Source organism: Bubalus bubalis, chromosome 14 (assembly GCF_019923935.1).
Source record: "Bubalus bubalis isolate 160015118507 breed Murrah chromosome 14, NDDB_SH_1, whole genome shotgun sequence".
NCBI lineage: Eukaryota > Metazoa > Chordata > Mammalia > Artiodactyla > Bovidae > Bubalus > Bubalus bubalis.
This window is the reverse complement of record NC_059170.1, coordinates 34,565,727-34,637,815: the sequence shown is the minus strand read 5'-3', so window position 1 is coordinate 34,637,815 and position 72,089 is coordinate 34,565,727. Positions and strand designations below refer to the sequence as shown.

Genomic DNA, 72,089 nt, shown 5'->3' with positions numbered 1-72,089 from the left:
CTTACTGCCAAATTCAGACTTAAATTGAAGAAAGTAGGGAAAACCACTAGACCATTCAGGTATGACCTAAATCAAATCCCTTATGACTATACAGTGGAAGTGACAAATAGATTTAAGGTACTAGGTCTGATAGACAGAGTGCCTGATGAACTATGGATGGAGGTTTGTGACTTTGTACAGGAGACAGGAATCAAGACCATCCCCAAGAAAAACAAATACAAAAAAGCAAAATGGCTGTCTGAGAAGGCCTTACAGGAGGCCTCTTCTGTGAAAAGAAGAGAAGTGGAAAGCAAAGGAGAAAAGGAAAGATATACCAATTTGAATGCAGAGTTCCAAAGAACAGCAAGGAGAGATAAGAAAGTCTTCCTCAGCCATCAATGCAAAGAAATAGAGGAAAACAATAGAATGGGAAAGACTAGAGATCTCGTCAAGAAAATCAGAGATACCAAGGGAATATTTCATGCAAAGAACGGCTCAATAAAAGACAGAAATGGTATGGACCTAACAGAAGCAGAAGATATTAAGAAGAGGTGGCAAGAATACATAGAAGAACTGTACAAAAAATATCTTCACTACCCAGATAATCATGATGGTGTGATCACTCACATTCACCTAGAGCCCAGACATCTTGGAATGTGAAGTCAAGTGGGCCTTAGGAAGCATCACTATGAACAAAACTAGTGGAGGTGATAGAATTCCAGTTGAGCTATTTTAAATCCTTAAAGATGATGCTGTGAAAGTGCTGCACTCAATAGGCCAGAAAATTTGGAAAACTGATCAGTGGCCACAGGACTGGAAACGGTCAGTTTTCATTCCAATCCCAAAAAAAGGCAATGTCAAAGAATGCTCAAACTACTGCACAATTGCACTCATCTCACACGTTAGTAAAGTAATGCTCAAAATTCGACAAGCCAGGCTTCAGCAATATGTGAACTGTGAACTTCCAGATGTTCAATCCAGTTTTAGAAAAGACGGACGAACCAGAGATAAATTGCCAACATCAGCTGGATCATCAAAAAGGGAAGAGAATTCCAGAAAAACATAATTTATGCTTTATTGACTATGCCAAAGCCTTTGACTGTGTGGTTCACAATAAACTGTGGAAAATTCTGAAAGAGATGGGAATACCACCTGACCTGCCTCTTGAGAAACCTGTATGCAGGTCAGGAAGCAACAGTTAGAACTGGACATTTAACAACAGACTGGATCCAAATAGGAAAAGGAGTACGTCAAGGCTGTATGTCGTCACCCTGCTTATTTAACTTTTATGCAGAGTACCTCATGAGAAATGCTGGGCTGGAGGAAGCACAAGCTGGAATTAAGATTGCCGGGAGAAATATCAATAACCTCAGCTATGCAGATGACACCACCCTTATGGCAGAACGTGAAGAACTAAAGAGCCTCTTGATGAAAGTGAAAGAGGAGAGTGAAAAAGTTGGCTTAAAGCTCAACATTCAGAAAATTAAGATCAGGGCATCTGGTCCCATCACTTCATGGCAAATAGATGGGGAAACAGTGGAAACAGTGGCTGACTTTAGTCTTTTTGGGCTCCAAAATCACTGCAGATGGTGATTGCAGCCATGAAATTAAAAGACACTTACTCCTTCTAAGGAAAGTTATGACCAACCTAGACAGCATATTAAAAAGTAGAGACATTGCTTTGTCAACAAAGGTCCGTTTAGTCAAGGCTATGATTTTTCCAGTAGTCATGTATGGATGTGAGAGTTGGACCAGCAAGAAAGCTGAGCACCGAAGAACTGTTGCTTTTCAACTGTGGTGTTGGAGAATACTCTTGAGAATCCCTTGGACTGCAAGGAGATCCAACCAGTCCATCCTAAAGGAGATCAGTCCTGAGTGTTCTTCGGAAGGACTGATGTTGAAGCTGAAACTCCAATACTTTGGCCACCTGATGCAAAGAGCTGACTCATTTGAAAAGACCCTGATACTGGGGAAGATTGAGGGCCAGAGGAGAACAGGGTGACAGAGGATGAAATGGTTGGATGGCATCACTGACTCAATGGACATGGGTTTGCATAGACTCTGACAGTTGGTGATGGATGGGGGGCGGTGCCAGGCATGCTGTGGTTCATGGGGTCACAAAGAGTCAGACACGACTGAGCAACTGAACTGAACTGATGGGTTTTAGGGAAGTTTCCATTTGGCTATTGTTAATATTGCTGTTATGAATATTCTAATACATGTCTTTTGGTAAATATATGTCCTTACTTTGCTTGTGCTTCCCTGGTGGCTCAGATGGTAAAGAATCTGCCTGCAGTGCAAGAAACTTGGGTTCCATCCCTGGGTTGGGAAGATCACCTGGAGAAGGAAACAGCAACCCACTCCAGTATTCTTGCCTGGAGAATTCCATGAACAGAGGAGCCTGGCTGGATACTGTCCATAGATTTGCAAAGAGTCAGACACGACTGTGTGACTTTCACTTTCTGCACTTGTCTTTCTGGGCTTATTCCTAGAAAAGGAATTGCTATATGTGCAATGTACATGTGATTAATTTTGCTGGAAACCGCCAACTGGTAACTCTTGCTAGCAATATATGAGAGTTCCAGTTGCTCCATATCATTACTAGTACTTGATGTGTTCAGTATTCCTTTTAGTTCTTCTGGAGGGCATTTAGTGATATTTCACTGTAATTTTACTTTGCATGTTCTATATCCATTAATTTTCATTTCTATGCTTCAGTTAATTTCCAATCATCCCTTAACCTTAGCAAGAGCTGACCTGACAAGCCAGTCTCCCCTCTGCTAGGATTATCTTTGCTATAATGGTATATCCACATCACCTCCTCCACCTACTAACATGGACTTTTCCTCCCACAAAGCTCTTACTGAATTTGTACATGGAGTCACCCTGTGTATACTTGATTAACCACTGGGTAGTGTTAGGTTCTAAATGTTTCTCCTGTATTATTCTCTTTCCAACTGGTGGCAGAATCCCTTAAGGACAGTGTCCAACTCAGCAGGCCATGTGTACCCATACAAATCCACTGGGCTAAGTTCAGATGAATATGGGCTATGCCTTGATTGGACTGAACTTTGCACTTTTTGCGCAATCATTATCATGCCCAAGAGCTTTAGCTCAGATGCCTGATATTGATAAAACCACTCAAGACTCAAGTCATCAAACAGGGCAGGAAGTTGAATAATATGACTTTTTAAAAATGGTTCTTGGAGTTAGAACTGTATTTGAAACTCACACGGACCAATTTGGTTCTCTGTAATCTTAAGAAGTTATTTTATGATTCTGAACCTCAGTTTCCACATATACAAATAGAGACTAGAAAGGGAAGAATAGTGAGGATTTAACAAGAATAGGTAAGTGTCTGGCATGTTGTAGATGCTGGAAAAGTCCATTCTATGCTCCCCATGCTATTCTTCTTTGGAGAGGTTTCAATCTCTCAGTCTTTTAAGGGGATAAAATAAAATAGCTATGTGGACCTTTAGTTTGATCTGGGTTTCTTTATCAGCATCTCTGAAATCAAGCAGTATCCTTAATTAGGTGGTAAATTTTGAGATAAATTTAATAACATATTCCAAAAAATAATTTTTTGAACTAAAATTAGGGAGAATATCTTTTCTGAAATATATTATATCCCTTAACAGCAAAATAGTCTTTGAGGCAAGGCTAGTTAACAGCTTTATATGTAATCTCCATCTTTCCATTTGCTCAGCCTACTAGATAAAAGTACCTTAAATACAAATGATGCAATTGCCATCCATCTCTACTCTTAAGTATGTGATTAAAGTTCCAACATGTCTACATTCAGAAGGGCTGTTAGAAAACTGAATAAGGAAAGGATTTGTCTTAGCACTTTCTTACTCTTCCATAAAGGTTTTTGGTAGCTTTTCTCAATGGGCAGGCAATTTTTGGAGTCACATATTGACTTAGTTCCTTAAAGGTGACTTAGGACTTGGTCACTTTTCTTATAGAGAATTTAATACCTAGACCATGTGCAGAAGAGTAAAGATAGTTGGATAGTCAAGGGAACAAATAAGGGATTTTAAGATACCCAGGGGCTTCCCAGGTGGCGCTAGCAGCAAAAAACCCACCTGCCAATGCAGGAGACATAAGAGACATGGCTGGATCCGTGGGTTGGGAAGATCCCTTGGAGGAGGGCATGGTAATCCACTCCAGTTTTCTTGCCTGGAGAATCCCATGGACAGAGGACCCTGGGAGGCTACAGTCCATAGGGTCACAAAGAATCGGACACAACTGAAGCTACAAGCACACACACATATGCACAAGTTACCCAGAGTCCACCAATGGGAAGGAATTTTTACCATCCTAACTCTGAAGGTGAAAGGAAGAGTGCACAGAAGCTGTTGCATAACATAGGACCATATCCATTCTCAGAAATGAGGTCCAGGAGGGAGTCCAAGAACAAATGCTGTAATTTCTCCATCTCTCTCTTGCCCTTCGACCACCTGTCAGTACCTCTCAGACACCAGAAGTTCAAGGACACAAGGATGGGATGATTCTGTCCGCAGATATCACTTCATAGGATATAAAGCAGGCTTGAACAAAGAGGAACATGGATTGGAGGTGGGGTAGGGTAGGTGGCTGTGGCAACAAACATAATAACCAACAAGCATTTGAATTTTCAATCTTATATTCAATCTATAGAATCTACCTCTTTTTCCTGTATAAGGTCCTGACTAAGAAATTGTATAAAAACAAAATAGTCAAGAGTGGGGCAAGTGTGTTTGGTTCTTGGGCTTACACTGTACTTTAAATTTTATGTGGTGCACTGGGAAAAATGTATCTAGACCTGGGATTGGCAGAATGCCTATTATTATAATGAGATTTTAGAGTTGCTTCAAATCCCACCCCCACCAGAGAGAAAGGTCCCATTTTACCTTACTGATTTATATAATCTCATTTAGAGTTTGGTCTTTACCAGTGTGTGGCGGGGCCTGGTGGGCTGCCGTCTATGGGGTCGCACAGAGTCGGACACGATTGAAGTGACTTAGCAGCAGCAGCAGCAGTGTGTGCCTTTATTTCTTTCTCTTCAAAAATGTATCTGGTAAATGCCAATGCTAATGTCTATGCATGTGTATGTTTCACATTTTAGGGGCCTCAATTGTTCCATTCTAATAGTGTTCCCCTCCCCTTTGAACTACCTCTGTAGTCTATTACAAAAATCTTCAAGACTTGAAATGTATTAAAGTCCTCAGATTTTCCCAGTACAGTGTTTCCATCTGTTTTAAAAAAGAGACATTTTATAGCTCTGGGAGACTCATTTAAGAACCCCAGGTACTGAGGCAGCATGTGCCTCTGTGTGCTGAGAAGCCTTGACTGACAAGAACAGCTTCCCTCTCACCTGGCCTCACTAAACCTGTCTGATACTAAGGAGTCAATGACTCTTTTCTCAACTCATTCTTTATACAAAATTCTGCAGTTATTCATGCAATTCACTGCAGGTAGTATCATTCACCCTTTAAAAGCTGTTTCCAGAAATCACTTTTTTTTTTTTACAAGAATAAAAGCAGGGGCTTGATGGTTCAAATAAATCCTAATGATTTGAGGAGATAAATTCTTGAGACCAGTCACCTCATATAATTTGGTGTCTAGATTCACATGCTGTCTGCAGAACAAGATGGAAGTGATGACATGCTCCACAAGACATCATATTCATACCACAGATCAACCACTGTCAAATTGTCATTTGCACCTTCTAGTATAAATAAGTATAATTCAGGCTCTCAAACAAATGCCTACAGGAGCTATGAGTGTAGTAAAACAAGTATAAGGAAACATTCCTCGACTTGCATATAGGTTCTTGGTCTGTCTCTGTTCTTATAGTTGATAGAAATGTTCATATAAAACATATTCTACTTTTATCTTATTCTGTATTTTAAAAAATATTGTGAATGTGTTGATAAATGGCAACATAAGTCAAGGACCATAGGGAAGTAGTGGGTTCTGTGGAAAACTGGGGAGTACATATATTTGGAGAGACACCCCACTGTGTTGGTCCAGCACACTGAGACTATGTGGAAATGAAGACCTGGTATTTTCAAATCTCTCTCTTTTAAAAAGCTGGAATTGTGAGTTTCTATGGAAATTTTTGTAAATTTTAGATATTGGCAACACATTTCCAAAAGTTAAGATATACTTCATAGGCCAAATCTAATACTTTTTAAGCTGCTGCTGCTGCTAAGTCACTTCAGTCGTGTCCAACTCTGTGCAACCCTATAGACGGCAGCCCACTAGGCTCCTCTGTCCCTGGGTTTCTCCAGGCAAGAATACTGGAGTGGGTTGCTGTTTCCTTCTCCAATGCATGAAAGTGAAAAGTGAAAGGGAAATCGCTCAGTCGTGTCCCACTCTTCGTGACCCCATGGACTGCAGCCTACCAGGCTCCTCCGTCCATGGGATTTTCCAGGCAAGAGTACTGGAGTGGGTTGCCATTGCCTTCTCTGACTTTTTAAGCCAGGTATCACCTATTAGCCACCAGTTAGCAGCTACTAGACTCAATGAGTTCGTGAATGAAAAGTCACTGGGCAGAGTTTTATATGATATAAGTAGAGGGCTGGCTGCTCCAATTTCCTTCTACAAGATAAAAGTAAAGAAATCATAGAATGTTCTAGAAGTTACTAAGAAGGCTGGTGCTGTTGTTCAGTCATAAGTCATGTCTGACTCTTTCTGACCCCATGGACTGCAAAACACCAGGCTCCTCTGTCTTTCACTGTTTCCTGGAGTTTGTTCAGATTCATGTCCATTGAGCTGGTGATGCTATCTAACCATCTCATCCTCTCCTTCCCCCTTCTCCTTTTTCCTTTTGGAGCTTCAGCTTCAGCAACAATCCCTTCCAAAGAATATTCAGGGTTGATTTCCTTTAAGATTGACTAGTTTGATGTTCTTGTAGTTCAAGGGACTCTCAAGAGACTTCCAGTACCACAATTCAAAAGCATCAATTCTTTGGCACTAAACCTTCTTTATGGTCCAACTCTCACATCCATCCATAACTACTTGAAAAACCAAAGCTTTGACTATATAGACCTTTGTTGGCAAAGTGATGTCTGTGCTTTTTAATAGGCTGTCTAGGTTTGTCATAGCTTTCCTTCCAAGGAGCAAGCATCTTTTAATTTCACTGCTGCAGTCACTGCAGTGATTTTGGGGCCCAAGAAAATAAAATATGTATTGCTTCCACTTTTCCCTCTTCTATTTGCTATGAAGTGATGGGACCAGATGCCATGATCTTAGTTTTCTTTTAATGTTTCCCATTGACAGCAACATAATGTGTGTTAAACATGAGAGAATCTTTGGATTTCACAATCCATTGATCTGGTTAAAAAAAAATCCATCTAAATTATTGCTTGTCATTGTGCAGATAAAGGCTTCTCAAATGAGGGCTCAGTATAGGGGACTGGGTATGCCAGCAGATATTCTTCAGTACTTTAAGGCATTCCAGAGCAAGCCTGTGGCTTCTGCTCCTAACAGGGACATTTAACAACCCTACAGCACCTAAGTCTTCCAAGGAAGCAAGGTAATTCTGAAAGTAGCCCATGTGCCAGTCTGCTACCTCTATTTCCCCTCCTACTATCTCTGCACTGTCTGATTGGGGCTGTATGGCTCTGTCATTGGCCTGCTGGCTGGAACTCACATCCTCTGGCTTTCTGAGATGGTCTGCATCCTGTTTGCTGCATTTGCTTTCCTCAGGTTCTGCTGTCAGTTTTTCCAACCAAAGTGCATTAACTTTGAACCCCTGACTTCTTTGCTAAGAGGATGCTGTGCCTGACAGCATGAGGCCAATTTCCCACCCCCTCCAAGAGTATCTACCTCATGGAAGGATACACAAAATTTTTCCCCTGACAACAACCCTTCTTGCCAGACACCATGTCTTGGAAACCCTGCCTGAACATTGCCCATGATTTGCATTGAGTTACATTGGCTGACTGCTTCTGCACAAGGACATACCAGAGTCACAACATTGGAAATATTATTTTATGTCTTTCCTTTTGGTTTGAAAAAAAATTTTTAAAAACCAGTTCCCTAATGAACAGAAAGCATGACGTTATTGACCTGAAAATAAAAAAGGCGAATGCTTATTAAGGCATGTTGGTTACTATGTGTTAGAGGACAGGAATTCCCAGTGATGCAATGTGCCTCATCCAGAAAGTGAGCACAGAAAACCTTTTCATATGTGCTAAGTCTGCAGCTGCAATAAAGCCTCCGTGCAAACAGTCCGCTCTGCCTGCAGATAGTAACCTCTCTACTGAGGTTCAGATCCCTGGGGATGCAGTGGCATTTCCTGATGGAATCCAGCACACACATTCTATATCCAGGTCCCCAAAATGATACCTTGCAAGAAAAAAAAAACAGTCTATGAGGAGGTACTGCTACAAAGTCTTGGTGGTCCTGAGGTCAATAAAAACATTATTTGAGGGGAAAAAATCACCAATGTTAAAGATTAATTATCTGTTAAATCATGGTGGTGAGAGTAGCTTTTTCTAATGGGTGATGAGTTTTTATGCATCACACATGAGGTGTGAATTTGAAGTACCACACACTAGACAAAACTGAGAATGTACAGTGAAGAGCCCATAGAAAGGTAAATTAAAGACAATTTGATTGCAATTGAGTATATAATTTGGGCTTTACAAGTGGTGCTAGTGGTAAAGAGCATGCCTGCCAATGCAGGAGATGTAAGAGACATGGGTTTGATCACTGGGTCAGGAAGATCCCCTGGAGGAGGAAATGGCAACCTACTGCAGTATTCTTGCCTGGAGAACCCCATGGACAGAGGAACCTGGAGGGCTACAATCCATAGCATCACAGAGAGTCAGACATGACTGATGCAGCTTAACATGCATATAATTCACTTTCTTAGACAACTCAACTTTCATGTCCTCTAAATGAGCAACTAGAATTATATCCATGTGTACCAAACAGAAAATTCAACTCAGAAGAATATAAAAATTAGTGTAACTGACATAACATCCTTCATATGGCAAATGGCAGTCTGTTTATAAAATGTTAGGTCAATAAAACAACCCTATTCCTGCATGTTTCATATCAGAAACAATATTTAAAAAGAAAAAAAAAATAATTTTATTTGTTTATTTTTTTAAAAATCTGCTTGTAGGTATCTTGGAGAATTCAGTCAGGAAAACTGGAACCTCTCTAGCTGTTTCAAACAGAAGAAATTTAATAAAGGAACTTGATGACAGAGATGAGGAGGAGGTAAGAAGCCCTACAGAGGATAGTGAGGCAAACCAGAGAAATTAATAGCAAGAAGCAGATACCATCCCTAAGGTTAACAGAAGGAAAAGTAGTTCCAGGACCAGAACCTAGGTGCACCTCTTGGAAGCTAGAATTCATGGTGAGGTCTTCCCAGTGAAAGCTGAAATCACAGCAGAGACGATGAAGTCTGAAGCAAAGGGAGTAGAGGAGAGATGTTCTGGCTTCTGCCATCTTCCATCCCCCAGTCTTCCATCAAAGTATCTTTTTGGCTGAACATTATCAGGAAGCCAGGGTGCAAAAGAGCCTGGGAAATGTAGTTTCCAGAACAGAGTATGGGAAACATTGATGACTAGCAAATGACTAGCAAATTTGGCATCTCTGAAAACATGCATATCTGTACATTTGCTTTAGCTAATTGACCTATATCTTAAATGGACTTTGATGATCAAATTTTAGCTCCCTATTCACTCATTTTCTTTATAAAAAGTGAATGAAGGAAAACCACAGACGATCACACTGTGATGTGCTTGCCAGTAATTTACCCTGCGAGATATCTGGTGAGGTCTCTCTGTACCCATATATCTTCATTTCTCCTTAAATGTTCTTTGCTGTCTCCCCAGTTCCTTTTTTATTTTAGCTTTGGGATTATCCAGTAAACAGGAATGATGATTTCATTCATTTTTATAACCTAAGCCCTCCCAGGGTGAGGCAAGCTGCGGAGAGGGGGAGTACATGCTGGTAACTATTTTAGACTTGTAAATTTTATAAGCTCAAATATCTTACTCAGTGTTAGAAGATGAGTAGGGAAATGCCTGGTTCAATGATGTAAACACAGCAAATATCAGCCTAGAATTTAGGAAGGGAAATACAAGCCAAAGAGTTTTTTCAGAAGCATCTCTGCTTTTCAGACACTAGCATTTTCTTTGGGCAGAATTGTTCAAGTTCATTAGAGCTTTAAATAGCCTTTTTACTTGCCACCATGGGGATCTGTTCTCTGAAATTCAAAATGCAGAATGATTTGTTTTTGAAGTGTATTAAGTGCAATCTGCATCAAAAAGATGTGCACGTTTCATTTACCAAATAATTCCATTTTTGTCTATTATTTGCCAGCACTATTCTAAGCTATTAAGGCATTTGGTCCTTTAAACAACTGTATAAGATACAGATAAGAGGACCCCAGTGTTGTACCCCAGACTATTACTTCTCATTTTATAAATGAGGATACTGAGGCACAGAGAGATCAAGTAACTGTCCTGAGGTTAAACAGCAAGGTACAGCCAAGATTTTCAGAGTGACTTCTTGGCATTTCTGGGCTCCAGGAGTGAGTGTTTCAGTGAACAAGGTGGAAGCTACCTGGCCTTTTAGGATTTAGCTTCAGAAGTCACCTAATGTAACTTCCCCTGTCTCTTGTTTGGAACAATGACAAGTCTGATAAAATCCAGCAATGCAGGAAGGGTATCCAAGTGTCAAAATGTTTGCAGCCATGCTTTGAAGCTTTCACCGTGAGCAAAGTACCAGCAGCAATGACCACAATATATAATACCCAGATGGTGGGTTGGTTTTTATTTGCTGAAATGACCTTATGGTTTCCTATATTTGGTCCTCACTTATCTACAACAGGAAATGGAAGGAAATAGAGCCTTTCCTTAAGGCAGTTTTCTGTTCCAATCGGTATTCTTCTAACGCCTCCCTTTACTCTGACAACCTTCTAAATGGCATCGGACAAGACTTCCACTGACTCAAGTTTCATTGATGTAGTTGTACCCAAATAGAAAATGTTCTGTTGCCTATATTCAAAACACATTGCTAAGCCAATTTTCTTTAAATTCCCCTGAATTTCCTCCCCTGGGAGGATCATACAACTGCCAAGTTTGAATGTTAAACTTTCAGATACTTTTGAGAAATACTTAGTGTAGGGGAAAAAAAGCATTTGGTAAGGTGATGTTGGTGTGTGTGTGGGTGTGTGTGAGTGTGTTGTACTCAGAGAAAAATGCAGGTTTTCTATTTTAACTGTAAAACACTGAACTAATTTAGCTCAAATCTTTTGAAAATAGGTTCAATTTATGGGGCCAGTGACTATCAAAAATTTTAAGCTGAAAAATATTGGAAAAATCACTCAACTCACCAAAAATTTGCTTTTGATTAAAATCTGAGTTTGTGACCAAGTGTTGCTTTTTAAAAAATAGCTCTTGTGAATGCCACAATTAAAGTATTCAATGACATTTCTTTATGATGTATCCTGAGGGAACAATTTGATTGGTATACAGAGAAAATTGTCAGAAAAAGAACATTTCCTTCTGTACCATAGTATTAGAAAGGAATAGTGTATGCAAAGAGGAAAACACTGGATGATCTGACTGGGTCAGCTGTCACACCTTCAAGGCCAATGTTAGTTCTAATTACATGGTTGGCTGCGAAATGTGTCCTTTCCTCCCTCACCAAGGTATAAGTAGACAAAAGATGGCTCACTGCAAATAACAGCTCACTGTTACATTTTCTTTGACAAGCTCTAAATGTGCAGACAAAAATGTTAAAAGAGCTATCAATAAAACTGCTTTTATTGATTAAGGATGAGTCAATATGAAGTTGAATCATCCAATAAATTCAACAAGAACTTCATAAACCCAGTCACCAGGAGTATTGTACATGGAACATCTAAATGAATGTATGGAATTGACAGAGTTGACTTAAGTAGGAAGCTAGCACAGTCTTCCTAGAATGACCAAATCTCTTTTAAGTTCACATGTGAAATACAGAAAACCTCATGTGACTTGGCAGTATAAAGAAAAAGTGAAAGCCGTTCGGTCATGTCCGACTCTTTGAGACCCCTTGGAATATGGAATTCTCCAGGCCAGAATACTGGAGTTGATAGCCTTTGCCTTCGCCAGGGGATCTTCCCTACCTAGGGACTGAATCCAGATCTCCCCCACTGCAGGCAGGTTCTTTGCCAGCTGAGCCACAAGGGAAGTCCACCAATAGTGGATTGGGTAGCATATCCCTTCTCCAGCGGATCTTCCTGACCCAGGAATGGAAGCCGGGTTCCTGCATTGCAGGAGGATTCTTTACAAGTTAAGGATTAAAACCACCATTTGTGGAACTGTATCCCCAAGGTTTGAGTACTATTTTTACTAGGAGCTGGGTATCTTTGGACAAATCACTTTAACATCCTGCACTTTTTATTTTCCCTCTATAAAATAAAAACAACTAAAGTTAATACTTTATAGTGTTACTGTGAGGATCAAATGAGTTCCTTCCTGCTCAGTGCCCAGTAGAGTGTCTTGCATACTATGTGCTTATTAAACATGGCTATCATATATGCTATTGTCTGCTTCTGATATTCCTACCAATTTCTTGACATACTTTTTCTAGCCACCACAACTAAGAAAGTAGGATAAGTCCTACCTTCAACATTATCATCTGGTGGCCATGGGGAAGTCATTTATTGTCACTGAACTTTGTGGGATTTTAAGGCTATTCTTACATAGTGGCATCTGCTTTTAAATCAAGCGAACTAAAACACATGAAATAGCACATGGTAAGTAAATACTTAGAGTCCAAAGTAAGATGGCAGAGTGGTACAGAACAATAAGTTTTAAAAAAATTAAAAGAATTCAAAAAAAAGGAAAAAATAAATATACTGCATATAGGAATCAATCAAAGGGAAAGGCACACTACTTAAAAGAACACCTTTGAAATGTAACAGTCAGAATCAGAAAGAAATGAGAAACTCTGACTGCCCCCACCTCCCAAATGGCCCTATCACTTCTACCCAACCTTAAACAGATGGAAGAAAGACTGTTAGTGCATATCTATTTCCAATTTGTAGTAATGCACACTCAGAGGATATGAAGGAAGTCCATAGAAAATGTGAATAAAACTTCTCATAAAGAAATCACAGGCGACTTCCCTGGTGGTCCAATGGTTAAGAATACACCTGCCAATGGAGAGGACATAGGTTCAATCCCTGATTGGAAAGATCCCACATGTCATATTGCAACTAAGCCCATGCACCACAACTACTCAGCCTGTGCTCTAGAGCCCATGCTCCACAACATGAGAAGCCACCACAGTGAGAAGCCTGGGCAACACAATGAAGAGTAGCTTCCACTTGCTGCAACTAGAGAAAGCCCACATGCAGCAACAAAGACCCAGCACAGCCAAAAATAAAAATAAATAAGTAAAATTATTTAAAAAAAGAAGTCATGGGGATGCAATGTTCAGAATGTAGTACTGATTACAATTTGAAAGTTACTGAGACAGTAGATCTTATTAAAAGTCTTCACTGCAAGAAAAAAAAAATTATAACTATGTATGCTGACATATTGGAGAAGGCAATGGCACCCCACTCCAGTACTCTTGCCTGGAAAATCCCATGGATGGAGGAGCCTGGTAGGCTGCAGTCCATGGGGTTGCTAAGAGTCGGACATGACTGAGTGACTTCACTTTCACTTTTTATTTTCATGCATTGGAGAAGGAAATGGCAACCCACTCCAGTTGTCTTGCCTAGAGAATCCCAGGGATAGGGGAGCCTGGTGGGCTGCCATCTATGGGTCGCACAGGGTCAGACACGACTGAAGCGACTTAGCAGCAGCAGCAGCAGCAGCATGCTGACATACATTAACTAGACATTGTGGTGATCATTTTGTGATATATACAAATATTGAATCATTATGTGGTATATTTGAAATTAATATTATTTTTATATCAATTATACCTCAATTTTAAAAATTAAAAATTTTTTAAAGAACCCAATAGTTAATTTTAATAGGTAGAAGAGAGAGGGGATTAAAACATGCACAGGAGAAAATGTCACCTGAATGAAAATGATTTAAATTAACAAATCTATTAAACTGATTATAAAATCTATTCTAAGATAAACCAATAAATAATGGTAAGCAGAGATACATCATGCTAAACTTTGAACATCAAGGATCAATATGATTTTCTTCAGGAATATAGATAGAAAAAGCAAGTTGAGTACAAAGGGTAAAAATCAAGCTGTATCTATTGTCTTCAAGTCATTTGGGATGGAGGGGTTGGTAAAAAAATTCTAAACCAAGCCAGAAGGACATACAAATTTAAAGTCAAGTAAATTGTATGCAGAAGTTCAGGAACTATACCTTTTTGTGACTAAGCTAATATTTGCAAAGTACTTAGAACACAGCCAGGCAGATACTAATAGAAAGCACTATGTAAATGTTATTTAACTCATTAAACAAGAATACAGTAAATCTCATTAAATCCATAAACTCTTTTCAATAGAACCTATTTTAGAAGAAGCCCTGATCAGACTACATATTGATGCATTGAACTTTACACATAGAACTAAAATGAAGTCAATGTGGGAAATACGATTTCAGAATTCTAATTATTATTATTCTATTATTCTAATTATTTCAGAATTCTAATTAGTCCATATTCTAATTATTGAAACTTAAAAGATAATAATAGAGCAACAGGAAATCCAGAGCTGAAGGGCAGAGCTAAGGAGATGAGTCAGTGTACTAATCCCCTATTTTTATAAGGACCATCAGTAGATTATATATAAAGTTGATGAATAAAGAACTAGAACTTTTTATTATTCATATGTTCAACTAGTATTTCTGAGAAACCACTATGTGTCAGGGACTGTTCTAAGTGGTGTGGATTTAACCACAAATAAGGCATGTAAGATCCCTATTCCTTCCTTCATACTTCATATTCTAATAGGAAACGATTATACCATGCAATTAGATAAGAAAAAAAGAAACAGATGAAGAGATCAATGAAAGAGTCACAAATATAAATGAGCAATTACATGATAAAGATGTCATTTCAAACAAGTAACAATAGATGGATAATTCAATAAATGTGATGGGAAACTGACAAGTCAAAAAGAAATTCCAGGTATATCAAAGATTTAAAGATAAATATTGAAATCCATTAAAATATTATAAGAAATAATCAGTGAATTTATGATCTTGCAACATGTAAAGTCCCTTTGAAGTAAGACATAAAACAATGAAAGTCACAAAATTAAAGATGAATACATTTAGTTACGAAAATATTTGAAATTTCAATACAGAAAAAATGCATCATAAAGTCAAAAGTCAGTCAAAGGATGGAATAAATGTTCATATCATAAAAAACTAATTTGTGACAAAGGACTATTTTCTTTAATATGCAAAGAACCTGTACCAATTAAAGTTTGTAAGTGTTATAATAGTATTATAATATTCTATTTGCTTGCTTTTTAAGTCAATAAGAAAGAGGCAAGCAGTCTAGAAAAACAGATAAAGAATCTGATGAATTGATGCTTTTGAACTGTGGTGCTGGAGAAGACTCTTGAGAATCCCTTGGACTGCAAGATAAAACCAGTCAATTCTAAAGGAAATCAACCCTGAATATTCATTGGAAGTGCTGAGGCTGAAGCTGAAGCTCCAATATTTTTGCCACCTGGTACAAAGAGCTGACTCTTTGGAAAAGACCCTGATGCTAGGAAAGACTGAGGACAAGAGGAGAAGTGGGCGACAGAGGATGAGGTGATTGGATGGCATCACTGACTCAATGAACATGAGTTTGAGCAAACTCAGGGAGATAGTAAAGGACAAGGAAGCCTGCTGTGCTGCAGTTCATGATGTTGCAAAGAATCAAACATAGTGACTGAACAACAACAACAAAGCATAAAGTAAAACTTTTCAACCATCAGTTCAGTTCAGTCGCTCAGTCGTGTCTGACTCTTTGCGACCCCATGCACTGCAGCACGCCAGGCCTTCCTGTCTATCACCAACTCCCTGAGTTCACCCAAATAGGAAATAGAAATGATAATATAATGTTTGTACCTAATCATTTTACTATCATTTGATGGTACATAAGGTTGCCAACAAAGATCCTTCTAGTCAAGGCTATGGTTTTTCCAGTGGTCATGTATGGATGTGAGAGTTGGACTGTGAAGAAAGCTGAGCACCAAAGAATTGATGCTTTTGAACTGTGGTGTTAGAGAAGATTCTTGAGAGTCCCTTGGACTGCAAGGAGATCCAACCAGTCCACCCTAAAGGAGATCAATCCTGGGTGTTCTTTGGAAGGACTGATGCTAAAGCTGAAACTCCAATACTTTGACCACCTTATGTGAAGAGTTGACTCATTGGAAAAGACTCTGATGCTGGGAGGGATTGGGGTCAAGAGGAGAAGGGGACGACAGAGAAGGAGATGGCTGGATGGCATTACCGACTCGATGGACATGAGTTTGAGTGAACTCTGGGAGCTGGTGATAGATAGGGAGGCCTGGTGTGCTGCGATTCATGCGTTGCAGAGTTGGACACGACTGAGCAACTGAACTGAACTGAACTGAGGGTTGATGAGGATTCTGTTGATTATAGAATAAATCAGTATATACTTTTTTGAGGGACAGTTCAACTGTATGTTTTCAATATTTTTTAAATAAACATATTCTGATCCAGAAAATTTACTGTTAGAAATGCACCCTCTGAATATTCTTGCAAACTTGTACTTGAATTTATTATTAAAACATTCTTACAATAGCAAACAAAACAAAACCTGGAAAATAGCTAAATGTTTACCAGGAGAGGCAAACTAAAGAAATCATGGCAATAATACTAGTCTGATAGTAAGACAGATCTATGTGGTCTGTCATATAAATATATATATATATATATATATATATATGTATACACATATTTCTCCATGATATTTTAATTTTAAAAATCAAAAGATGTGGATATCAGAGTGTGTGATATCAGTCCTTTGTGCAAAATGTTTTTGCACAAATACAAATACACAGATGTATGTACAAGTGCTAGTGTATATGTAATGTCTTGATTTCTATAAGATTACATTTGCATCCTCTAACCCTGGTTGCCTTTAGAAAAAGTCATTTGGGGTAGAAAAAAAAGAAGGAGAACTTTATTTTCATTTAATTGCATTTTGATAATGTTTAATTTTTTTAATAAGCATGTGGATCATTTTTTTAAGTTAACAGGAGTTATCTGGGTAACAGAACCATGAATCATCATAAATTTCTTTCTTTACTTTTCTCTGTTAAAAATGCTTTAAAATATTATTTAAAATAAAATGTGATTTCATCATTATTAAATTTTTAGTAATTTATAAACATGTTAAAAAGAAAGTGAATCCCCTAACATAGTCAGATATTTTGTAAACTGGCAGCAAGGTTTTCAGTTTATAATGTGAAGGGTGGCCTGACGGCTATCATTTGTTATTAGCATTCTCCTTGTCCCCTAACGGTTTCCTGGTCCATATGACAAGTAATGGCTACATCCCCTAGTTCTCCTTCCCCAACCCCGGAAGCTTGCCTTCTCCAAAGTGAAACCTTTAAGTTCCATTAAAAACAGGTATCACTGGAGGGTCTCCTATTAAGTGAAATTGGAACAGAGACCACAGAGCTCAAAAAAAAGTATGAAGTAAAAAAGAAAATGTAACTTAGAAGACACTTCTGAAAGTGTTCATTAAAGCAGGATTTCATGGAAGAATTAGTCATTCATTTTTTATTTACTTTTTAATTTTTTTTAATTGAAGGATAATTGCTTTACAATGTTGTGTTCATTTCTGTCATTCAACAACATGAATCAGCCATAAATGTACATATGTCCCCTTCCTCTAAAGCCTCCCTCTCACCCACCCTCCATCTCACCCCTCTGGGTCCTGGGTCATCATAGAGCACCAGTCTGAGCTCCCTGTGTAATACACTAACTTCCCACTAGATATCTATTTTACACATGGTAATGTATATATGTCACTGCTACTCTCTCAATTCATTCCACCCTCTCTTTCCTTAGGAGTCAGTCATTTTTAAGATCCATTCACCTTATTCAAGTTATCTCAAAAAGAAAAAGACAGCCAAAGAAGAGCTGGTACCATCCAACTTCCACTGTGGCTTAATTGAAGGTAGAAGCCAAATGAACAAAATAGGAAAAGCATCCAATTTTGATTTTTAATTATTGACATAGGGCATGAAGCAAGAGTCAGCTGATCTGAAAGTTTGTTCCTATCTAAAAGTTTATTGTTGAAAATGAAGGAGGACATATGGGGATGCAATTCAGACATTTCTTGGTAGTATCATAATGAAAATCACTTAGCATACATAAATGAATTAAATCACTACAAATGCACTTAAACTGAAATTAGCCAAATAGTTCTGGTTCTGTCTGATTCTATGTTTGGCACTTTGGGATACTGGATCAACTCTCTAGCTAAAATCAATAAGACTTAAACTTACTGAGAATTCAAATACTAATAACAAGAACACTCAAACAACCAGAAATATTTACCCCTTTATATTAGTTTCATGACAAATGAGTGAAAAGCAGATAGAACTAATTTATTCTACCCTCCCTTCCTTCCTTCCTCCCTCCCTTTTCTTCTTCTTTCTTTGAAATACCCAAATACCCATGCCATAGTGTCTCAAATGGTCAGGACAAATATGTCTCAAATGGTCAGAACAAATATGATGTAATTTCTATGTATCATTTTTTATTAATAGCTAATACAAAGATAATACTTGGTCATTATCAAGTATTATGGTGCTGAGGTTTTCATTATAGAAACCAAAGCAAACAAATTTTCAAAAATAGATTGTGCTAAGTGACATTTTCTTATAATTATATGTAATGTATAAATAAGTAAAATGTAAAATTGCAATTTGATTTCACTTTTGAAATGTTCCATATGATAAGTCCATTTATCTGCATATTAAAATAACTAACTCTCCTTAGTCTCAATCTTTTCTGTATACAATTTTTGTTTACTTGTCTAATAAGATACTTAAACAGTACTTTACTGAGTTGGCAAAAATTAATTGTTAGAAAAGAAGGACTACTTTAATTTTCAAGGCATGGAATGTAATGACTGTTTTCCTTAATTTTCTTATGACATTTTCTGCCCTGGATTAGACTACATATTGCACCTCTATTACCTACTTCATGCATGCAAATTGATCTTTATTAATTACTCACACACAAAATGGCACCCTAATAGTTTAAAATGACTTTGTTTCATATTGCAAGTAGACAGTTTACTGCAAAGTAAGGATGCATATTTACTGACATAAATGACCTTGAGAGAATAATCTTAAGGACATAATCAGCAATAGTCACTGGTATGTCAAGAACATAATCATTTACAGTTTGGAATTGAAATTTTGGATTCTGGAAGTCACATGGGTTTTTTAAGAATTTTCTCAATCTCTACTGTACTTTTTTAATTGAGCTTTTCTGCACTTCCTTTTTCATTCATCTTGAGCAATTAAGGGTCATCCGATTTTATCTTTTCAGTCTCCTATAGCCTTCTTTTTCATCCTATGCTTCTGCTGAGTTCAAGGACGCCTGATTTCTTGCTTAAATAATTAAAACAGCCTTTTAATTTGTTCAGAAGAACAAGTAGCACCTTCAATCTGGAGCTACTCCAAGCCATTCATGCTCGTGTCTACCAAAGAGATTTTTCTCAAAGTAGGTCCTATGGGGAGAAGTCCAAATTCCTTTGCCCAGTAAAGTGCAGGCACCCTTCTCTCCTATTCTGTTCAGCCACAGTCAATTACCAACCACTGCTTTAATGCATGTTGATATTTCACGCTTTCCTGCCTTTACCCCTGCTGTTCCTCCTGCTTGGAATTCCCTTCCCCCTTTCCTATCTTCTCAACACCTGCTCAGTTTCCAAGATTCAACTCAAGTATTATGTTCTCCCAGGAAACCTCTTACTTACAAGGGAAGGTGGTAACTCTATTCTTGGTTCACATTTTGGACCATATGTAAACTTCTATTTGATCAATTTGTGTATTTCTCTGTATTCATCCTTGCAGCCTCAGAAACTTAGCAGTGTCTGGAAAAGTGAAAATCACTGAATGAATAAAAGTAAAAGCCACTGAACAAAGTTCAGGAGGCAGGCTGCTAAAGCCAACAATTTTACTTCATTCTTGGCAGAGTGCAATTTGAATTTGAGGTGTTATCTTCAGTTCAATTCAGTTCAGTCGCTCAGTCGTGTCCGACTCTTTGTGACCCCATGAAATGCAGAACGCCAGGCCTCCCTGTCCATGACCAACTCCCAGAGTTCACTCAAACTCATGTCCATAGAGTTGGTGATGCCATCCAGCCATCTCATCCTCTGTCGTCCCCTCTTCCTCCTGCCCCCAATCCCTCCCAGCCTCAGAGTCTTTTCCAATGAGTCAACTCTTCGCATGAGGTGGCCAATGTACTGAAGTTTCAACTTTAGCATCATTCCTTCCAAAGAACACCCAGGACTGATCTCCTTTAGAATGGACTGGTTGGATCTCCTTGCAGTCCATGGTGTTATTTTAGATGGGTAGAAAACCCAGGGCTTATTTGAAGCTCCTCTAAAAGCTGACACTAAGACAAGGGTTTTAGTCTAGGCAGACTACAGGAAGGTGGAGAAAACATAACTAGGGAAATGGGGAAGTGAGGCAGGAAGGAGAAGGCCAGTAACATGTGTAATGTGCCCCAGTTACATCTGGGGGTGACAGGAGCCATGGGAGGTTGGATCATGTACCTCAGAGTCATCCCATCCAGTGATGTGAGAGAGGTGAGGTGCTGACTCACTAAGGCCCATTGGTCATTGGTTAAGGACTGTTCCTGGGAGGTATCAATTCCCTAGCACACCTGGCTAGTAGCACATGTAGGCAAAGCAAACTCCACCAGAGTGGAGTTGTGGTTCATATACACAATGGAATATTATTCAGCCATAAAAAGGGACACAAGTCAGTTCTAATGAGGTAGGTGAACCTAGAGCATATTATAACAGAGTGAAGTAAGTCAGAGAGAGAAAAACAAATAGTGTATATTAATGCATATATATGCAATCTAGAAAGCTGGCACTGATGAACCTATTTTAGGACATCAATGGAGATGCAGACATAGAGAAAAAACTAGTGGACACAGTGAGGAAAGGAGAGGATGGGATGAATAAAGAGAGTAGCACTGAAACATATACATTACCATATGTAAAATAGATAACTGGTGGGAATTTGCTATGATGCAGGGAGCTCAAAGCCAGTGCTCTGGGATAACATAGAGGGGTGTGATGCGGTGAGAAGTTGGAGGGAAGTTCAAGAGAGAAGGTCCGTATGTATGCCTATGGCTGATTCATGTTGATGTATGGCAGAAACCAACACAATTTTGTAAAGCAATTATCCTCCAATTAAAAATATATTAATAAAACAACCGATTAGAAAGCTTATTTGTCAGAAGTGTGGGTTCATTTAACATTGACTTTTGGTATCTACCAAGTACAATAGAAAATAACATGAAACAAAATCAATCATCCAAGAACTAATGACCTTAATTTGTATGTGTGTCAGTTCAATTCAGTTCAGTCACTCAGTCATATCCAGCTTTTTGCAACTCCATGAACAGCAGCGCTCCAGGGCTCCCTATCCATCGCTAACTGCCGGAGTCTACGGAAACCCGCGTCCATTGAGTCGGTGATGCCATCCAACCATCTCATCCTCTGTCGTCCCCTTCTCCTCCTGCCCTCAATCTTTCCCAGCATCAGGGTCTTTCCAAATGAGTCAGCTCTTTGCATCAGTTGGCCAAAGTATTGGAGTTTCAGCTTCAACATCAGTCTTTCCAATTAACATTCAGGACTCATCTCCTTTAGGATGAACTGGTTGGATTTCCTTGCAGTCCAAGGGACTCTCAAGAGTCTTCTTCAACACCACAGTTCAAAAGCATCAATTCTCTGGTGCTCAGCTTTCTTGATAGTCCAACTCTCACATCCATACATGACTACTGGAAAATCATAGCCTTGACCGGATGGACCTTTGTTGGCAAAGTAATGTATCTGCTTTTTAATATGCTGTCTAGGTTGGTCATAACTTTCCTTCCAAGGAGTAAGCGTCTTTTAATTTCATGGCTACAATAACCATCTGCAGTGATTTTGGAGCCCCCCCCCAAAAAAAGTCAGGCACTGTTTCCACTGTTTCCTCATCTATTTGCCATGCAGTGATGGGACCAGATGCCATGATCTTAGTTTTCTGAATGTTGAGCTTTAAGCCAACTTTTTTGCTCCCCTCTTTCACTTTCATCAAGAGGGTCTTTAGTTCTTCTTAACTTTCTGCCATAAGGGTGATGTCATTTGCATATCTGAGGTTATTGATATTTCTCCTGGCAATCTTGATTCCAGCTTTTGCTTCCTCCAGCCCAGTGTTTCTCATGATGTACTCTGCATATAAGTTAAATAAGCAGGGTGACAACATACAGCCTTGACGTACTCCTTTTCCTATTTGGAACCAATCTGTTGTTCCATGTCCAGTTCTAACTGTTGCTTCCTGACCTGAATATAGGTTTCTCAAGAGGCAGCTTAGGTGGTCTGGTAGTCCCATCTCTTTCAGAATTTTCCAGTTTATTGTGATCCACACAGTCAAAGACTTTGGTATAGTCAATAAAGCAGAAATAGATGTTTTTCCGAAACTCTCTTGCTTTTTCCATGATCCAGTGGATGTTGGCAATTTGATCTCTGGTTCCTGTGCCTTTCCTAAAACCAGATTGAGCATCTGGAAGTTCTCGGTTCACGTACTGTTGAAGCCTGACTTGGAGAATTTTGAGCATTACTTTACTAGCATGTCAGATGAGTGCAATTGTGCAGTAGTTTGAGCATTGTTTGGCATTGCCTTTCTTTGGGATTGGAATGAAAACTGACTTTTTCCAGTCCTGTGGCCACTGCTGAGTTTTCCAAATTTGCTGGCATATTGAGTGCAGCAATTTCACAGCATCATCTTCCAGGATTTGAAATAGCTCAACTGGAATTCCATCACCTCCACTAGCTTTGTTCATAGTGATGCTTCCTAAGGCCCACTTGACTTCACATTCCAGGATGTCTGGCTCTAGGTGAGTGTGAGTGATCACATAATTCTTCTGTGTGTTCTTGCCACCTCTTCTTAATATCTTCTGCTTCTGTAAAGTCCAGACCATTTCTGTCCTTTATTGAGCCCATCTTTGCATGAAATGTTCCCTTGGTATCTCTAATTTTCTTGAAGAGATCTCTAGTCCTTCCCACTCTATTGTTTTCCTATATTTATTTCATTAATGGCTGAGGAAGGCTTTCTTATCTCTCCTTGCTATTCTTTGAAACTCTGCATTCAAATGGGTATATCTTTCCTTTTCTCCTTTGCTTTTTGCTTGTCTTCTTTTCACAGCTATTTGTTAGGCCTCCTCAGGCAACCATTTTGCCTTTTTGCATTTCTTTTTCTGGGGAAAGGTCTTGATTTCTGTCTCCTGTATAATCTCATGAACCTCCATCCATAGTTCGTTCTGCACTCTATCAGATCTAGTCCCTTGTAGTAATTCAGATTTGGCAACATTTTTGTTGTCTTGACACATATCCTCTCATTTATATATCAATACAACTCTGTGAGGAGATCAGCTATTAATCTCTACATATTATTTATGAAGGAGCTAAGACTGTCACAATTTGTTATTGGAGAAGGAAATGGCAACCCACTCCAGTGTTCTCACCTGGAGAATCCCAAGGACGGGGGAGCCTGGTGGCTGCCGTCTATGGGGTTGCACAGAGTCGGACATGACTGAAGTGACTTAGCAGTAGCAGTAATCAACCTAAGTGGTAACCTTTCTGAATAAATACCCACTGTTAGGCAACCTGATAAAAACTATTAGAAAAAGAAGAAGAAGAAAGGCATAAAAAGTCCTATCTTTCAAAATCAGGCCATAATATTTCAGGCAGAAGGCCAAGAAATACGTTTAAAGATACATAGAGTAAGTAGTAATCAGAACCTTGTGTTTGTATGCCAATTTTTACTTCAAGTTCACACAGGCTAAGTATCTGACTTTTATCATGCTATCTGAGGCCGGTAGAACATATTTATTTACCCTGATTAACAAATGAGGCCAAAAGATGACCATTTTAAAATCAGCCATCCATAGCCAAACCAGAAGTAGAATGTAAGCCACCCAACTATGTCTTGGGCTGTAAGCAACATGTGCATACAGCATCTACTGTGCATAACCTACAATATGATACAATCTGGTTAGATACGTAAAATTCATTGTCTCTTAATTTTTAAGAAGAAGTCAGTATTTGCCTGAAAAGAATAACCCAAACTCCTGATACTAGGCCTTCTAGTGGGCAAATCACTTTACCCCATCCATCCTCCCACCATATCTAAACATGTGAAAGTGGCTCAGTTGTGTCTGACTCTTTGCGATCCCACCGACTATACAGTCCATGGGATTCTCCAGGCCAGAATACTAGAGTGGGTATCCTTTCCCTTCTCCAGGGGATCTTCCCAACCCAGAGATCAAACCCAGGTCTCCTGCCTTGCAGGGGTATTCTTTACCAACTGAGCCATCAGGGAAGGCCCCACCATATCTAATTATACATCAAATAGGTAAAAGTTTGATTGACCAGATTCTGTGCTTTGCTGTGGCTCCTGGTTCCTGTGAAAGCACATCATCCAGGTGATGTAAGTAGAACTGCTATTAGGTGTCACTCTAGTAACAAGCTGATAGGTGTGCTGCCAAGCCTAGAGGTTTCTCTGAGGAGTTGCTGTAGGTTTCGGTGGAATGACAATTACAAGGTAGATGGATCATTTCATGCCTGCTGTGACCTTTACAATATGTGAGGTTCATGATTTTAATGTTAATTTGCATAATGGTAGGCCTGCAAGAACAATGGTGAATGCTAATAGCTGCAGGATGCAATAAAACTAAACATCATCTGGGCTGAACTGCTAAAGGAAAAGTTGCCAAAGTATGATTCTTTAAGCACTTAATTTCATCCCAGGTCATGTCCACATACAGTTAAATGAGATTTCCGGTATCTCTTGAAAAACTGGCAAGAAGTGACTGGCAGTGGATAGCAGCAACCTCCTTCATATAGAGGGATGAGATGGGGATGGGATGGGGAGGGAAGTGGGAGGGGGGGTTCAGGATGGGGAACACATGTACACCCATGGTGGATTTATGTCAATGTATGGCAAAATCAATACAATATTGTAAAGTAATTAACCTCTGATTAAAATAAATTTATATTAAAAAAAAGAGAACCCTAACCTGATAGGCTTTCCTTTTTCATGTAACTTCCGTGTCCCCTTTGAGGAAGTTGACTTTGCAACTACCATCATCTTGCCCAAAAAGAACCCCCACCCGGATCTCACCACACCCCACATCTGGCAGATAAACTAAATTTAATACACTTAGAAAGAAAGAATCTCACTTTATGGGCTGAAAAATTTGTAATGAACCTTTGAAAAAGGTAGAATTGGCCATAGCTAGTGGCAAGCGATATTTTCAAGGGAAACAGATACTGTCAGCTCAAACTAGTAATTCTGCATTTTGAGTTGCAGGTGGGAAGGTGACTGTTCACAAAGTTTAAAAAGAAGTTGCCTCCATTTAAATTTACTGTTTTAAACTATTTCTGTTGCCTGGAAAATGGGTAGGTATGATCATTCTGAACTTTGCACCCCAAATCAGTCTCTGGAGATTATTTATTAATGTTTACTTACTTATTTACTTATTTATTGGCTTCTTTCTCCTAAGTGTTCAAACTCATTTTCACCACAAGAGGGCAGCCATCTCTAAAAAACAACCAGAGAGCCTGGCTCTTAGGGGAAACAGGGCCAACACTTAGGAAGTTGTGCTTAGGAAAGGCAGCCCCATGTAATCAGGTATCCCACATATAAGAGATTCTGTGATGGGCAACACTGAATGGGATAGAGTATCCAGAAGTGCCAATTTTCCCTGTGATTCTTGATGATCAAAGATTATTTCACAAACTGACAAAGCTCCCAAGTTATGAAGGGCTGCAGCTGTGAGACATCCTTGATGTCAACACGAGATTTATTGTTCATCCTCACTTGAGGCATGTTCAATAGCTGTCAACTTTCTCCTCCTCTTTAGGAGCTACACACTGATTTAGGTTTCATATAAGTTTTGTTTTGTTTTTTAAATCTCACTGATGACAGAAACAATTGTTAACTCCTCAAACTTGATAGGGAAGGAAATAGTTTCAAAAGCACAATAAACATTTGTGACTTAAAGTGCCTGTGAATAGAATACGTTCTCTTGCCAACTTGTTTGGTGTCCAATGATTCAGAGTGGCAATCAGCTTCCATAGAGTTTCATTTTCAAGGGGAAAAAAAAAAGTACCATGTTCCTCAATATTTTGTACCCCCACCCCCTCCCCCCCATTTATTTTCCTGGTAGGCAGGCTTCCTCAGAAATACCTTATTTGACCTTTATACTTTCAGAAACAGCTAGGGCCTAATTCCCCCTCTGTGGGTTGCTAATCCGATTTACGTGAGCGGAACCTACAATTATTTTAGCTTCCCAACTGAAAAAATAATACACATGGATAATAGATTGCTATGAGCTCTTGCTTCAGACTTTTTCTGCTCTACAGGCTGAAGGTTCTGTGCAGGCGAGCTTGATTTTGTCCATCTGGCCTTTTCCGAAACTTTTCTGCTTTTGGCTTCCGGGATTATTTGGGTAAACTGGTTGAGCTGTGCATGGGCGATCCTGGGATACTGGAAAGGACAGAAAGCCTTGGCCTTGGGACTTGTGGTACAGCAGATTTGGGGACTGTCTCAGCTGAGCAAAACAAGTCACCTGACCACATGTCACAGACCTGCCGCTGGGATCTGGTGGAAGTGGGTGGGGCAGAAGGTTCTAAGGTCTCAGACCAGAGCTGTTCTGTCCCCTCGGCTCACACTGTGCCATTATTTCACCTTCCTCTGCAGTTGCTAAGGGCCTGCCCCTGAGCTAGGCGAGATAAATATAAGGCATGAAGTGATTTCTACCATAAAAAGAAAGAATATCCCTCTCATCCTCTCTTCATACATACACACACACACACACACACACACACACACACACACTCCATGTTGCGCATATCACGTATAGTAGAAGGAAATCCATTTCACACACAGTTATAGAAACGTGTGCTTTGGTAGCACAAATTTTTCGTATACGGATATATTTATAGACACACACGTGTATATTTGTGTATTACACATATATTTATTGGAATAAAAGAACGCGTTTATATAAATAAATTTACATATGTAAATACATATGTCTATCAATGTTAAAGTTTAAGTTACACGCAAATACAATCTGTAGTTTTCTTTTAATTCTCCTCTCACCTCGGGTAAACACAGAACAGTGTACCCCACGCCTATGCCAAGACGCTTTGTAACTTGGTTGAGTTCTTTAATCGTCTATTACGGAGTATCTTCAAACTGAAAGCTAAATAACGGGCCAGGAGGGGAAATAAGGCCCGACCTGGCATTCGTCGGGATTTCGTCCTGGGAGTCCCAGCCAGGGCCAGGCGCTCCGACGGATCTCTCCTTTGAGGGCAGGGGCTGGAGGCACGAGCGCCCCCCCGGCGGCCGCGGGTCCCCGCCCTCGGCCCCACCCCACCGCGGCTGCCCCGGCTGCCCGGCTAGCCGTCCACACCCCTGCACACTGCTCCCGCCCGCTCGGGGATCCCCGGCGAGCCGCGCCACCGAGGGGGAGGGTGTTCGGCCTGGGCCGGGAGGGAGACGGCAGGCGGCGTCCCCTTTAAAAGCCGCGAGCGCCGCGCCACGGCGCCGCCACCGCCGCCGTCGCCGCCAGAGTCCTCGCCCCGCCGCGCCGCGCTGCGCCCGGCTCGCGCTGCGCCCGCCGCTCTGCTTCCCACACCCTACCCGGGATTGGCAGCTGCCGCCAGACATCAGCCGCCGCAGGCTCCGCCGCCCACCGAACTACCTCGGGGCGAGCGCCTCGCGGATTACTGGGGACTCAGAGGCACCCAAGCCCGCAGACCCCGCGCCGGTTAGAGCGCCCGGCAGTGCGCGCCGCTGCGCCGTGGCCTCGGCTGACCGGGCCGCGCCGGAGCCGAAGACCGGCGCGCTGAACCCGAGCGCCGCGATGCCGATCACCTCCCACCGGAGCTCGGGGACCTGGAACACACCGACCGAGGTGTGATCGGACCCCAGGCTGGCCACAAAGGGTACAGTGGCTTGGCCTGGGGGCGAAGAGACCGAGGGGAGAGTGCGGCCACCCGCCTCGGCGGCCCGATACTCGGCTCGACTCGCCTGAGAATGTGCCCGAGGACGCCGGAGCGCCGGAGCCGCGGTGGTTTCAACTGGCTAGCGCTAATGGGGGTGCGCTGGAGGAAGGCAGAGTGATGCGGGGGGGCAACTCGCCTGGCACGGAGATCGCCGCTGCGCCCTTCCCCGGACCCGGCGTCGCCCAGGATGGCTGGCCCGAGCCATGGGCCGCGGCGGAGTTAGCGCCGAGCGCCCAACCCTCGCCCCCCGAGTCCCGGAGCCGGCCCAGCGCGGGGCCACGCGTCCCGCGGGCGCTGGTTCCTAAGGACGACGACAGCACCAGCTTTTCCTTTCTCCCTTCCCTTCCCTGCTCTGCACTCCTCCCCCTGCCCGCTGTTGTTGTGTGTCAGCACTTGGCTGGAGACTTCTTGAACTTGCAGGGAGAATAACTTGCGCTCTCCACTTCGCCCCGGTGCCTCTGCCCCAGCGGACCAGCCTCACTGCCTGCGAACCCCGCCGCCCCTGCCACTTCTCCGCCGGGCCCGACCCGAGACGCCGCTCCCTGCGTGCTAGGAGGGACTGCCTGGCCGGCACCCGGGAGAAGGAGGAGGCGAAGGAAGGGAACCGGGTCCCCGCGCCAGGTCCTTCAGCCAGAGCTTTTTCCATGTGGAGGCTCTTTCAATGGACGTGTCCCCGCGTGCTTCTTAGACGGTCTGCGGTCTCCTAAAGGTGACAACGTGGGCCGGGGCTGGGGGTGGGCGCGGGTCTCCGGCGGCCGCAGCAGCTGAGCCCCTCCCGGGGCCAGGCCTGGCGGGACGTAAACAGAACAGGTCCACGTGCAGCCGAGCCGCTGAGGGGATACCCACATCTTACCGCCCCTGGCGACCTTAGGCTTTGCCCTCCTGGCTCGCACTCTTCCGCCCCTCCTCCCTCTCCCTCTTCGGGATTTTATTAGGGCTGTTAACACTTGGATGATTTTTTTTTTTTTTTTTAAGTTAAAGAAGTCCCTTCTAGAGGGTGGCCCGTGGATTTCACCCGTTAGCTGCCAACCTGTACGTCCTGCCGTTTTAACTTCAAGTTTCTCCCGGAGAACTGCTCTCTCGACTCAGAGCCGCGTCCCATTTAGGAAAATATTATACGTTGGGATTCTCCCTGTTTTGTTTTTTTTTTTTTTTAACCAGGAATGCAAGGGGGGCAGTTATTTCGTGCCACCTTGAACTGACACGTGAATTAACAGATATCAGTCATCTACCTAATAGGAAGATACTTGTGTATATTTACTGCATAGGAGGGGGCGGGGGGAGGGGGGATGGAGTGGCCTGTCCTGACATTTCTGGGGTTAGGTTCGGGTCACAGGTTGCGAGTGATTTCGGAAGTTGTGTCCTTGAGTTTACTGGCTCTGGAAGTTACAGACCCTGTGTGTATCAGGAAGTTCTATACCGTGCCTGTAAGGAAGTCACATGCACCATTTGTCCGTGTTTATATGCAAGTGAGCGCTGTGTGTTTGGGTTAGGTTAGGGGACGGAGGAATGTGAGACTAAGCGGTGGTTTTCCCAGGTTCCCTATACAGCTGTCAGCGTGAGTGTCACAGAAAAAAAAAAGTGACAGTCACTGACGCAGCGTGGGGTGGGGTGGGGGGCAAATCTTGACGGGTTGAGAATGGGATGGGAGCGGGGAATAGCCATCTGGCTCAGGAACTAGGTGTTCTTCCATTCTCCCAAACGTTTGAGCTTCAGCTCCTCTTAAGTATCCCCGCGAGTGTTGTCAGCCAGGTGGGCACCCTGGAGGAGGAGGCAAATGGACGGAGCGGGAGCCCGCGGGGGCGGAAGGGGTGAGGGCTGGGCGGGAAACTCCGTGACTAATGTCGGCCCTGTCCGCAGGTCGACCATGGTGGCCGGGACCCGCTGTCTTCTAGCGTTGCTGCTTCCCCAGATCCTCCTGGGCGGCGCGGCCGGCCTCATTCCCGAGCTGGGCCGGAGGAAGTTCGCTGCGTCTGCTGGCCGCTCCTCATCCCAGCCTTCGGACGACGTCCTGAGCGAGTTCGAGTTGCGGCTGCTCAGCATGTTCGGCCTGAAGCAGAGACCCACCCCCAGCAGGGACGCCGTGGTGCCCCCCTACATGCTGGACTTGTACCGCCAGCACTCGGGCCAACCCGGTGCGCCTGCCCCGGACCACCGGCTGGAGAGGGCAGCCAGCCTCGCCAACACCGTGCGCAGCTTCCACCACGAAGGTGAGGCGCGGGGCCGGAGCTTGGGGGCGGAGACGGGGGCGGGGAGTCGTCCGGCAAAGCGCCCCGCCGTGGGCAGACTGCAGGCATCCCTGGCAGGGCAGCTTGGCCCGGGTGCTGCAGACATTTCCCTGTTTGTAAGAACCTTTCCGAACCTGGCTTTCACGCACTGCCTGTGTGGCGGGAGAGCCAGGGATTCCCTTTCGGTAAATCGGCACTACTTTTCCTGGCTTGGAGCCAGAAGAGCGACTCCTCCTCCAGGAACTGGAGAGAAATCAAATGATGGGGAACATGAGGGCAAAAGGCATGCCCCTAGACTGCGAAACGTGTAAGAATTCCTTAGGAGAAGAATGAGAAGGAAGGGGGCAGATTGGGATCTCTTCACGTCTGTTTGGAAGCCTTTGCTCTATAAATCTGCTTCTCTTGCTTAAGCCAGGGTTTCAGGCATGACAGCGCCAAGGGCAGAATTTTCAGAGATAGTATTGAAAAATCAAAGCCCAGGGCCCCAAAGTCTTTCTAATGTACAGTAGATCTGGGCCTGGTTTGGAAGATTTCAAATCCCTATCTAATCCTCGTGGGAGATCAATTCCCCAATCAATCTTACTGTTTCCACAATGACTTTCTTGTCTTCTGCTTAAATCTGAGAAGAACTTCCTAACAGAGACAAGGCTAGCCTTCAAACGAAAGCTTTTCCAGCAGCTAGCTGCTTGTTTTCCTTTTAGTGCATTGAAATGTGATTTTTTTTTTTTCTTTTATGATACTGGATGTGGTTTTTCTAAGGTAGGGTATTTCTGCTTGTTTCATCAGAAAGGCATTTAGTGGATTTGAAATGTCTTAGAGCAACTTTTGAGATCTGTTGTACCAAAGTTCTGAGGGCAATTACTCAAAAATACGTTCCACTGCAATTCTTTTTTTACACTTTTAAATGCTCCTTTGGCTTAACACATTCTAAGCAGAGCCCAGGTTCCTTCAAGCTCTAGGGGAGGATCCAAAGTTGTATATCACAGAGCAGCCACTTGTAGAGTATTGGAGAACTAGTATATAGTTCCCTTTTTCTTACCCTGCCCTGCCGAGGTGGTGGGTTTCAAGTGGCGATCTGTGCTCTGATATAAGCAAATCAGTAGTGTCACAGCCAGGCATTTTCTCCCAGTGTGGAAGACTTACACTGTGAGAACAGCAGTTGATAGTGGGAAGGGGTTGTCAAGGCAGGTTACATTACTTCATCAAGGCAGCTATACCTAATGAAGGGGACATTGAATTGATAATCAGTTCCTTTTTCAGCACATTTCTAAAGGAGGTGCTCTCTGCTAGCAGAAATTAGTTTTGGAAGGAAGAAAAATCTCATATTACTCCTTCAAGTTTCATCTACTGAAAGCCCAAGTTGTCTGTTGTCATGCAGAAATGTTTTTGTTCATGTACATTCTGTCATCACCACCTTGGAGTGATTATAGATCCAGCTCATCATTCCCAACTGATGCTGATTAGATTTGTTTTTCTGGATAGAAAAGTAATACAAATTGCTATTTTGGCTACCTCTCCTGGAGATATAGCAAGGAAATCATTCTTTATTTTTAAGGCCAAGAAGGTACTGCGTGTCTCTTGGAACTTAAAAGGAAGATAGATCATTTGAAATATTTGACATCTAAAAATACTCAGTTGCATGACAATCCCATCAGTGAAGTCTCCATATTTCTCCTTTCTCTTGAAGTGCCTTGACCAAATCTAAACAGGCAAACTTAATATAGTGCGTTATTTTAACTTAAATAGCATACTTGAGCTTATAAGTCAGAATTTATGTCTTTAAACATGTTAAGTGTTATGTGCCAAATAGTACAGAAATTACCAACTTGCTTAAAATCAATTTATAATAACTTCAGATTTTAATGCAATTAGATGATAGAAAAAAGCTATGTGATGTTTGCCCTAAATTTTAAAAAACCCATTTCTTTTCTTGTTATGACTAGCATATAATCAGTATGCTACAAATTGCCCTTGTTTTGAAGACCAGTTCATTTTTGTATAACCCAGAATTGGGTTTTTTTAAATATTCTTGTTTATAAAACATCCATGCATGACACTAAAAAGTCTATTAGTAAATCATGTGATTAAGGCTTAGGTTTAAGAGCAGAATTTGGTTCCTAGAGTCTTCATAGGTGTTTATTTATTAAAGGACCAAAGGATCTGATTACAAGAATTACCTGTTGGTTTTATTTGTGGGCAGGATCTGGGTGATTTGGTGAAATACAAGACAAGAAATATCATGGTGGCATTCTTTCAACCAATGTGAGAAGATAATGGATCCACATTGTAGGTGCTCAGACACAGAAATGATCAGTTGTCATTTCTATTAAACTTTCTCTAGTACTTTCTACAGTGGCTTTTATTTGGGAGAGCCCAAGTACTGCAAAACATTTTTCTTTTTTCAAAATTGTTAAAAAGTACTTCAGCCCCATACGCCTTTCAGAACTGCCACTGAGGATTAAAAAATGACTTCTTTTAACTGGAAAATGTTCTTTGCTTTTCTTATAGTTAAAAGCACATTGAAACTGGTTGACTTCATTGGCCCTGCAAAAAATCTGTATTATTTCCTGTCAGATTGGAATATGGAAGGACCACGTGCTTGCTCTCCAGACTCTGAAGGACACAGTTCTCTTTTTGCCTGAAATAACTTGAATTATTTGCCTCTATGACTAAAGCTTTGACTTAAAGATTAACCTATTTTCTACAAATGTAATTTTCATGAAAATACCCAATTAAAAGGAAAGTTCAGGAAACAACTACTGCCCTGTGAAGGAACACTGATTTCCAGTACAACACTTGGATTCCCAATTGAACACTGATTCCCAGTATGAACACAGATTCCCAGTACAACCAAAGGATTTAGACACATATACCCACCAAACCAGTGTTCACCTGGGGATGCTTCCCAGGTGTCCCCAGGTATTTCAGCGTGAATAGGAAAGGCCCCCTTTATGTGGAACAGGCATTCTGTTGGGAAATGCTCATAGATGGAGCCTTTGGTGCCCCTGGAGAAGGAAATGGCAATCCACTCCAGTATTCTTGCCTGGAAAATTCCATGGACTGAGGAGCCTGGTAGGCTACAGTCTGTGGGGTTGCAAAGAGTCAGACACGACTGAGCGACTTCTCTCTTCTCTTTTTGGTGCCCAGAGAGTTCTTGAACTAATGTTTTACATGCTGCTGCTTTTTTAGTGGTTCGTCTCTGTTCCCTGTTGATCCCTCCTCATTGAGCTATTTTGTCTTTTTTTTAAAGACTTGGCCTTTTGTATCTTTCACCAGGTAGGCAACTTATAATAAGAGGACCCTGGGTCATTCCACAGGTGTTGGGAGTTAAGGGTGTGCAGAGGCCAAATCAGAGTTAGTGAATGTGACCATGTTCTCTCTTTTAGCTGCCATCTCCTTTGTTGTCTTTAATTTTTAAATGATTCACTTGAACCTTTTGTATTTAATCTTTTTTTTCTCTCCTTGATGCATTAATTCTCTCTCTCTTTCTGTATATATATACATTCTCTAATCATTATTTTATATTTTGGACATGATTATTTTTTAATCTCCACTACTTTCATTTTATTTCAGGGCAATAATTTCCAACCTTACTGACTAGCTAGAACATTTGCAGGTTTTCATTGTTGTTTTCTAAACGAACATTTTTTATTCCAAGATTGTTGCAAAATTCTCAAAACTTAATGACAACTCATTTTTTGCTAAAACTCATCATACTGTGAAAGAAAAAGACAGCCACAGAATGAATATCAGTGGTTCCAAACAAGATCTGCATGTCCCAGTGCCTGCCACTTTACTTTTCTGCTTATTTAGTTCTGTCTGCTTCCTCTATCATTTCTATTCCTTTAACTGGGACAGAACTCACCCTGCGGATTTATTTGTATTAAATATAAATCTGCCTCTGTTGGTTTTGACTTTTGCTTGAGTTTTTGACTCCTTCCCCCATGTTATATGGTGCCATCTAGTGGCCAGAAACCTGGGCCTACCGTAGGCTCAACTGGATAGCTATGCACTGTGACCTTAGGAAAGTCACATAACCTCTCTGAGCTCCACTTATTTCATTTACAAAATGGAGCTAGTAACAGTTTCTCTCTAATTGATCTGTCATAAGGTAATTCATATTACCCTGGTAATTCATATTCTCCTCTGGTCTAGGGAAGAGGAAGTCAAAATGAGCCTAGGCTAGCTGTGGGAATTCAGTCTTATCTTTGGATTATTTTGATATAGATGAATAACTGACAGCGTTGATGATTAAGTTAGAACTTTGCTTTTGGGAGAGAGGTTGAATGTCATTTTTACCATATTTTCCCTTACTTTCCCACATTTTTGCACCCATAGCTCCATTTATTTGATTAAGAATTTAGAAGTTCAGGGACCCACATCTAAAATACTCTGGACTCCTCAGATCCCTTGGCAAGTGCAGCCTATTCAATAAAGATTATTTACATATACCTCAGAGAAATGTACCTTACCTACTTAGGTAAGTTCTCCGTTATTTTCAGAATCCCCAGGCTTGATGTGATGATTTGTAACTTCTTTATTTCATTTCAAAAAGTTCAGATTTTTTTCTACCTTCTAGAAAAAATTCATGTTCCCTTGCAGATCAAAGGAGAGGGTACCCTAACTTTGGTCAGTTTTCCTGGGTTTGGGAATTCCTGTGATCTTCTGACGTATCTCTATGACCAGAGTCTGCAGTTAGGAGTCTTGTAGAGATCTTTGAATTAAGAAGGGATAGTGGTCCGGTAGGGATTAGGTTGACTGAGATGAAGCTGCAATATTGGAGAAAGATCTTCACATTACTAGTTAATATTTAATAGTGTCAAGTTTTTTCCTTTGCTAAGTGAGTCTTCTTTTGCCACTTATTAATACCTCCAATGAGATTTTGGAGCTCCTGATATTGCCTTTTAATAGGTTAAATCTAGTTGAATTGTGGGAGTTTTATATAATTCAGTAATACATTGGTCTTTTGGAGGGTTATTGTTCTATTTGGGCTTCCCAGGTGGCTCAGGGTAAAGAATCTGCCTGCCAATGCAAGAGACACCAGTTGGATCCCTTGGTCAGCAAGGTCCCCTGGAGGAGGAAATGGCGATCCACTCCAGTATTCTTATCTGGGGAATCCCATGGACAGAGGAGCCTGGTGGACTACAGTTCATGGGGATGCAAAGAGTTGGATATGACTGAGCATACATTCATTATTGTTCTATTTAATGCCTCTTTTATACCCATCCTCCTTGCTTCATTTACTTGTTTCTCATGCTTACCTGAGAGATTGTTCATCTTCTTCCTGGCTGTGTGTGATATTTTTCTGGGCTTGTTTGTCAATACAGCTGTTCCACAAAGGCCCCAGATAATGTGCCTTTCCTTCCCCTCTTTAAGAAGAGCAAGAAACTCATGTGTTCTGAGATCAGCGAAGTCAGTTGCTTGGGGCCAGGTCTGGCTTTGGGTCATTGTGTCTGGAGGACGCTGCTGATTTTTACATCACTCTTGTTTTCTCTGGTAGCTTCTCTGTCAAAAGTGGAAACATCAGAGGGCTCCTGAATTGCAGGGGGTAAACATAATTCTTGATATTGGAGGAGGGCTCTGGTTGATTGGTGGGAGGGTTATTTTAAAATAGTGCCTGGTCTGAAGTACCATTAGCCAGGCTGCAGAGTTTAGAGCTCTCCCAAAGATAGCCCTACAGGTGTGGGTTAGTCCATGTCTAAGGAGAGGAGCTTTAGATCTACTCATCCATGGCTTCAACTCTTACTCCTTGGCCAACACTAATGGTTCTTCTGTTCATCTTTATATTATTTAACAAAAAAGGCACTTTGTTTCTGGCAGTTTATACTTGAACATGAAAAGCATTCTTTAAAACCTTTAGGCTCAAAGAGCAGTTCCCCAGCTTCCAGCATTCCCTTACCTGCGAGCTGCTGGAAATACTGAATCTCAGGCCCCACCTCCGACTCACCAGTTGAATCAGAATCTGCATTTGAAGAGTTAAGGTGTCCTAGGTGATTTGCATGAAGGTTAAAGTTTCCAAGCATACCATTAAGGCATTCCTCCATAATTTAGTGTAAACCACCCCTGTTGACCTTAGCTTGCAGTAATGACTGTTGCTTTGATGATGAAGGTTTGTAAGGTAGAACCTTTGAGGGAATGATCTGATTATCCTTTGCTAAGATATCTAGATTTTGTGAACAATGAATAGCTATTTGGTTTAGGAGAAATACAACTATAAAATCAATGAAAAATGATTTCCTCTTATGGTGATGACATGGAACTGTGGCTAAATTGATTTTGCTGGCACTCAGGTTGGATCCTGAATGAAGCAGGTTAAATTTGTTGACAGTGAAATGACAGAATGTGGTAAAGCTAGAAGAAAGTAAACCCAAATATCTCAAAATTCCAGTGCTGTTCACTATTAATTTAATAATAATGTGTACTTTTTATGAATTGCAGACTAAACATTCAAGGTGCTATGTTATATTGTTTGCTCAAAAAGCAGTACTTAAAATTGAAATTCTAGAATTTTAAATCAGGAAGAATTTTCTACATATAGCCCATTTAAATGACTATTTTAAAATAATGATAACAGATACAAAATGGTTATTCTGTATTTAGATTATCTCTTACATCATGAATATCATAATGGCATTTCTGTAGATTTTCATAAATTTAGCAGGTTTGTCTGTATCCTGTAGCCTATTATTGGGTGTGTGTATATAAATATTTGGTTTGTTTGTTTGTTTTGTTTTAAGATAAAGGAATTATAAATAGAAGAGAATCATTTTTTCCCCAAAAACATCTGAAATGAGATTTTTATTTTTGAGGTCATAAGGAGGTTAGAGAACAGACAAAGTTGGGAAGTTAACTTCTCTTGAAATTGTCCAGCCTTAATTACTACAGTGTCCTAGTTCCACCCTTACGTTTCCAAAGAAGCAGATCCCTTGTAAATGCCTTTGTTTCTGGACTTTTGAGTAAAATAGTAGGGTGTACTTTGCAAAATGTCATCGTTGATGTTGAGTTTCAGAGTCTTTAATTAGGAAACTGAAATCTGTATATCGAGATTTGTAAATCATCTAAATTGCAGAGTAATGTTTTAGAATACCGCTTAAGGGATTGACATTAAAGCCTTTTTCTTTTTAAGAAATGCAATAATTTCCTCAAATCCTCACTCATTAGGCCTCTACTAACTACAGTGCTGACTTTTTTTTTTTGCCCTAAAGTCTGTGAATTCCAAAGAAATGCTTCACCATTCCCCCCATTATTATAGCCACCTGGAAGCAGTATTCACATATTAGATTAAAAAAAAATGACAATGAATTGTGAAATTTTGTTTCTTGGTGTATTGACATAAATGTATGGAAAAGGGAGGATAGTTTCTTTATCTAAAGGGGAAATTGTAATTTTCTGGTTGCAGACGTTACATGGGTTGAATCAAACCCTGAAGTGATGTTTATAAATCCTTATATACAATCAGACTGTCTTACTTGCCTTACTGAACACTTTTTCTTTTTTTCCACTTTTTCATATCAAATTAGAATCTTTGGAAGAACTGCCGGAAATGAGTGGGAAAACAACCCGGCGATTCTTCTTTAATTTAACTTCTATCCCCACTGAGGAGTTTATCACCTCAGCAGAACTTCAGGTCTTTCGGAAACATATGCCCGAAGCTTTGGAAAACAATAGCAGTTTCCATCACCGAATTAATATTTATGAAATTATAAAACCTGCCACAGCTAACTCCAAGTTCCCTGTGACCAGACTTTTGGACACCAGGTTGGTGACTCAGAATGCCAGTAGGTGGGAGAGCTTCGATGTCACCCCCGCCGTGATGAGGTGGACCGCCCAGGGGCTCACCAACCATGGGTTCGTGGTGGAGGTAGCCCACCCAGAGGACAGCCATGGGGCCTCCAAGAGGCATGTGCGGATTAGCAGGTCTTTGCACCAAGATGAGCACAGCTGGTCACAGATAAGGCCCTTGCTTGTCACTTTTGGCCACGATGGGAAAGGACACCCTCTCCACAGAAGAGAAAAGCGGCAAGCAAAACACAAACAGCGGAAACGCCTCAAGTCCAGCTGTAAGAGACACCCTTTATATGTGGACTTCAGTGATGTGGGGTGGAATGACTGGATCGTTGCACCGCCGGGGTATCATGCCTTTTACTGCCACGGGGAGTGCCCTTTTCCCCTGGCCGATCACCTGAACTCCACGAATCATGCTATTGTCCAAACTCTGGTCAATTCAGTTAACTCTAAGATTCCCAAGGCATGCTGTGTCCCAACAGAGCTCAGCGCCATCTCCATGCTGTACCTTGATGAGAATGAGAAGGTGGTATTAAAGAACTATCAGGACATGGTTGTCGAGGGTTGTGGGTGTCGTTAGCACAGCAAAATAAAATATAAATATATATATATATATATTAGAAAAACAGCAAAAAAATCAAGTTGACACTTTAATATTTCCCAATGAAGACTTTATTTATGGAATGGAATGGAGAAAAAGAAAAACACAGCTATTTTGAAAATATATTTATATCTACGAAAAGAAGTTGGGAAAACAAATATTTTAATCAGAGAATTATTCCTTAAAGATTTTAAAATGTATTTAGTTGTACATTTTATATGGGTTCAGCCCCAGCACATGAAGTATAATGGTCAGATTTATTTTGTATTTATTTACTATTATAACCACTTTTTAGGAAAAATAGCTAATTTGTATTTATATGTAATCAAAGGAAGTATTGGGTTTGTACATAATTTTCCAAAAATTGTAGTTGTTTTTCAGTTGTGTGTATTTAAGATGAAAAGTCTACATGGAAGGTTACTCTGGCAAAGTGCTTAGCACATTTGCTTTTTTTTGCAGTGCTACTGTTAAGGTCACAAGTTCAAGTCCAGGAAAAAAAAAAAAAAGTGGATAATCCACTCTGCTGACTTTCAAGATTATTATATTATTCAGTTCTCAGGAATGTTGCAGAGTGGTTGTCCAGTCCGTGAGAATTTACATCCTTATTAGGTGGAATATTTGGATAAGAACCAGACATTACTGATCTAATATAGAAACCCTTCCCCTAACCCTTAATTTGCAGAAAGAGTAAAGCAAGACCAATAGAAATAATTAGGAAAACGATGAACCTACAGGAAAGTGAATGATGGTTTGTTGTTCTTTCCTAAACTAGTGACCCCTTCAAAGGAGCTGGACTGGCCAAAGTATTAAATAAAATATAAGATTTCTTCATTATTGATATCGTGATTATATATATTTAAAATTGATATCTAGTGGCCCTTGTGAAGAGTTGGAAATCAATTTGTATTTCACTTTTACCTCGCCTGGGAGCTCTTTATGCTCAGAAGGACTCAATTTTCTAACTTTGCCCCCCACACAGCAAAATTGTTTTCTGCCTACCCCAGTTCTCTGTTCCATCAGCTTGTTTTTCTTTCTAAGGTTATGTGTTTAAACACATGTCTCCAAATGTTAAACCTATTTCAGATAATAAATATCAAAGTTCTTTCATTTCATTCTATAAAGACCAACCTGCAAGAGAAAACGGTGCATGTGTACAGTGTTCACAAAGTTTCCTTACATTTGCTTACATTTTTGCTTCTGAGGCTACTCATTTTGGAGGGAGGTAGGAAGAAAGGCAAGGAGCTGTTGGAAATTTGCTAGCAAGTCATTGGCTAATTCTTAGGAATTGATCAATGCTTTAGGATTTAGTACTTCTTTGGAGCAGGATGATATAAGAGAAAACCAATGCTACAAAATAGGCAAAACCTGGAGAACCCAAGATAAAGTTTCAGAGATGATATCCCATGCAACTGAGGCAACGGTGCCAAAAAATTAGAAAGGGAAAGTGTCTAAGATCAGCTTTTACAAGGTCATCTGCCAGCTGGACTAAAGCCCAAGCAGAATGAAAGTCAAATTAGGCCACTCAGAATGAACACTTATAAAGGACAGGGGTTCTGTGTTCTGGGTTGAAATCAGACCCAAGGAAGGGTTGGGTGGGTATGCTTATATGGCCAAGGGTCCCACCACACCCCGTAATTTTACTTGAAGTATTTTAAGGTCAATTTCTAGGACTTTGTGTCACCTATGGTCCTACTTTCTAAGTTCCTTTTCTAGCCCTGCCTTGGGATTGGCCAAACAAAAGAGTATGTTAGTAAAGGAACACTGTCGTTATCAGATTCTTTCCAGGAATTAACCTGTGATGAACATGTTACATTTTGGATTATGTTTTGGGTATGATAGGTTTGACCCTGTGTTTTGAGATTATATAGGCAGATTATTTTTTTTTTTAAGAAAAGTAGTTTTTTTGCTGTTGTTTAGCCGCTAAGTCTTGTCCTACTCTTTTACGACCCCATGGACTGTAGCCCACCAGGCTCCTCTGTTCATGGTATCTCCCAGGCAAGAATACTGGAAGGGGTTGCCATTTCCTTCTTCAGGGGATCTTTTCAACCCATGGATCGAACCCACATCATCTGTGTTTACTTCATTGGCAGGTGAATTCTTTACCACTGAGCCACCTGGGAAGCAACAAGCTGTGAGATGATGTAGATCATGTTGTTTTAGAAAAATTACTACAAGTTATCTTTTACTCCTTCCACTTTTAAAATCTTTCAGTTCCTTTTTATTCCTATCCTATTGCTCTTGCACCCAATAGAAGGCAAGATCATCTCTGTCCCTCACACTCTTCTTCCTCTCTTGCAGTGGACGTGAGGGGCAGGCTGCACAGTCTTAGCATCTTGAAAAATAGTAATCCATGTTTGTCATTTCTGAATACTCCAGATGACAGTGAAAAAGTATATAGCCCAAGAATTACCATACATTTGGCAGTTTCATCCCTTTTTACACCTCTGCTTAATTGGTTCTGAATTTCATAGTGAAAATGATTCTCAAGTGTGTTCTCTTGCATAATATATATGTGTAAATATATATAGACATATATATATGCAATATATGTAAATATGTGTGAATATACATGCAAATTTGTAACTACATATAAACATATACACAAATACATGTGTAAATATATATAGACATATGTAATATATAAATATACATACAAAGATACATGTGGTAAGTATTACATATAGGTAGATGATGGTATTTTCAGTTTAGTTCCAGATATTTTGTAATAGTTGAAGACTCTGACCCTCTTGGCAGTTCAGTAAAGATACAGAATATTCTTACATATATTCTACATTCCTATAGACATTTTGGCTCACATTCTTCATTCTGAGAAAAAAGAAGTGTCATAACTAACCCCATGACACTGAATGTTTTCAGTTTTCAGTCTCTATTCTATAGTAACCTTTGAATCCTTTTAGAATTGGCTTTCAAAAAATGTAAGTTTCTGAATTTGGGGAGATTACCTTTCAAAATTGATTAAGTTGTGTCATCTGGTTTTGTGCTTGTCTGGGCTGTGTCCGCTTCCCTGGCATGGTTTTAACTTGTATGGCAGGTCCAGATAGCTCTGTTCATGTTTTGCCTTCAAAATTGGGGAGGAAGAAGATGAGTGGTTTACAGATTTCTCTATGCTTCCATGTTTTTCATAACTTCTACTCCATTTCCTGCTTTATATTGTATCTCAAGGGTAAAGAATTGAGAGATTATCTATCAGTCTGGTCTGTGTAACAGGCTACATCATTATGGATAATCTAAATGTTCCATATTTTTTCCTTAGTTTTTTATCAGAGGTGGAATAATCATTTGTGAAAATCAGAGCACTTTTTAAAATAATGTATTTCTATTCTTAACTCATATTAATGTTAAGATATCAATTCACTGAATGTTAGATGCTACAGCCCCCCGATCTATAATAAGGCAAAAAGAAGACAACCTTGCAGTAAAAAGAACAATTTAAATGTAGAAATAGGTGTGACATAGATGGGCGATCACAAAGAAGTACGACTGCTCTGGAGCTATTCTGTTGCTTTTCTGCTTTATTTTTTTTTTGCAGGGGGCAGGTAGGGTGAGGTGAGATGAGATGGAGAATAAATGCAGGTCTACTTCACTCAGTAAATTGCTTTTCCTCTTGCCTCCACCCCACTGGCATAAATTATACCCTTATGGTATTCTTCAGGGCAGAATTTTCTGACCATCTCCCTGCCCTGCAAACTTCAAAGTGAACTTCTACCTAACAAATGGTGCTCTAAATAAAACTTCTTAGATTTTATTGTGCATGGGAATCACCAGTATCACTTCCAGGAGAATGCAGCCTTGATGCATCTACAGACCCCCTGGGATCATGTTACATCAGTTTTGTTTCCATGAGCCTGGGGTAGGGCCTGAGATTCTACATTTCCAACGTGTTCCCAGGTGTAGGTTCTAAGAATTCTCTGTCACAACAGCAGAAAGACCAAGTTTAGGCCCCTCATTAAGAAGCAGCACTTAAAAACAGAACGACCAAACCTATATACAGGAAGGCATTTAGATACATTTTATCTGAAATGATGCCCTATGTATTTTTTTCAAAGGCATTCTTTTCCCCCACAAGATGACTGGCAATTTTGTGTTCTAGCCACCCTCAGACATGAAAACACTTGGTTACTTATCTTGTAAAATCTGCTCAGCTTGCTTGCTTGGGCATGTAGGTAGTCAGTTTAGTCAAATACGTGTCAGTACATCTATGTGGATGGGGGAGCAGGTGCAAGCCTTTAACGTACTTTTTAAAAGTCTAACACTTAAGTCAGTCCATGGAGTTGATCCCGTGTGATCTTAGTGCCAAGCATCTGAGTTAAAAGTTTTCCCTTTGAAGGCAGCAAATAGATGTCATACATTTGAAGCACTTGTTTATACTAAAAATGATGCTTAAAATTTTTTTTTTTAAGTTCTAAGACAGTTGACTGTACAGCACCACTGAGCTTAGAGGGCGATACAAAGCTTCCCAAGCTGGTATTTGACATTTGATTTAATGGATGTTGGAATTTGTAATGCTGCAGTTGGCTTCGAATAAGGTGCTGAAGTGAATGGACTCTGGCTAGAAAAGCAAAAGGAATTGAGTTCCCTCAGCAAAGAAGGAACTTTGTCTTGACCCCTTTTTTGTAGCAAGATGTCTTAGGAAGGTCATCTGTTTAGTAGGCTCATTTTACTTTTGGGGGGGGAGAACTTTGAAGGTTTCTTGCAAACAATTCAGTTTGCAATATTTGTAGAAGTAATGCTTAAATGAATGAATCCTAATCTCAGATACACTCTTTATATATATAATGTTGACATACACATAGATGTAGATACATACATACAGACATAGACATACACATGTTTTTTATCTTGCAGATATATATAACCCAGGAGGATAATCTTGGTTTGTTCCTGTCTGGGGACCAAATGCTGAGTGTAGGGTGCCTAATTTTATATCTGTTAGGTCTATTATTTCTTTGAGGTCTCCACACTTTGGACTGAGTCTCTCTGAGGTGCATAAGCAGTACGCCAGACAGCCAGACACTGGCTTGAATGCCACTTCCAGCCTGTGTTTGCCCCAAGCCCCGGGCCCCACTCCAAGTCGTGCCAGGACTGCATTCATGCTGCAGTGTGTCTTGATGTGCAGCTTTCTCTGCAAACTGCCCATTGCTGAAAGCTCCCCTCTTGAGGAGCAGACTCTCATCTGGTCTGCATTTACACTGGAACTGCTTGGCCACAACACGATGAGAGAATAATTATTGAACTATTTTACTGGACAACTATTTCCAAATTGTTGATTTTTTATTGATTTCAGGAGGCAAGCTAATTGCCCCATGGCAACTTGATGTGAACATTTAATGAAGATCAGGAAACAGAGTTTATGAAAAGCTGTTGTATAGTCACTGCAAAGTTTCAAGAACTGTTTTATACTTCCTGACAGTGCTGGGCCGAGCTTAATGGTTTGTTTTTATTACTTAAGAGTGTAAACCTTGCTTTAGCCCGGTGTGTGGAAACTATACCCTCATCCCACATTACGCATTTTTGAGTTGCTTTTTCCTCACTCCCGATTTCCTTTCCTGCTATCTACAGTCAGAACTTTTTCTGCTTTAATTGTCTGAAAGCGAGTTTCTATCTTTGCTCCCTGAGAATCTTAATACACACACGCACGCACTCCTGAAGCTAAGTGTCTGCATTGTTTCACTTTGTTTTGGGTGGAGTTTCTTTTCGGCACTTGGTTGCTAGACAACCAAGCAGACGAAAGTTAAAGATTGAAAAGGCATTTTTAAAGATGTCGAATCTTGGCTGCTTGGACTGTTTTATCTTTGTCTTTATATGGAAGGCTTAGTTCTCTTACCAGGCTACCCTGGTCTTTTGTTGCCGAGATGGCTGGTAGAAGATTTGTTGAAGTAGAGCTCTTAAAGCATTATCTGTTTGAGAACTTTCTTAAGTGTTGTTCCCATTTGCTGGAACATGCTTCCCACCTGGATGGGCAAAAAAAGCCAGCTTAGTTTCCAAGGGTGTATTTTAAATCACTAATAAAGTGTGCGCCAGCCCCCAGCTGCTTGAATTGTTGCAAGGCAAAGAGTGGAGAAAAGATTGCTTTTTTTTTTTTTTAAAGATTACTTTTTGAGGTAACATTCAGAAATATAAGACTTCAGTTGGTGCAGAACACAGTCACCAAGAAGCTGCATTTGGTTTTCAGTAGATAGTATTGGAAATGTTTAAAAAATTCTTAAAAAGTCTAATTTTAAATCAAAGTCACTTAAATCATCATTTCAGTGAGATGTTTCAGGAACACGTTATTAATATCCAATCTTTATACATCTGCCAAGTTGGACGTGTGTTCACAAGTTCATGCTGCATGTGTACACAATTTGTAGCTGACATGCTTTGCTCACTTCAGGTCTGCCCTTTTCCCTCCTCCATCCTCTGAGATGCTGTCTTTCCTCTTCACAGAGTTCCCTGTGCTGCAATTCAGTCAAATCCATGGAAAACTTGACCAGCTTTACTGAATCATTTATAGGCAGGATTTCCTGGCATGAAGATCAAACAGGGAGCCCTGAAGTTTGTTCATCGTAGACTGTTTTGGAAATTAGGATCTTCTGAAGCCCATCTGGCCCTACACATAAATTTGATAAAATGTTCTCAGCTGAAGAAATTTTGTGTGCATGCTTAGTTGCTAAGTTGACCCCATGGACTGTAGCCCACCAGGATCTTCTGTCCATGGGCTTTCCCAGGCAAGAATACTGAAGTGGGATGCAATATCCTTCTCCAGGGGATCTTCCCAACCCAGGGATCAAACTCACATTATTTGCATCTCCTGCATTGGCAGGCAGATTCTTTACCACTGAGCAAGTTAATAATGGCAACCCACTCCAGTATTCATGCCTGGAAAATTCCATTGACAGAGGAGCCTGGCAGGCTACAGTCCATGGGGTTGCAAGAGTCAGATACAACTTAGCGACTAAACCACCACAAGTTAATACTGACTTAAACATTGCTCAGTCACTTGACTTCACCAGTAAACCTATTGTCCTCACCAGTACTTTTGTCTTGATAATATTAGGAGGCACAGCAATAATGATGCTTAAACATCAAGGCCCAGAAATGAATCTGAGTGCAAATCTCATGGCGATCAATGGGCAAGCTAAACAGAAATAGGAAAATAGGCCCAGGAAATTCCAGTATTTTCTAATCTCAAAAGACTTGCTCTTTGCTGTGTGTTTATTACCTGAAGATCATTTGGCTAATTAAAAGAAAATGGGGAAAACTGGAAAAGTTAAGGGTTGTTGTAGTTAGAAAATTTACGTATGTGAGTGAGATCCATGCAGCTTTTATGAGCAGAGAGATAAATTTTTAATACACTATGGGACAATAACTCCTTCCATGATGATGCTATAGAGTATTTGACCTGTATTGAGAAGGCACAGAAGTGATTTTGATAGCTCCTTTTATATTGAACTGTGCAGAAACAAGAACAGTTGTTAACTGAAAAAGAGCTGAAGGCTAAGAATTCTAAAATCCTCTTATCAACATTAGCAAACCAAAGGAAAAGGTATTTCTGCCTTGTTGGGGAATAATGTCTAAGTGAGCTCTAGATCCTCTTTCTCTTTTGTGAGCTTCTTTTATGCTTGAATATCATTTTCCAGGGACTGGGTCAGGTTGAGGCCTGGATGTCCCTTTGTTTCTCCATGTACTCATGAGTTTGCTAAAGTAATTTTTTTTATTAATTTTTAATATGAGGAAAATTGCTTTAAAATTTGTGTTGGCTTCTGTTGTACAACATGAATCAGCCATAACTCACACACTCTCTCTCTCTCTCTCTCTCTCTATATATATATATATATATATATACATGTTTATATGTATATCCCCTCACTCATTAGCCCCCCTCCCCTCTCCCTTTTCCAATCCTGTAGATCATCACAGAGTGCCAGGCTGGCTCCGAGTGTTATACAGCAACTTCCCCCTAGCTATCCATTTTACACATAATAGTGCATATATGTCATTTTTATTCTCTCAATTCATCCTACCCTCTTCTTCCCCGCCTAAGACCACCTAAGTCCATTCTCCATTTGGACTTATCTCCATTGTTGTGTTTGTTCAGTCACTAAGTCATGTCTGACTCCTTGCGACCCCATTAATTGTAGCATGCTAGGCTTCCCTGTCCTTCACCATCTCCTGGAGCTTGCTCACACTCATTTCCATTGAGTTGGTGATGCCATCCAACCATCTCATCCTCTGTTGTCCCCTTTGCCTACCGCCCTCAATCTTTTCCAGCATCAGGGACTTTTCCAATGAGTTGGCTCTTCATATCAGGTGGCCAAAGTATTGGAGTTTCAGTTTCAGCATCAGTCCTTCCAACTGAGGGTTGATTTACTTTAGGACTGACTGGTTTGATCTCCTTGCATCCAAGGGACTCTTGCATCACAATTTGAAAGCATCAGTTCTTTGACACTCAGCCTTCTTTATGATCCAGCTCTCACACCTGTACATGACTACTAGAAAAACCATAGTTTTGACTATACAGACCTCTTTAGGCTAAGTGATGTCTTTGCTTTTTAATATGCTCTCTAGAGTATATTGCTGCAGTCACAATCCACAGTGATTTTGGAGCCCAAGAAAATAAAATTCATCACTGCTTCTACTTTTTCACCATCTATTTGCCATGAAGTGATGGGACCAAATGCCGTGATATTAGTCTTTTGAATGTTGAGTTTTAAGCCAGCTTTTTTACTTTCCTCTTTTACCTTCATCAAGAGGATTTTAGTTCCTCTTTGCTTTCTACCATAAGGGTGGTATCATTTGCATATCTGAGGTTATTGATATTTCTCCCAGCAATATTGATTCCAGCTTGTTAGTCATCCAGCCCTGCATTTCATATGATGTACTCTACATAAAAGTTAAACAGGGTGACAATATACAACCTTGTCAAACTCTTTTTTCAGTTTTGAAGCAGTCAGTTGTTCCATGTAAGGTTCTAATTGTTGCTTCTTGTCTTGCACACAGGTTTCTCAGGGGACATGAGAAAGGTGGTCTGGTATTTCCATCTCTTTAAGAATTTTCCAGTTTGTTGTGGTTCATAGAGTCAAAGGCATTAGCATGTTCAATGAAACAGAAGAAGGGTTTTCTTTGAATTCCCTTGTGTCTCCATTCCTTCCCTGCAAATAGGTACATCAGTATCATTTATCTAGATTACATATATATGTGTTAATATATGATATTTTTCTCTTTCTGACTTACTTCAATCTGTATAACAGGCTCTAAGTTCATCCACCTCACTACAACTGAGTCAAATCTGTTCCTTTTTATGGCTGAGTAATATTCCATTGCATATACATACCACAACTTCTTTATCCATTCATTTGTCAATGGACATCTAAGTTGCTTCCATGTCTTCACTATTGTAAATAGTGCTGAACACTGGGGTACATATGTCTTTTAGAATCATGGTATTATCAGGGTATAGGCCCAGGAGTGCTGTTTCTGGTCATATGGTAATTTTGCTTCCCAGGTGGTGCTAGTGTTAAAGAATCCACCTACCAGTGGTGGAGATATAAGAGACTAGGGTTCGATCCCTGTATGGGGAAGATCCCCTGGAGGAGGGTATGGCAACCCACTCCAGTATTTTTGCCTGGAGAATCCCATGGGCAGAGGAGCCTGGTGGGCTACAGTCAACTCTATCTGGGCTACAGAGCTGGATGCAACCGAAGAGACTTAGCATGCATGCATGCAAACACATGGTAGTTTTATTCCTGGTTTTTTTAAGGACTCTCCAGAGTATTCTCCATGATGTATCAGTTTACATTCCCACCAGCAGTGCAGGAGAGTTCCCTTTTCTCCACATCCTCTCCAGCATTTATTGTTTGTTGATTTTTTTGATGATGACCATTCTGATTGGTGTAAGGTGATACCTTTTTATAGTTTTGATTTGCATTTCTCTAATATTGATGTTCACATCTTTTCACATTTGTTGGAGATCTGCATGTCTTCTTTGGAGAAATGTCTGTTTAGGTCTTCTCAATTTTGATTGGGCTGTTTGTTTTTCTGATATTAAGCTGTTTGAGCTGCTTATATATTTGGGGGACTAATCCTTTGTCAGTTGCTTTATTTGCAATAATTTTTTTCCCATTCTGAGACGTGTCTTTTATGTATTGCTTCCTTTGTTGTGCAAAAACTTTTAAGTTTAATTAGGTCCGATTTGTTTATTTTTGTTTTTATTTCCATTATTCTAGGAGGTGGGTCAGAGAGGATCTTGCTGTGATTTATGTCAGAGTATACTTCCCATGTTTTCCTCTAAGAGCTTTATGGATTCTGGCCTTACATTTAAGGACATGACATGAAGGAGCAGAGAGGGGCTTGCTAGATATTCCTAGTATACAGGTGCAGTCTCATAGCATGGGGGGTAGTCTCAAAGATCCTCTTTCCCAGAACCATTAAAATTAGGACATTAAAACTATAACACTGCTGTTAATCTTAAGGAAATTTATTAAGGAAACTTGTGGGATGGGAACACTTCCACATATTACTATGTACTGTTTCTAGGAAGTTCAGGGAGATGCTGGTGTTTCAGCCCCAGTGGTGTAAAAATAAGAGCCTTCCTCCATAGCAGCTGTTGCCAAAACACAGCGCTCTGGAAAGCTCCTGCCAAGGGATCTGTGGTGGGGGGTGGGGTTTGACTTCTAAGTCCCAAACAACATTGCAGGCTGTCTAGTAATGGCTTAAGTTAAGTGGTGGTCCTTGCTTAGCAGGAGTGGAAATCGGTATCTTTATTTGTCCCATCACTTACCTAATCTTCATAAACCAATTAGAATTTTCCTATACTTCTATTTACATTCCACTCTCTCTGTCTCTCTTTCTCTTCTCTTTGTGTCTCTTTCTCCCTTCTTCTGGGTACCAGGGAAGTCTGAGGAAATGCATTTGGGAAAGAGGAGCTAGAAAACCTATGCTTATCTGATACCAAAGGAGAGGGAATTGGTCCTATGTTGTCACCAATCTGAGAGTTTGCTGAACTAAAATGTCACAATGCCAGAGATCTCTTCTGAGATGCCAGCTTGAACAGGGAACAAGATCCTATTGTGATTTACTTTTTCCATGGTCATGAGACTGAATTTGGGGAAAGGAGTAACTCCATGATCTTTCCTGGTGGAAAATGCTCATGGTGGAGGAGGAACTGCCTTGCTCTCTCCTCTGTAGGGAGGATGTGGGATGCTGGGGGGAAAGGCCCTTCCAGCAGGTGGGGGTGGGGTGAGGTGGGAGGGAGCTGGCAGCCCATTGGCCTTCAGCAGAGCATAGGCCCAGAGCAAAGGCTTCTGCTTTGCAGCCAGAAGCCGTGATTCATTTGACTTTAATTTTGATATTAGCATTTTTCTCATGACTCTGATAATTTCATATGAAATTTCAAAAGCTGAAACAGTTATTTACTCTTTAGGAACTTAAACATTCACTGGGTGAAATATACTTTCCTCCCTCTGAAACAGAAGTTGGATGAATGCTTCAATTAAGAAAACAAAGACAAGGGGGAGTTTCTGGGGCTAATCCCCTCCTGGCTCCCACTCACTTCTCTTCCCCAGGTCATCTTCTCACTAAGTTGACCAACTGTCAGACAGCCTATCTCATCTTAGTGTTTCTCTTATCTTGAATTCCTTTCACCACTATATGGAATGTTACTGTAGGTATTTTTGAAAAGACGTTTCTTTATCAAGTTGAAGAAACCTTCTTCTATTCCTGTGTTTTAAAAGTTTTAAGCATGCACAAAAGATGCATTTGGTGCTTCTATTGCTGTGATTACATGATTTTTCTCCTTTCCTTTGTGAATGTGGTAGATTACATTGATTGATTTTCATATTTTCTACCAGCATCACTGGAATCATCCCAACTTGGTCATGGTATTAAATATAACTAAATATAATGTTTTTTACATAGTGTTGAATTCTGTCTGCTAATATATTTTTAAGGAAGTATGTATCCATATTCATGAGGAATATTGTTTTGCATTTTTTTGGTACTATCGATATTTTTCTCTGGTTTTGTTATGAGGGTAATAATGGCTTCACAGGATGAATTAAGAACTGTTCTGTCCTCTTGAGTTTTCCGGAAAAAAATTGTATAAAATTGACATTAATTCTTTTTTGAGCATTTGGTAGAATTCTGTGAAACCATATGGGTTAAAGATTTCTTTTCTGGGGATGGTTTACATAATGAATTCAGTTTCATTTTTAAAACAATAATAGGGCTATTCATATTATCTACTACATATTGAGTGACTTATTCTTCCTCATACTTCTCAAGGAATTTGTCCATTTAAATATTCCTTTATTATCCTTTTATAATATTTTGTAATATTTATTATCCTTTTGATGTCTACAGAGTCTGCAGCGGTATCTTCTCTTTCATTTCAGATAGTATTATGTCTTCTCTCTTTTATTTTCTGCCATTCTTGCTAGGGATTTATAAGGTTTATTGGTCTTTTCAAACAACCAAATTTTTGTTCATTGATTTGCTGTGTTTTTAATTTCATTAATTTCTGTCTTTTTATTTCCTTCCTTTTCTTATTTGCATTTATTTTTGCTCTTTGTTTTCTAATCTCTTGTCATGAGAGCTTAGTTTATTGATTTGAGACTTTTCTTCACTCTTCATCTAGTGCTACAAATTTCCCTTTCAGCACTTCTTTATCTCACTCACAAATTTTAATGCTTTATTCTGTTTTTTTCCATAAGACTTCCTCTTTGACCTGTGGATTATATAGAAGTATGTTGTCTAGTTTCCAAGTGTTTGAATGTTTTCACTTTGCCTTTCTGCTATTGATTTCTAGTTTAATGGCATTGTGGTCATAGAACATACTCTGTTTGATTTCAAACATTTGAAATTTGTTGGCATTTGTTCTATTGCCAAGATTTGGTCTATCTTGGGTATGCTATGTGAGTAGTTGAAGAAACTGTGAATTCTGCTGTTGTTGTCTGGAGTGTTCTGTAAATGTCTTTAGATGTTAAACCTTGTTGATAGTGGTAGATAGTGATAGAATTATTCTCTATCTTTGCTTTCTGTCTAGTTGTTCTCTCTAGTTGTTGAAATATTTAACAAGAGTTGTAGGTCTGTTGCTTTTTCCCTTCAAGTCAATCAATTTTTGCTTCATATATATGTATATATATGCTTTACATATATATATGTCTATGATATAGAAATACTATAGGCATAAAATATACTGTAACATATATCATTTTACATCCCATTTAAGAAATATTACCTCCCTGAATGTCCTTTTTGCCAAGAGAATGCACTAGTCATAGCAAACACCCTTTTCCAACAACACAAGAAAAGACTCTACACATGGGCATCTCCAGATGGTCAACACCGAAACAGATTGATTATAATCTTTGCAGCCAAAGATGAAGACGCTCTATACAGTCAGCAAAAACAAGACCAGGAGCTGACTGTGGCTCAGATCATGAACTCCTTTTTGCCAAATTCAGAATAAATTGAAGAAAGTAAGGGAAACCATTAAACCATTCAGGTATGACCTAAATCATCCTTTATGATTATACAGTGGAAGTGAGAAATAAATTTAAGAGATTAGATCTGATAGATAGATAGAGTGCCTGATGAACTATGGACAGAGGCTCATGACATTGTATAGGAGATAGAGATCAAGACCATCCCCATGGAAGAGAAATGCAAAAAAAGCAAAATGGCTGTCTAAGGAGGCCTTACAAATAGCTGTGAAAAGAAGAGAAGTGAGAAACAAATGAGAAAAGGAAAGATATAAGCATCTGAATGCAATTCCAAAGAATAGCAAGGAGAGATAAGAAAGCCTTCCTCAGTAATCAATGCAAAGAAATAGAGGAAAACAACAGAATGGGAAAGACTAGAGATCTCTTCAAGAAAATTAGAGATACCAAGGGAACATTTCATGCAAAGATGGGCTCAATAAAGGACAGAAATGGTACGGACCTAACAGAAGTAGAAGATATTAAGAAGAGGTGGCAAGAATACACAGAACTGTACAAAAAAGATCTTCATGACCCAGATAATCACGATGGTGTGATCACTCACCTAGAGCCAGACATCCTGGAATGTGAAGTCAAGTGGGCCTTAGAAAGCATCACTACAAACAAAGCTAGTGGAGGTGATGGCATTCCAGTTGAGCTATTTCAAATCCTGAAAGATGATGCTGAGAAAGTGCTGCACTCAATATGCCAGCAAATTTGGAAAACTCAGCAGTGGCCACAGGACTGGAAAAGGTCAGTTTTCATTCCAGTCCCAAAGAAAGGCAATGCCAAAGAATGCTCAAACTACTGCACAATTGCACTCATCTCACATGCTAGTAAAGTAATGCTCAAAATTCTCCAAGCCAGGCTTCAGCAATACGTGAACTGTGAACTTCCAGATGTTCAAGCTGGTTTTAGAAAAGGCAGAGGAACCAGAGATCAAATTGCCAACATCCACTGGATCATGGAAAAAGCAAGAGAGTTCCATAAAAACATCTATTTCTGCTTTATTGACTATGCCAAAGCCTTTGTGTGGATCACAATAAACTGTGGAAAATTCTGAAAGAGATGGGAATACTAGACCACCTGACCTGCCTCTTGAGAAACCTGTATGCAGGTCAGGAATCAACAGTTAGAATTGGACATAGAACAACAGACTGAATCCAAATAGGAAAAGCAATACGTCAAGGCTGTATGTTGTCACCCTACTTATTTTACTTATATGCAGAGTACATCACGAGAAACGCTGGGCTGGATGAAGCACAAGCTGGAATCAAGATTGCCAGGAGAAATATCAATGACCTCAGATATGCAGATGACACCACCTTTATGGCAGAAAGTGAAGAAGAACTAAAGAGCCTCTTGATGAATGTGAAAGAGGAGAGTGAAAAAGTTGGCTTAAAGCTCAACATTCAGAAAACTAAGATTATGGCATCTGGTCCCATCACTTCATGGGAAATAGATGGGGAAACAGTGGAAACAGTGTCAGACTTTATTTTGGGGGCTCCAAAATCACTGCAGTTGGTGACCACAGCCATGAAATTAAAAGACTCTTACTCCTTGGAAGGAAAGTTATGACCAACCTAGACAGCATATTAAAAAGCAGAGACGTTACTTTGCCAACAAAGACCCATCTAGTCAAGGCTATGATATTTCCAGTAGTCATGTATGGATGTGAGAGTTGGAATGTAAAGAAAGCTGAGTGTCGAAGTCTTGATGCTTTTGAACTGTGGTGTTGAAGACTCTTGAGAGTCCCTTGGACTGCAAGGAGATCCAACCAGTCCATCCCAAAGGAGATCAGACCTGGGTGTTCATGGGAAGGACTGATGTTGAAGCTGAAACTCCAATACTTTGGCCACCTCATGCGAAGAGTTGACTCATTGGAAAAGACCCTGATGCTGGGAGGGATTGGGGGCAGGAGGAAAAGGGGACGACCGAGGATGAAATGGCTGGATGGCATCACTGACTTGATGGACATGAGTTTGGGTAAACTCTGGGAGTTGGTGATGGACAGGGAGGCCTGGCGTGCTGCCATTCATGGGGTCGCAAAGAGCCGGACACGACTGAGCGACTGAACTGAACTGAATGTCCTTTCACTCATCTCTATTTGTAATATAGATGTTTTAAATAGTTCCTCTATATTCATTGACAATTACATTAGACAATATTATAATTTTTACTTGAATTATCAAATATAATTCAGAAAAATCAAGGAGAAGGAAAGTCCTGGGCTTAACTGATTTATTTTCTCTTTTCTGCAGACTTTCTTCCTTACTGATATTTCAAGAATTCTTTGAGCATTTTCATTCTGTTTACAGTGCTGTCTGGGTAGCAGTCTGGATACATCCTTACCTTAGTTCTGCTGCTGCCTACGTGGAAGGAGGTGGGAGAAGAGGAGCTCCATGTTGGCCTTGGCAATGACTATATCTCTGCCAGAATGCAGCAGTCTACCCTCTTCCTTAGCTATTCTTCTCAGGTAGATCTGCTGGCAATATATTCTGAATTATTTTTCATCTGAGAATGGCTAAAGTTTCCCTTTCATTCTTAAAGGATATTTCACTGGGTATAAGATTCAGAGTTGATAGTTCTTTTTTTTTTTTTTTTTCTTTCAGCACCTAAATCTTCTGCCCCTTCCTTCTGGCTTCCATAGCTCTGGTGAGAAACACACTACTGCCATTTGCACTATTTTTCTCCTCTAAGTGATACATCATTTTCCTGGCAACTTTTAGGATTTTGTCTTTAGTTATCATAAGTTTAACTATGATGTCTCTTGGAATCAATTTCTTTGGCTTTTTTTGTGGTTGAGTTTCACTCAGCTTCTTGAACCTATTGGACCTCCCATTTTTTGCCAGATTTAGGAAACTTTTTGTTTCCTAAAATGTGATATCAGGGTCATTTGATATAGTTCCACATATCCCTGAGTCTGTTCATTTCTTCCAGTCTATTTCCTCTCTATAATTTCTATTGTTTTATTCAAGTTCATTGACTCTTTCCTCTGCCTTGTTTCTTCTGATGTTGAACTCATTACTGAGTTTATATTATCAGTTATTTTATTTCTTTTAGTTCTAAAATTTCCATTTGATTTTTCTTCATGTCTTCTATTGCTTTGCTAAGATTTTCTATTAATCATTTATTTCAGTTATGTTTATTTGCTGTTGTTGTTGTTGAGTGGATAAGTTCTGTCTGACTCTTTGAGACCTAATGGAATGCAGCACACCAGTCTTCCCTGTCCTTCTCTATGTCCCTGAGTTTGCTCAAATTCATGTCCATTGTGTCAGTGATGTCATCCAAACATCTCATCCTCTGTCACCCCATTCTCCTCCTGCCCTCAATCTTTTCCAGAATCAGGGACTTTTCCAATGAGTCAGCTCTTCGCATCAAATGGCCAAAGTATTAGAGCTTCAGCAAAAGTCCTTCCAATGAATATTCAGGGTTGATTTCCTTTAGGATGGACTGGTTGGATCTTCTTGACCTCCAAAGGATTCTCAATAGTCTTCTTCAACACCACAGTTCAAAAGCATCAATTCTTTGGCATTAAGCCTTCTTTATGGTCCAACTCTCACATCCATACTACATGACTACTAGATAAACCATAGCTTTGACTATGCAGACTTTTGTTTGAAAAGTAATGTCTCTGCTTTTTAATATGCTGTCTAGGTTTGTCCTAGCTTTTCTTCCAAGAAGCAAGCATCTTTTAATTTCATGGCTGCAGTCACCATCTGCAATGATTTTGGAGCCCAAGAAAGTAAAATCTAACACTGTTACTGCTTTTTTCCTATCTGTTTGTCATGAAGTGATGGGACCAGATGCCATGGTTTTAGTTTTTTGAATATTGAGTTTTAAGCCAGCGTTTTCCACTCTCCTCTTTCACCCTCATCAAGAGGCTCTTTAGTTCCTCTTCACTGTCTGCCACTAGAGTGGTATCATCTGCATATCTGAGGTTGTTGATATTTATCCTGCCAATCTTGATTCCATTTTGTGAGCCACCCAGCCTGGAACTTTGCATGATATACTCTACATAAAAGTCTAAATAAGCAGGGTGACAATATACAGCCTTGATGTACTTCCCAATTTGGAACCAGTCCATTGTTCCATGTCCAGTTCTAACTGTTGCTTCTTGATTTGCATACATGTTTCTCAGAAGGCAGGTAAGGTGGTCTGCTATTCCCATCTCTTTAAGAATTTCCCACAGTTTATTATGGTGCACACAATCAAAGACTATAGCATAGTCAATGAAACAGAAGTAGAAGTTTTTCTGGAATTCCATTGTTTTCTCTATGATCCAGTGAACATTGGCAATTTGATCTCTGATTCCTCTGGCTTTTCTAAATCCAGCTTCTACATCTATAAATTCTCAGTTCACAGACTGCTGAAGCCTAGCTTGAAGGATTTTGAGCATTACCTTGCTAGCATGTGAAATGATTGCAATTGCACAATAGTTTGAAAAGCATTTGGCATTGCTCTTCTTTGGGTTTGGAATGAATACTGACTTTTCTACACCCTGTATCCATTGCTGAGTTTTCCACATTTGGTGATCTATTGAGTGCAGTGCTTTCACAGCATCATCTTTTCAGATTTGAAATAACTCAGCTGGGATTCCATCACCTCCACTAGTTTTGTTCATAGTAATGCTTCCCTCTTGAAGCGTTACTTGTGAAGGCCCTCTTGACTTCACACTCCAGGATGTCTGGCTCTAAGTGAGTGTCCACACCATTGTGGTTATCTGAGTCATTAAGAGCTTTTTTGTACACTTCTTCTGCGTGTTCTTGCCACCTCTTCTTAATCTCTTCTATTAGGTCCTTGCCATTTCTGTCCTTTATTGTGCCCATCTTTGCATGAAATGTTGCCTTGGTAGCTCCAGTTTTCTTGAAGAGATCTCTAGTCTTTCCCATTCTATTGTTTTCCTCTATTTCTTTACATTGTTCACATAAGGCTTTCTTATCTCTCCTTGCTATTATCTGGAACTCTGTATTCAGTTATATCTTTACTTTTTTTCTTTGCCCTTCACTTCTTTTCTTTTCTCTGCTATTTGAAGGCCTTCTCAAACAACCACTTTGATTTCTTGCATTTCTTTTTTTGGGGGATGGTTGTGGTCACCACCTGTACAATTTACAATTTACAAACCTCCATCCATAGTTTTGTAGGCACTGTATCTACCAGATCTAATCCCTTGAATCTATTAATCACTTCTACTATATAATCATAAGGAATTTGATTTAGATCATACCTGAATGGCCTAGTTGTTTTCCCTACTTTCTTCAATTGAAAGCCACCACAATGTTGTAAAGTAATTAGCCTCCAATTAAAATAAATACATTAATTTAAAAAATTGAAACCCAGACAGTTTAGTGTGTTATAAGATTCCTGATCTTATATAAGTCTCATGTTGCATCAGGCATCTTCTGACAGTGCTCTGGTAGATGAAGGTGGGGGTTACCACCACCTTATTGCTGAGTGAGGTTGGAGTCCAGGTTCTTCCCTCTGCCTCTGCTGATACTCCAGGGGAGAGAGGCTCCTTGCTACTGCTGGAAAGGGTGGGATTTCAGGATCCCCATATGGTTTCCACTGACACTGTAGGCTGTGGTGTTCCTGTTACTATTGAATGTTGGTGGAAATCCTGACTGTCCATTAGGCTTCCTCTGATAAACCCAGAGAGAGAGAGGATTGGAGCCCCTCATTTCAAGCTGCCAAAGTGTGGGTGTATAGGTTCTGCACTTGGCCTTTCCTGGTAGAGGTAGCAATTGGGCTGCAGTTTTATTCTGTGTTGCTTGGCTGGAGTAGACTGGTTGTTATCTGAGGTTTTTTGGTTTTGTTTATCACCTTGTAGACTATCCCTTTCCTTATCCTTTGGCCACAGGGAGCAGGTTTTCTGTCATGCCTTTTTTTTTTTTTTTCCTTTTCCATTTATGTTGTTGGTAGGGTGTTGCTTCTCCAGTACTCAGTCTGGAATAAATGAGTTGCAGAGAAACTTCAGAGAACTCATTGCCTATGTTCTTCAGGTGCCAAGGTCTCTAGTTGGTCTGCCCTCCTCTTATCGCCTTTAAGATCTTTTAATATTTGTTTTTAGTTTAGTTGTTTTTAGTTGAACTTAATAGGAGGAACAAGTAAAAGGATGTCTACTCCATCTTTCTGGAAACAGAAATCTCAGCAGGTAGGCTTCATTCAATCTCTAAATGCCCTTACAAATTTGCAGATCTATTATTTCAATTTTCTAGAGGAAAAATTGAGACACTTAGAGGTAATTTGCCTGATCAAAGTTGCTTAGAAATGTGGCCTTGGCTTGAAGTAAAACCTTGGAATTTTAAGTTATTATTTTGTTTCCCTTTTTCTTTCTCTGTTTGTTAGAAAAGCACTGGAGTAGGGATGGTGGGGGTGCAGTAACAAGGAAGGTACCAAAGAGAAGGCTAAAGAATTACTTGTTGGAGTGGAAGCAGCAACTGTTTAGAATTGCAAAGCTAGGACTTCTCAGGGGGATTTAACTGAACTTTGAAATGTTGTTAATTTCCACGAATTGATTATATGATCTTCATAGTTACTCATTAATGCCTTATCTTGTAAATGAATGACTTTAATTATTCACCCTGTATCCTGAAGCATGAGAGACATTTAGTAATCACTACCATTTCCTAGATTAAAGATTTGCATAGAAATGAAAAGGATGGGGAAAATCATCACTTTGCAGTGATGACTTTGTAATACTTTCATCTGAACACTTTTGGTCATATAAGTTATCTATATTGCTTAGTATTTCAAAAATGATTTTGTACTACTCTCTTAAAACCCATTATCAAGAGTTCTTGAAAGATTTTCAGTATTGCAAAGGTCATGATAAGCTCAGAGAATCACCTTTCCTAAGCAAAATTTCCTAATTCTAGTATATTTCCTAACGGAACATTCGGAAACCTTCTCTCCCTACTTTAGTTTTGACTGCTACCACCATTCTTCGAAACTTCCTGAGTCTAAAATCAAGAGGGGATAAGAGATGGGAAGGATCTTTTAGGAACAGTGAACTGGGCTCTCTGCTTGATCCCTTTGTGGCCATTTTGGTTCATCCAGATCTTATGGGTTCAGACTAACATACATTGCAGGAAGAACAAATATGCTTTCCCCCCACCCCAACCCCGGCTGTGCTGCTTGGCATGCAGGATCTTAGTTCTCTGACTAGGGATTGAACCAGTGCCCCCTGCAGTGCCCCCTGGAGTGTCAACCACTGGAACCACCAGGGAAGTCCAAAAATGCAAAAGTTCTTAAAAAGAGTATAGGGGCACAGGGGTGGCTGGCAGGGAAGAATGAGGTGTGTGTGTATATATAGTCATTCTTATGGAAAATTCTCTTTGCTTCCAAGGATAGGCAAGAGTTATACCAGTTCTGGTTTCACCTAGGGATTTGGGGTTCTACTTATGATTGTCTTCAATTCTGTCCCCTGGTCTTCCTACAAAACTTGACAGGAAAAATATCTCTTTGAAGGCAACAATTTCTGGACTTGTGTAGACAGTTTAGCTACTAAGTGGAGAAGGCAATGGCACCCCACTCCAGTACTCTTGCCTGGAAAATCCCATGGGGGGAGGAGCCTGGTGGGCTGCAATCTGTGGGGTTTCGAGGAGTCAGACACGACTGAGTGACTTCACTTTGACTTTTCACTTTCATGCATTGGAGAAGGAAATGGCAACCCACTCCAGTGTTCTTGCGTGGAGAATCCCAGGGATGGGGGAGCCTGGTGGGCTGCTGTCTATGGGGTCGCACAGAGTTGGACACAACTGAAGTGACTTAGCAGTAGCAGTAGCTACAAAGACTTTTTTTTTTTAATTTCTTTATTGTAAGATATTTTATAATATTGTGCTGATTTCTGCCTTACAACCACATGAATCAGCCACAGGTATACATATGTCCCCTCTCTCTTGAACCTACCAGCCATCTCACACCCATCCTACCCTTTAGGTTGTCACAGGGCACTGGGATGAGCTCTCTGTGTCACACAGCAGATTCCCACTGGCTAACTATTTTACATGGAAAGATCCCCTGGAGAAGGGAATGGCAACCCATTCCAGTATCCTTGCCTGGAGAATCCCATGGACAGAGGAGCCTGTCCATAGAGTTGTACCGAGTCAAACACGACTGAAGCAATTTAGCACAGCACAACACATCTGTTTTACATATAGAAATTTATATTTTTCCATGCTACTCTCTCCATTCATTTCACCCTCTCCCTCCCCCACTGTGTCCACAAGTCTGTTCTCTCTGTCTGCATCTCCGTTGCTGCCCTGCAAATAGATTCAAGGGTACCATCTATCTAGATTCTATACACATCCATTAATATACAATATTTGTCTTTCTCCTTTTGACTTACTTCAGTCTGTAGAATAGGCTTTAGGTTCATCCACCTCAAAAGGACTGACTCAGATGTGTTCTTTTTCAGAGTTGAGTAATAGCATTGTATATATGTACCACAATTTCTGTTTCCATTCATTTGTCAATGGACATCTAGGCTGCTTCTATGCCCTAGCCACACAAGAATTCTGATGTTCATTGCAGTACGTTTTACAATAGCTACTGAGATTCTTTTTTTCTAAGTTGTTCATGGTATGTTCCAGTCCCTCAGCTATAGAACTGGCTATGTTGATGCTTTCGGAATTGTCCAAAGTGGTACAAGATGCCCTTTTCCCCTTTCATTGCCAGGGAAAACAATAGGTCTTGTGCCCTACACTTCCTTTAGGTGAAGCACTGAACATTTTCTGCTGGGAGAAGGGAAGTATATATGATAATATTTGTGCCCTGCTTTCTCTTTTCTTATTCTATATACCCCTCTCCCATGAAAAAAGTCATGCATAAAGTTCCTAGCCAGAGAGGAACCTTCTATCCTATGAGCTTGACAGGAGGTAGGATTGGAGTTTAGGGGCAACTGGGAAAACACAGTTTGCATTTGTCACCTCTGGAAGTCGGTCTCCAGAAGGAATAAGTGCATTTCCCCCTGATAAGAGAAGGGGGATAAGAAAATGGGGTTTGGGGATTAGTCCTTTCCCAGGAACTAACTGAGCCTCTGACAGTCACCTGAGATCTACTAGCAAGAGGTAAATGGGATGGAGGTCACAGAGGCCTTACATCGGTGTTGACTGATGTGAGGATGGCTGTTATCCCCTCTAACTTCAGAAAAGATGTTTCATTAGGGAATAGAGCTGGGAAGTGCCCGGGGTCATAAGTCTGAGTGTGGCTTTTTGTTTGTTTTTATGTTCTACAGTCTTCCATCTGAAGTTTTTCATTTGGAGATAATGTTTTCTCTCAAGAGCCATCAACTCGGGCGAATGCATGGAATTCAGAAAGGCATCTATCCAAGTGTCTTCACTCCTACAGAATGCAGAGCTACTGCTGAGGACTGCAAACAGGAAGAAACACTTGGGAAGACGTGAAACTATTTCAGAAAAACTTCTTAGGAAGAACTATAAGTCCTTTCAAGTCTAAATCACCAGCTTTTATATTTTCTAATGAATCAGAACGTATTGTATTAACAAAAGGATATCTTATTTCAATATTTCAATCTGAATTTGGATAATTTGTGTCATTTTCACATGCCACTTATCCTTATCCTGTATGAGAAAGCATGTTAGAAAGCTTGCAAAGAGATAGCTGAGATGGCAGAGTGAAAAGACCTTGAGCTTTCCTCCTCTCAAGAGCACACCAAAATCACAACTATCTGCAGATGACCATCGAAGAAAAAGATATAAAGCTAAAGACATAAAGAAGGAACCACAACAAGATGGATATGTGGGACAGACTCAAGATAGAATCAAGATCCATACCTCCAGGTGGGCAAACTACAAATTAGAGAATAATTGCAGAGGTTCTCCTGCAAGAGTGAGAGTTCTGAGCCCTGAGTTGGGCTCCTCAGCCCAGGTTTCTGCACTGGGAAGACAAGCCCCCAGAGCATTTGGCTTTGAAGGCCTGGCAGGGCTTACTTTTGGAAGTCCCAAAGGACTGGGGGAAATAAAGACTTCACTCCTAAAAGATGCACACAAAATCTCATGCCCACTAGGACCCAGGAGAAAAGCAGTAATCTGGTAGGACCAAAAGCAATAATTTGGTCTTGGAGAGTCTCCAGGAGGGACTGGGTGTAGGGTATGTGTGTTGGGGGAGGGGGGAGGGGAGCGGTGTGGCTGAGGTTCACCCTGGGGACATAGACATTTTGATGTTGTTTAGTCACCAAGTTGTGTCTGACACATTGTGAACCCATGGACTGCAGCAGCACATCAGGCTTCCGTGTCCTTCACCATCTCCCAGAGTTTGCTCAAGCGCATGTCCGTTGGATCAGTGATGGTGTCTGGAGTGGGGGGTGGCTGAGGCTCACCCTGGGAACATAGATATTGGTGTCAGCCATATTTTGGAGCTTTCTATATTGCATGAACAAGGGTGCAGACAGACACCATCATGCAATCTACCCTCTAGCTCATTAGCACCAAGATCTGGCCCCATTCAACAGCCTATAGGTGCCAGTGTTGGGATCCCTTAGGGCAAATAATTAACTAGGTAGGGACACAGCCCAACTCATCAGTGGACAGGTTGTCTAAAGACTTCCCGAACCCACAATGGCATCTAGACATGGCCTCACCCACTGGAGGGCCAAAACCCAAGTCTGCTGTCCAGTGGGCAGGGATTGGTCCTGACCTCCAGGAAGCCTGCCCTGACCACTAAACCAGCCTCACCCACCAGGGGGCAGACAGCAGATTCAAGAAAACCACAATCACTCAACCTGAGGATTCAGCCCACCCACAGCAGGCCAGACCCTACCCTGGGACCACTAGCAGACCAACACAAGCTTTGGGACACTGAAGACCCCATACCCAACTATGTCAGGAACCAGGCTCTCCTTCCCACCCACACCCACCTCCCCTACCCCCAGTGATCTGACACCAGCTCTGGGAACCCTGGGCCCTGCAGTCAGTCTCTAGGATCCAGCTCTACCCGCTAGTAATTTGACATTCACTTCAGGACCTGTACCCTCCACCCATTAGTGGGAAGGCAACAACTCTGGAGTCTTCTGGACCCTGACTCCACCCACCAGTGAGATAACACTAGCCCTGGGACCCCCTGGGGTTCTGCAGCCAGTCATCTCATGACCAGACCCTGCTAACAGCTAGTGTATCTGCACAAGGCAGGGCCTGGCAACCAACTGGGCTAGGATTCAAACAAGCCTATCAGACCACCCTCATAGCCAGCCCACTACAATGGAATGACCCATATAGTCTCCCTAGGGGGAACCCTTAGAGCAAATAGCTTGGTGACAAGAGGGGAGAGCACTGCTGGGACACATAGGACATCTCCTAGAGCAGGATACTTCTAAAAAAAAAGGATACTTCTGCTCGCCTTCTCGAAATAATTTGGATAATTTGTCATTTTCACAAGCCACTTATCCTTATCCTGTATGAGAAGGCATGTTAAAAAGTTTTCAAAGAGATAGCCAAGATGGAAAATTGGAAAGACTGTGAGCTCGCCTCCTCTCGTGAGCACACTAAAATCACAACTATCTGCAGATTATCGTCAATGAAAAAGACCTAAGGCAAAAGACATAAGGAAGGAATCACAACAAAAAGGGTAGGAGGGTAGACAAAGTTATCACAAAACAAGAAAATTGCAGGTCAGTATTACTGATCAACATAGATGCAAAAAGTTCTCAACAAAATATCCTCAAACCAAATTAAACAGTACATATACAAAATGCAACAATGTACATACAATCCATATACAAAAATAAACCCAAAATGAATTGAAGACCTAAATGTAAGACTAGATACTAAAAAACTCTTGGAGGAAAATATAGGCAGATCAGTCTTAATGTAAATAATAGTAATATTTGGGGGGGGGTCTGTCTCCTAAAACAACTGAAATAAAACCAAAAATAAACAAACGGGACCAAATTAAACTTAAAAGCTTATGCACAGCAAAGGAAACCATCAACCTACTGAATAGGAGAAAATATTTGCTAATGATACAGTCAATAACATGTTAATATCTAACATATATAAACAGTTCACTCAACTCAACATTGAAAAGACAACATGATTTTAAAATGGGCAAAATAATTCAATAGAATTTTTCCAAAGAGAAAATGCAGATGAACAACAAGCACATGAAAAGATTCTTAACATCACTAATCTTTAGGGAAATGCAAATCAAAACCACAATGAGATATCACCTCACATCTTTCAGAATGAACAGAACACAAATACCAAGTATTGGCAAGGATGTGGAAAAAAGGAAACCCTTGCAATCTGTTGGTGAAGCTGTAAATTGATGCAGACACTGTGGATCAGGGTTGAGGTTTCTCCAAAAACTAAAAATAAACTACCATATGACCCAATAATTCCACTCCTGGGTAGATAGCCAAAAAACACTAATTTGAAAAGAGACACGTACTCTAATGGTCACAGGAGCATTATCTATAATTGCCAAGGTATGGAAGAAACCTAAGTATCTATCAACAGATGAATGAATAAAGAAGATGTGGTATGTAATGTATATACAATGGCATACTAAGCAGCCATAAAAAGGAATGAAACTGCCATTTGCAACAACGTGCATGGACTTGGAAGGCACTATAATAAGTAGAATAAGTCAGACAAAGACATATATTGTATGGTATCACTTATATGTGGAGTCAAAAAAAAAAAGCCCAACAAACTAGTAAATATAACAAAAGAGGAGACTCACAGATAAGAAGAACAAACCAGTGGTTACCAGTGGGGAGATAGAAAAGGAGAGGGAAAGTCTGGGGAAGGGGATTAAGAGGTACAAATCATTAAGTATAAAATAAGCCATAAAGATATATTGTACAACATAGGGAATATAGTCAATATTTTATAATAACTATAAATGGGTATAATCTTTAAAAGTTGTGAATCACTGTATTATATACTTGTAACTCATATAATATTGTACAATTAACTATACTCAATTTTTTAAAAGTTTGCAAAAAATTATTGCAGTTTTTCTTGGAAGCTCAAACATTCAATAACCTTTGTATGTAATACTTCTAATTGCAAAAATGTGTGTACCTGGAAAAGATATTCCTCTGTTTAATTATTGATGTCTCAGGAGGGCTATTGAGCTGTTTTCTTATGAAAATTCTCAAGGAAAGGTGAGTTACTTAATTTTCCAATTTCAAAGTGCAAGTATTATATCACTTCAGTTTGGGCTTTCAGAATCTGTTGGGTGTTTTAAATAATATTGGAAAGGTTCAAAAGTTAACAGTTATGCTCAGAGAAGTTCTATTACCTGGCTAGTCATCAATTTCCCAAATTTTGGAAGATAGTTCTTCAAAATTAAATAAATATTTATAGGATACCTATTATGTACTGTTAGTATTATAAGTGTGTTGTTTGCTCAGTCATGTCCAACTCTTTGTGACCCCATGGACTGTAGCCCACCTGGCTCCTCTGTCCTTGGGATTCTCTAGGCAAGAATACTGGAGAGGGTTGCCATTCTCTTCTCTAGGGGATCTTCCCAAGAATCAAACCTGGGTCTTCCGCACTGCAGGCAGACTTTTTACTGTCTGAGCTACCAGAGTAGTATTATAGGCCTTATTCAATGGTGAATAGAAACAAAGCTGTCATTTTCAGGAAGCTTATAACCCTTCCATATTTAGTCCATATAGCCATTATTTCTTTGTAGTCAAAATGTAGGCCATTAGTGTTTCCTGGGATGCTAGAAATGCAGAATCTCAGACACCACTCCAAATTTCTTGATTCAGAATCTGTATTTTAGCAAGATCCCCAGAGGGTTCATGTAGACATGAAATATTGAGGAATTTGCGAGGGGTCAGTTTAAGAATGCAGGCTATAGTCAATTGGTATATGGCATTTCTCTGACCACAGGAATAGGCTCAGAAAAGATAAGTTTTCAAGGAAATGTAGTAATGGGGATTTTTTTCTTTATAGAGAGAGACAGAGGAAGTAATAGTCGTTTGTTCCCTCTCTCTGAGATGCTATGCAGCTATGATTCGTCAAACTTCTGCAGCCTCATGATGAAGTTGGGGATGGTGGGCAGAGGCAAGAACATCATATGAAGCCTGAGTGAACCATACCTAATTCTTACCCTGACTTTGTCAGTTGTAAGAATCAACATAACCCCTAACATCCTAATGAGTCACTTGGAGAAGCTGTTTCCTAGAGCCTTGGAAGAAAAGCCCATACATCAAAAAACAACACATACCAGAGTGGGTAAACATGGTCAGCAACATGTCAGCCTGGGGAGAACCTTTAGGGACACCTGCCAAAGGGGATAAATGAGACACAGTTTTGGGAAATCTCTGGGCTTGGGACCAATTTGGGAGGCAAGGTGGAGGAGGAGTGAAACTGCATATTTTGCTGATAAAGAAAACAGTGAGTCATTGAGATATATAGATGCTCGGGGCTGTTAAAGAGAGAAGGGAGAAGACGTTAGTTTCTGAAATGGGACCTGTGAGGTAGCCTTAGGCAGAACCAGTATTCTCTGTGCTCCTTATGTGCTTCTTGTCACCCTCACAGATTCTCACTTTATTCCTTCCACCACCTGAAGCAAATCAGTGGCCCTCTGTGGAATTCTGTTCACTGGCTGCTCAATTCTCATCTTTCCTAATTCCCCTCCCACCTCATCCCATTGTACCTTCCCAATTCCACATTATAGGGTTGTGAGGCTTATAACAGGTACTGCTATTTATTTTCTGGAGGGCTTTCCTAGCATAGCTTATCCCATCAGTCTAGGCAAAGGGATAAGGATCTGGTGTGGCTTTCCACCTTTATGCACATAGTCACCTCCATTGCCAGCTCAGAACAAACCCTGGAGATATGAAATAATTAAACCTACCATTATTTATGGAGCATTTATGTGCCACACTCTGCTGTGAACTTGAAATGCTATGTCTGTTTTAATCCTCTTAGCTATTATAGTGATATATGATTTTATACTCATTTTTTAGATGAAGAACTTGAGGCCTAGAATGATTAAAGATTCTCACCCACAGTTACTAAGCAGGGAGCAGAGATTTGAAGCCTTGTCTTTAGATGAACAAACACCATGTTATACTTGTTATCTGTGTGCTTAGGCCTTGGTTACTTAGTTATTATTTATATTATCAAGCAGCCCATTGGTTGAGCATTTGATTACATTGTTGTTGCTCAACTGCCCAGCTGTGTCTGACTCTTTGGGACTTCATGGACTGCAGCATGCCAGGCCTCCTTGTCCTTTACCATCTCCTGAAATTTGCCCAAGTTCATGTCCATTGCATTGGTGATGCCATCCAGCCCTCTCATCCTCTGATGTCCCCTTATCCTTATGCCCTCAATCTTCCCAGCATCAGGGACTTTTCCAGTGAGTCAGCTGTTCACATCAGATGACCAAAATATTGGAGTTTCAGCTTCAGCAACAGTCCTTCCAATGAGTATTCAGGGTTGATTTCCCTTAAGATTGACTGGTTTGATCTCCTTGCTGTCCAAGGGATCAGATTTTGATTATACAATCATGTCAAAACTCTAGCGACATATTCACATTCTCTGAGTGTGTGCTAAGACAAGTCCATGATCATTATTGTGTTTAACCAAAGTGGTTGTGGGTATTATAGTGCAACACACTTACTTTATTTTCTTTATCACTGTGGTCTTTTAAACATATTTCAGCTATTTTTTGCTGTTTTCATATGAAGCTCAAATATTAGACCTAGAAAGACCCTGACAGGGATTTCTGCTTGACAGCTGGGAAATGCGAGGCTCAGCTAGATGAACTAGTGCACTGGGATTGGCAGCTCATGGGCGGCAACATCAGAACCAGAACCCAGTTATCTTAATTCCCAGATGAAAATATTTTTTAACTATTTGTTTTTGTTACTATTCAATCAAAAGATCCAAATTCAAGGTTGTTGATTTTTATTTTATTTTGTAGTAAAGTGAGATTTTCCGGGTTTCTTCCTATTAGTAATCAATTTGCTGGGATTCCAAAGATACACAATTTTATTCCAGAGTTCTGGACTTCTAGATAGAAGAAGTAAGTGAAAGTGAAGTCATTCAATCGTGTCTGACTCTTTGCGACCCCATGGACTGTAGCCAACTGGGCTCCTCCATGGGATTTTCCAGGCAAGAATACTGGAGTGGGTTGCCATTTCCATCTCCTCCCTTACTTCAGAAGAAGTAAGGAAGAAGGTAAATCCTCTTGACAGAAAGCAATGATAAAATTGGGCAAAACTGTGAAAACAAACATTTATAACTCTTGAAATGAATTCACCAAAGATAAAAAAAGCAAATTTAGAAAATTTGGGGGGAACTTTGAAAATTGATGACATTTTAGCTTGGGGAGGCTTCCATTTATGCCATTCACAAGACCTATTTCAGTTAGTGCTGAAGCTCTGTTGGGATGTAGCAAGTTAAGAAGACCAGCAGCATAACTGCTAGAAAGAATGACTTGACTTGAACAGACTATGAAAAAAAAAAAAATCACATCTCTAAGAGGCCTGGCGTGCTGCTATTCATGGGGTGGCAAGGAGTCCGACACAACTCAGCGACTGAACTGAACTGAAGGGTTATTGAAAACAGTGTGATCTTCAATTCAGTTCAGTCTCTTAGTTGCGTCTGACACTTAGAGGCCTCCATGGATCAGTATGCCAGGCTTCCCTGTCCGTCACCAACTCCTGAGTTTACTCAAACTCATGTGCATTGAGTCGGTGATGCCATCCAACCATCTCATCCTCTGTCACCCCCTTCCTCTCTTACCCTCAATCTTTTCCAGCATCAGGGTCCTTTCAAATGAGTCACTTCTTCACATCAGGTGATCAGAGTCTTGGAGTTTCAGCTTTAGCATAAGACCTTTCAATGAATATTCAGGACTGATTTCCTTTAGGATGGACTGGTTGGATCTCCTTGCAGTCCAAGGGACTCTCAAGAGTCTTCTCCAACACCACATTTCAAAAGCATCAATTCTTTGGCACTCAGCTTTGTTCATGGCCCACCTCTCACATCCATACAAGACTACTGGAAAAACCATAGCTTTGACTATACAGACCTTTGTTGGAAAAGTAATGTCTCTGTTTTTTAATATGCTGTCTAAGTTGGTCATAACTGTTCTTCCAAGGAGCAAGCCTCTTTTAATTTCATGGCTGCAGTGACCATCTGCAGTGATTTTGGAGCCCCCCAAAATAAAGTCTGACACTGTTTCCCCATTTATTCACCATGACATGATGGGACCAGAGGCCATGATCTTAGTTTTCTGAATGTTGAGCTTTAAGCTAACTTTTTCACTCTCCTCTTTCACTTTCATCAAGAGGCTTTTTAGTTTTTCTTCCCTTTCTACTATAAGGGTAGTGTCATCTGCATATCTGAGGTTACTGATATTTCTCCCAGCAGTCTTGATTCCAGCTTGTGCTTCATCCAGTCCAGCATTTCCCAAGGTGAACTCTGCATGTAAGTTAAATAAGCAGGGTGACAATATACAGCCTTGATATACTCCTGTCTCGATTTGGAACCAGTCTGTTGTTCCATGTCCAGTTTTAACTTGTTCCTTGAGCTGGATATAGATTTCTCAGGAGGCAGTTCAGGTGGTCTGGTATCCCCATTTCTTTAAGAATTTTCTGTGGTTTGTGGTGATCAACACAGTCAAAGGCTTTGATGTAGTCAATAAAGCAGAAGTAGATGTTCTGGGGGTCTCTTGCTTTTTTGATGATCCAGTGGATGTTTGCAATTTGATCTCTGGTTCCTCTGCCTTTTCTAAATCCAGCTTGAATTTCTGGAAATTCTTGGTTCATGTACTATTGAAGTCTGGCTTGGAGAATTTTGAGCATTGCTTTACTAGCGTGTGAGATGAGTGCAATTGTGCAACAGTTTGAGCATTCTTTGGCATTGCCTTTCTTTAGGATTGGAATGAAAACTGACCTTTTCCAGTCCTGTAGCCATTGCTGAATTTTCCAAGTTTGGTGGCATATAGAGTGCAGCACTTTCACAGCATCATCTATTAGGATTTTAAATAGCTCAACTGGAATTCCATCACCTCCACTAGCTTTGTTCATAGTGATACTTCTTAAGGCCCTCTTGACTTCCCATTTCAGGATGTCTGGCTCTAGGTGAATGACCACACCATCGTGGTTATCTGGGTCATGAAGATGTTTTTGTATAGTTCTCTGTATTCATGCCACCTCTTCTTAATATCTTCTGCTTCTGTTAGGTCCATACCATTTCTGTCCTATATTGAGCCCATCTTTGCGTGAAATGTTCCCTTGGTATCTCTAATTTTCTTGAAGAGGTCTCTAGTCTTTCCCATTCTATTGTTTTCCTCTATTTCTTTGCACTGATCACTAATGAAATCTTTCTTATCTCTCCTTGCTATTCCTTGGAACTCTGCATTCAAGTGGGTATATCGTTCCTTTTCTCCTTTGCCTTTCACATCCCTTCTTTTCACAGCTATTTGTAAGGCCTCCTCAGACAATCATTTTGCCTTTTTGCATTTCTTTTTCTTGGGAATGGTCTTGATCACTGCCTCCTCTACAATGTGATGAACCTCCATCTATAATTCTTCAGGCACTCTGCCCATCAGATCTAATCCCTTGAATCTATTTGTTACTTCCACTATAAAATCTTAAGGGATTTGATTTAGATCATACCTGAATGGTCTAGTGGTTTTCCCTGCTTTCTTCAATTTAATTCTGAGTTTGGCAATAAGGAGTTCATGATCTGAGCCACAGTCAGCTCCTGGTCTTGTTTTTGCTGACTGTATAGAGCTTCTCCTTCTTTGGCTGTGAAGGATATAATCAATCTGATTTCAGTATTGACCATTTGGTGGTGTCCATGTGTAGAGTCTTCTCTTGTGTTGTTGGAAGAAGGTGTTTGCAATGACCAATGCATTCTCTTGGGAAAACTCTATTAGCCTTTGCCCTGCTTCATTCTGTATTCCATGGCCAAATTTGCCTTTTACTTCAGGTATTTCTTGACTTCCTACTTTTGTATTCCATCCCCTATAATGAAAATGACATCTCTTTTGGGGTGTTAGTTCTGGAAGGTCTTGTAAGTCTTCATAGAACCATTCAACTGCAAACTTCTTCAGCATTACTGGTTGGGGCATAGATTTGGATTACTGTGTTATTGAATAGTTTTTCTTGGAAATGAACAGAGATCTTTCTGTCGTTTTTGAGATTGTACCCAAATACTGCATTTCAGACTCTTTTGTTGACTATGATGGCTACTCCATTTCTTCGAAAGATTCTTGCCCACAGTAGTAGATATAATGGTTATTGGAGTAAAATTCACCCATTCCAGCCCATTTTAGTTAGCTGATTCCTAAAATGTCGGTGTTCAGTCTTGCCATCTCTGTTTGACTACTTCCAATTTGCCTTGATTCATGGACCTAACATTCCAGGTTCCTATGCAATACTGTTCTTTACAGTATCAGATTTTACTTCCATCACAGTCACATCCACAACTGGGTGCTGTTTTTGCTTTAGCTCCATCTCTTCATTCTTTCTGGAGTTATTTCTCCACTGATCTCCAGTAGCTTAGTGTGATCTTAGTGGCAAAGAAAGAACACCAGTAATTCAAATAGCCTGAATCTGTAATCCTGCTTGGGGGAAATTTTTTACAGGGAAAGTTCGGGAGTGATATAACCATAGTTTATCTTGATAAACTCCCTGATACCTATGGGCTTCTCTCATATCTCAGTTGGTAAAGAATTTGCCTACAGTAAAGGAGACCTGGGCTCGATTCCTGGGTTGGGAAGATCCCCTGGAGAATGAAATAACAACCTACTCCAGTATTCTTGCCTGGAGAA

General features: G+C 40.5%; 1 protein-coding gene across 1 annotated transcript; it reads left to right on the top strand.

Moving 5' to 3' along the window:
- The first annotated feature begins 28,806 nt into the window (after positions 1-28,806).
- BMP2 (bone morphogenetic protein 2) lies at positions 28,807-39,951 on the top strand. Its single transcript, XM_006073005.4, has 3 exons — positions 28,807-28,939; positions 30,091-30,440; positions 37,979-39,951. The coding sequence occupies exons 2-3, from the start codon at positions 30,098-30,100 to the stop codon at positions 38,821-38,823; spliced, it is 1,188 nt and encodes a 395-aa protein (XP_006073067.1). The 5' UTR covers positions 28,807-28,939; positions 30,091-30,097; the 3' UTR covers positions 38,824-39,951.
- Positions 39,952-72,089: the final 32,138 nt, after the last annotated feature.

Coding starts and splice junctions, on each gene's coding strand:
- BMP2 (XM_006073005.4), top strand. CDS start 30,098: ATGGTGGCCGGGACCCGCTGTCTTCTAGCGTTGCTGCTTCCCCAGATC. Junction 30,441..37,978: donor GCGCAGCTTCCACCACGAAG/GTGAGGCGCGGG, acceptor ATATCAAATTAG/AATCTTTGGAAGAACTGCCG.